This window comes from Lissotriton vulgaris, chromosome 4_1 (genome assembly GCF_964263255.1).
Source record: "Lissotriton vulgaris chromosome 4_1, aLisVul1.2, whole genome shotgun sequence".
Taxonomy (NCBI): Eukaryota; Metazoa; Chordata; class Amphibia; order Caudata; family Salamandridae; genus Lissotriton; species Lissotriton vulgaris.
In genome coordinates, this window is record NC_141691.1 from 26,982,069 (window position 1) to 27,054,157 (window position 72,089).

Genomic DNA, 72,089 nt, shown 5'->3' on the forward strand with positions numbered 1-72,089 from the left:
CCTCACCACCCCTTGTTGTAAATATTTTTGTCCACCCTAAGCGTGGAAGGGTATTCTCAGATGTGAGACCCTTGCTCATTGCACCATCAGGATTCAAGCAAACCGGGCCGAAGACGGCTGTAATGCCAGAAACCGGTCCCCGGGAGCTTGTTTCCTTCCCAGTGTAAGAATTGGCTTTTGTAGTTTGGTTTGCCCTGTTCCCATTATGCACTGGGACAGGAACAGACTAATTTGCATACAGCCAGGTTCTGAAACTGGGATGGTGCAGTGAGCTAAAAAACGGTGTTGGATCTAGCCCTGATCTCTTGACTGGGTGAGAGCTTTCTGCTTAATTCAGAGACTCTGTCCCTCACCACCCCTTGTTGTAAATATTTTTGTCCACCCTAAGCGTGGAAGGGTATTCTCAGATGTGAGACCCTTGCTCATTGCACCATCAGGATTCAAGCAAACCGGGCCGAAGACGGCTGTAATGCCAGAAACCGGTCCCCGGGAGCTTGTTTCCTTCCCAGTGTAAGAATTGGCTTTTGTAGTTTGGTTTGCCCTGTTCCCATCATGCACTGGGACAGGAACAGACTCATTTGCATACAGCAAGGTTCTGAAACTTGGATGGTGCAGTGAGCTAAAAAACGGTGTTGGATCTAGCCCTGATCTCTTGACTGGGTGAGAGCTTTCTGCTTAATTCAGAGACTCTGTCCCTCACCACCCCTTGTTGTAAATATTTTTGTCCACCCTAAGCGTGGAAGGGTATTCTCAGATGTGAGACCCTTGCTCATTGCACCATCAGGATTCAAGCAAACCGGGCCGAAGACGGCTGTAATGCCAGAAACCGGTCCCCGGGAGCTTTTTTCCTTCCCAGTGTAAGAATTGGCTTTTGTAGTTTGGTTTGCCCTGTTCCCATCATGCACTGGGACAGGAACAGACTAATTTGCATACAGCCAAGTTCTGAAACTGGGATGGTGCAGTGAGCTAAAAAACGGTGTTGGATCTAGCCCTGATCTCTTGACTGGGTGAGAGCTTTCTGCTTAATTCAGAGACTCTGTCCCTCACCACCCCTTGTTGTAAATATTTTTGTCCACCCTAAGCGTGGAAGGGTATTCTCAGATGTGAGACCCTTGCTCATTGCACCATCAGGATTCAAGCAAACCGGGCCGAAGACGGCTGTAATGCCAGAAACCGGTCCCCGGGAGCTTGTTTCCTTCCCAGTGTAAGAATTGGCTTTTGTAGTTTGGTTTGCCCTGTTCCCATCATGCACTGGGACAGGAACAGACTAATTTGCATACAGCCAGGTTCTGAAACTGTGATGGTGCAGTGAGCTAAAAAACGGTGTTGGATCTAGCCCTGATCTCTTGACTGGGTGAGAGCTTTCTGCTTAATTCAGAGACTCTGTCCCTCACCACCCCTTGTTGTAAATATTTTTGTCCACCCTAAGCGTGGAAGGGTATTCTCAGATGTGAGACCCTTGCTCATTGCACCATCAGGATTCAAGCAAACCGGGCCGAAGACGGCTGTAATGCCAGAAACCGGTCCCCGGGAGCTTGTTTCCTTCCCAGTGTAAGAATTGGCTTTTGTAGTTTGGTTTTCCCTGTTCCCATCATGCACTGGGACAGGAACAGACTAATTTGCATACAGCCAGGTTCTGAAACTGGGATGGTGCAGTGAGCTAAAAAACGGTGTTGGATCTAGCCCTGATCCCTTGACTGGGTGAGAGCTTTCTGCTTAATTCAGAGACTCTGTCCCTCACCACCCCTTGTTGTAAATATTTTTGTCCACCCTAAGCGTGGAAGGGTATTCTCAGATGTGAGACCCTTGCTCATTGCACCATCAGGATTCAAGCAAACCGGGCCGAAGACGGCTGTAATGCCAGAAACCGGTCCCCGGGAGCTTGTTTCCTTCCCAGTGTAAGAATTGGCTTTTGTAGTTTGGTTTGGCCTGTTCCCATCATGCACTGGGACAGGAACAGACTAATTTGCATACAGCCAGGTTCTGAAACTGGGATGGTGCAGTGAGCTAAAAAACGGTGTTGGATCTAGCCCTGATCTCTTGACTGGGTGAGAGCTTTCTGCTTAATTCAGAGACTCTGTCCCTCACCACCCCATGTTGTAAATATTTTTGTCCACCCTAAGCGTGGAAGGGTATTCTCAGATGTGAGACCCTTGCTCATTGCACCATCAGGATTCAAGCAAACCGTGCCGAAGACGGCTGTAATGCCAGAAACCGGTCCCCGGGAGCTTGTTTCCTTCCCAGTGTAAGAATTGGCTTTTGTAGTTTGGTTTGCCCTGTTCCCATCATGCACTGGGACAGGAACAGACTAATTTGCATACAGCCAGGTTCTGAAACTGGGATGGTGCAGTGAGCTAAAAAACGGTGTTGGATCTAGCCCTGATCTCTTGACTGGGTGAGAGCTTTCTGCTTAATTCAGAGACTCTGTCCCTCACCACCCCTTGTTGTAAATATTTTTGTCCACCCTAAGCGTGGAAGGGTATTCTCAGATGTGAGACCCTTGCTCATTGCACCATCAGGATTCAAGCAAACCGGGCCGAAGACGGCTGTAATGCCAGAAACCGGTCCCCGGGAGCTTGTTTCCTTCCCAGTGTAAGAATTGGCTTTTGTAGTTTGGTTTGCCCTGTTCCCATCATGCACTGGGACAGGAACAGACTAATTTGCATACAGCCAGGTTCTGAAACTGTGATGGTGCAGTGAGCTAAAAAACGGTGTTGGATCTAGCCCTGATCTCTTGACTGGGTGAGAGCTTTCTGCTTAATTCAGAGACTCTGTCCCTCACCACCCCTTGTTGTAAATATTTTTGTCCACCCTAAGCGTGGAAGGGTATTCTCAGATGTGAGACCTTTGCTCATTGCACCATCAGGATTCAAGCAAACCGGGCCGAAGACGGCTGTAATGCCAGAAACCGGTCCCCGGGAGCTTGTTTCCTTCCCAGTGTAAGAATTGGCTTTTGTAGTTTGGTTTGCCCTGTTCCCATCATGCACTGGGACAGGAACAGACTAATTTGCATACAGCCAGGTTCTGAAACTGGGATGGTGCAGTGAGCTAAAAAACGGTGTTGGATCTAGCCCTGATCTCTTGACTGGGTGAGAGCTTTCTGCTTAATTCAGAGACTCTGTCCCTCACCACCCCTTGTTGTAAATATTTTTGTCCACCCTAAGCGTGGAAGGGTATTCTCAGATGTGAGACCCTTGCTCATTGCACCATCAGGATTCAAGCAAACCGGGCCGAAAACGGCTGTAATGCCAGAAACCGGTCCCCGGGAGCTTGTTTCCTTCCCAGTGTAAGAATTGGCTTTTGTAGTTTGGTTTGCCCTGTTCCCATCATGCACTGGGACAGGAACAGACTAATTTGCATACAGCCAGGTTCTGAAACTGGGATGGTGCAGTGAGCTAAAAAATGGTGTTGGATCTAGCCCTGATCTCTTGACTGGGTGAGAGCTTTCTGCTTAATTCAGAGACTCTGTCCCTCACCACCCCTTGTTGTAAATATTTTTGTCCACCCTAAGCGTGGAAGGGTATTCTCAGATGTGAGACCCTTGCTCATTGCACCATCAGGATTCAAGCAAACCGGGCCGAAGACGGCTGTAATGCCAGAAACCGGTCCCCGGGAGCTTGTTTCCTTCCCAGTGTAAGAATTGGCTTTTGTAGTTTGGTTTGCCCTGTTCCCATCATGCACTGGGACAGGAACAGACTAATTTGCATACAGCCAGGTTCTGAAACTGGGATGGTGCAGTAAGCTAAAAAACGGTGTTGGATCTAGCCCTGATCTCTTGACTGGGTGAGAGCTTTCTGCTTAATTCAGAGACTCTGTCCCTCACCACCCCTTGTTGTAAATATTTTTGTCCACCCTAAGCGTGGAAGGGTATTCTCAGATGTGAGACCCTTGCTCATTGCACCATCAGGATTCAAGCAAACCGGGCCGAAGACGGCTGTAATGCCAGAAACCGGTCCCCGGGAGCTTGTTTCCTTCCCAGTGTAAGAATTGGCTTTTGTAGTTTGGTTTGCCCTGTTCCCATCATGCACTGGGACAGGAACAGACTAATTTGCATACAGCCAGGTTCTGAAACTGGGATGGTGCAGTGAGCTAAAAAACGGTGTTGGATCTAGCCCTGATCTCTTGACTGGGTGAGAGCTTTCTGCTTAATTCAGAGACTCTGTCCCTCACCACCCCTTGTTGTAAATATTTTTGTCCACCCTAAGCGTGGAAGGGTATTCTCAGATGTGAGACCCTTGCTCATTGCACCATCAGGATTCAAGCAAACCGGGCCGAAGACGGCTGTAATGCCAGAAACCGGTCCCCGGGAGCTTGTTTCCTTCCCAGTGTAAGAATTGGCTTTTGTAGTTTGGTTTGCCCTGTTCCCATCATGCACTGGGACAGGAACAGACTAATTTGCATACAGCCAGGTTCTGAAACTGGGATGGTGCAGTGAGCTAAAAAACGGTGTTGGATCTAGCCCTGATCTCTTGACTGGGTGAGAGCTTTCTGCTTAATTCAGAGACTCTGTCCCTCACCACCCCTTGTTGTAAATATTTTTGTCCACCCTAAGCGTGGAAGGGTATTCTCAGATGTGAGACCCTTGCTCATTGCACCATCAGGATTCAAGCAAACCGGGCCGAAGACGGCTGTAATGCCAGAAACCGGTCCCCGGGAGCTTGTTTCCTTCCCAGTGTAAGAATTGGCTTTTGTAGTTTGGTTTGCCCTGTTCCCATCATGCACTGGGACAGGAACAGACTAATTTGCATACAGCCAGGTTCTGAAACTGGGATGGTGCAGTGAGCTAAAAAACGGTGTTGGATCTAGCCCTGATCTCTTGACTGGGTGAGAGCTTTCTGCTTAATTCAGAGACTCTGTCCCTCACCACCCCTTGTTGTAAATATTTTTGTCCACCCTAAGCGTGGAAGGGTATTCTCAGATGTGAGACCCTTGCTCATTGCACCATCAGGATTCAAGCAAACCGGGCCGAAGACGGCTGTAATGCCAGAAACCGGTCCCCGGGAGCTTGTTTCCTTCCCAGTGTAAGAATTGGCTTTTGTAGTTTGGTTTGCCCTGTTCCCATCATGCACTGGGACAGGAACAGACTAATTTGCATACAGCCAGGTTCTGAAACTGGGATGGTGCAGTGAGCTAAAAAACGGTGTTGGATCTAGCCCTGATCTCTTGACTGGGTGAGAGCTTTCTGCTTAATTCAGAGACTCTGTCCCTCACCACCCCTTGTTGTAAATATTTTTGTCCACCCTAAGCGTGGAAGGGTATTCTCAGATGTGAGACCCTTGCTCATTGCACCATCAGGATTCAAGCAAACCAGGCCGAAGACAGCTGTAATGCCAGAAACCGGTCCCCGGGAGCTTGTTTCCTTCCCAGTGTAAGAATTGGCTTTTGTAGTTTGGTTTGCCCTGTTCCCATCATGCACTGGGACAGGAACAGACTAATTTGCATACAGCCAGGTTCTGAAACTGGGATGGTGCAGTGAGCTAAAAAACGGTGTTGGATCTAGCCCTGATCTCTTGACTGGGTGAGAGCTTTCTGCTTAATTCAGAGACTCTGTCCCTCACCACCCCTTGTTGTAAATACACTGAAGTCCTCTGCGGCGTACCACAAGGATCTTCACTCAGCCCCACCCTTTTCAACGTATACATGAGCCCCCTCGCGGCCATCGCCCGCCAACACAACCTTAACATCATCTCTTACGCGGATGACACTCAACTGATCCTTTCTCTCACCAACGACCCCAGTACCGCCAAAACTAACCTACACGAAGGAATGAAAGAAGTTGCCGAATGGATGAAACACAGCCGTCTGAAACTGAACTCAGATAAAACAGAAGTCCTCATCTTAGGTACATCCCCCTCTGCATGGGACGACTCTTGGTGGCCGGAAGCCCTTTGAAAAGCACCCATCCCGACAGACCACGCACGGAACCTAGGCGTTATCCTGGACTCTTCACTCTCAATGAACAGACAAGTCAGCGCCGTATCCTCATCCTGCTTCAACATTCTCCGCATGCTCAAAAAAACATTTCGCTGGATCCCCACCGAAACCAGAAAAACAGTCACCCATGCTCTGGTCACGAGCCGACTGGACTACGGAAACACCCTCTACGCAGGTACTACCGCTAAACTCCAGAAGAAACTCCAACAAATCCAAAATGCCTCAGCCAGGATCATATTAGACATCCCGCGCAACGAACACATCTCTGGCCACCTGAAAGACCTCCACTGGCTACCCGTCAATAAGAGGATCACTTTCCGACTGCTAACCCACGCACACAAATCACTCTACGACATCGGACCAGAATGCCTGAACTCACGACTGTCCTTCTACACCCCCTCCCGCCAACTACGCTCTTCCAGCCAAGCCCTCGCCACTGTACCTCGCATCAACAAGACCATAATGGGAGGCAGATCCTTCACATACCTGGCTCCTAAAACATGGAACTCACTCCCCACTTACCTTCGCCTTACCCAGAACCACCTAGCATTCAGAAAGCAACTTAAAACGTGAATATTTGACAAGTAATCCTCCTCCCCTCCCTAAGCGCCTTGAAACCCTCTGGGTATGTAGTGCGCTATATAAATTCTTTGACTTGACTTGACTTGACTTACTTTCCTTTCCTGACTCTTAGTCTCGTTCCTTTTCTCTTGTATTGTGAAACATATATTGTATTTATTATAGTTCATTTTTTTTCTCTTTCACAGATATTATATTTATTAGAAATATTTAATTAACTTATTTTATTTCCTAGAAGGTAAGTATAACAAATAAAAAAATACTTTCTCATCACTGTCTAACTTTTCATTATTTATAAGGTAAGTATTATAAACAAAACATAGTTTCTTAGCACTCTCTTATTGTGACAGAATAACTGCCTCACTTTTTCTCAGTTCATTGCTCTCCCTCTCTCTCTCTCTCTCCCTTACACTTAATCTTCTTTCCTTTCTCTTTCTACCACTCCTCCTCTCTCCCTCATTTACTTTCCCTCTCTTTTAATTTTTTTTCTTCCCCCTTATTCCCCTTCCCTTACCCTCTTATCCATTTCTTAACTGTCACTAACCCTTCACTCACCGTCACTCCCCTTCCCCCACTCCACTTCCTCCTGACTCTTTCTCACACCCCTTCCCTTTTGCGCTCACTTTCGCGTAATCCCCTTTGCTTTCTGTTGCAAACAGGTGGCGAATTTGTACATAGTATAAGTGCAAAAGTGACTGAATGAAATATTATAAATTTCTCATATTCACTTTTAGGAGGCGTTCCTGCACCGATCATTACCCATGTATACAGGAAAGCCTCCTTTTGGTGCATAGTTTTACAATATGATGCACCTTGCAAGTACATCATATTTTAAAAACCTTACTTTATGGTGCATCTTTTGTACCACCGCTGCATCCCAAATTTGATGAAACTGTTGTGTAAAAGACACACAAAAGTATTATAAAACTGCCCTTAATACATATAAATGCATTCACGCACTTTCACTAATAGTGCAAATTGAAGCATAGAGTTGTAACATATTTATATACATATGTTACATTTCAGTGCTTTGGAAGTACTACAGTATACTATAGGTAAACACCCTATAGATTTATGCTGTACCGCATCCTTATAGTTTTGCACTTTAATATTCATTCATTCATTTATGAACTAGACATTCACTATGACAAACATTTACTTAAAAACATAGAAATATAGTTCCTTTTTTTGACCAGTAGAGGTAGTTCTAAAATGAACTGTTTTTTTTAGGGGGGGCTTGATTTGCTGCAAAAACGGTGAAAAAATGAACTTTTTAAACGAAACAATTGTTCAACAGGAACAAACACCCACAAAAAAAAGAAAAAATTAATGGGAGCAGTTGTGCCTGCTATTTTTCTCAAGAATAACTTCTATGGACTGTTGGCCATAAGCAATTAATTTGTTGCAATGAATGCAACGACTCATTAGATTCCTAAATTCAGGCTGGATGTTTGGAATCATGGTAGATGGAAGTGGTGGTGGTGGTGCTGATGAAGTGATTGGAGCAGAGCCCTGCTCCTTCTCTGACCTTCGCACTACAGCTCTTGCCCAATTGTTGGGGTGGATGTTCTTCACATGGCGTTCCATGCTGAGAGTGCCAAACAAATATTTCTTGTTGGCATTACCCCTAGATAGTACTGCTTCACATATCTTACATGTGACAAGTGGAGCGTTCACTTTTTTTAAACCTTCAGGGAAGGTAAAACATTTCCATACAATGGATTCCTTTTTTTTGGTAGGCCGTGGCTGTTCCTCTACAAATTCTTCAGATGAAGATGAAGAATGATCAGATTCCTGTGGAAGTTCAGCCATTTGGAGTTGTTTTTCTAAGGCCCAGGAGCTGAAGAAAAAAATGGTTCTTCTGTGAAAGTCAAAGAAGAATGATTAACATGGGAGGGCTTTTTCAATAATTGGAGTAGGAAGTATAATAAACCAATAGAATCTCTTGTTTTAAGGTCACATGGTTGGACGTAATCTTACTTTGCGCTTACGGAGCAATTAGCGAGGGCTTACGTACTCTTACAATGCACTTACAGAGCGCTTACATAGGATGCACACTCGCAAGATTAGTAATTGCTTTAAAAAGTAATATACTGTTCTCAAAAGTTTAAAAAACCCATTTTCCTCACTATAGCAGATATTGTCTACCTTTAAAAATTACTTTAAATACGTAGAAATTACGTTTTTGAAATTAAAAAAACTTTTAGGGGTAAGCGCACGGAGCTTTCACAGTGTGCTTACGGTGCACGAACCTTGTGATCATAACAAAAAAAAAAGAAAAGTTTGCAAATAAACAAAATTGGAGAAAATAGTTTTTGTACTTAGTTTTATAATTATTTTATTATTAAATGTGAAATATAAATAAGGGAAAAATAATATGTAAACATTTATTATAAAAAAGAGAAATTAGTATAAAAAAAGAAATTTAATAATTAGTACATTTAAACATTATCTTTTACAAAACCTTTGAAATTCACTTAAAAAACCATAGGTTTTAAATATGTTATAGTGAGGTATTAGCATTCAAAAAACCGTACAAATTTACTGAAAAACCCATTGGTTTCACACACGTTATAGTTAGGAATTAGCATTGAAAAAACCTTGCAAATTCACTGAAAAAAACATAGGTTTCACACACGTTATAGTTAGGAATTAGCATTCAAAAAACCATGCAAATTCAGTGAAAAAACAATAGGTTTTACACATGTTATAGTTAGCTGGACATTTCACTCATACAAACCCTTTGAAATTCCCCCGGTATAGTTAGTTCAGCTAACTATAACTCGCGCCACCGCAATGCACTGCTGATGACATCACATATTATATCACTCATGACATGGTCAGTGACATCACTCATGACATCACTGCTACAGTGTGTAAGTAGTGTTAGTATGCGTTTATAATATATAGGGAGTGGGAAAAAAACTACTCACCCCTACTGGTGTGAAGACTCAGGGATTAGACTGTGAGCCTAAATTGTGAGCTCATTGCTGTAAAGTGATGTGCTCTGGATGGTTTACTATACCTGTCGAAGTAGCGTTAGTTTGGGTTTATACAATATAGGGAGTGGGAAGCAAAATACTTGTTGATGAAACCATGAGCCCATTGCTGTAAAGTTATGTGCTCTGTGTAGTATTCCAATGTAAGTCATAGTAGAATATTAGTATGTAATTCTTCTAGAATATAAGTATGTTCAGTTCATGAAGCTTTTATTCGGTACAGGTGAATGACCATGAATCTAATTATGTAATGTTAGAATGTAGGGCTCTCATGCGGAGATCCTTGTGGACTTTGTACATGGTACTAGAGAAGACGGTTGCCTTGCTATCTGCTCCTGTTGGTGATTGTTTCAAGTGTCTTGTTTTCTTGTTATAAATCTACTTATTGGATCCACTGTAGTCTGCTTCTTCACTACATAAGTTTGGTGATGAGGTGCAGAAAGAAAGAAAGCACCACTCACAAATATTTCAAAATTGGTTCCGTTGTGCTGAAGACCCATTTTCTTTGAGTAGTTGTTTCTACTCATGCCACGGTCGTTGGCACATTGAACTGTCATCTGACTTCTGGTAGGATTTATATATTGTGCTTCCTCTGCTACTTCACTATATTCTGGTCACTGTACTACACGTTTGTAAGTAGAGTTAGTATGCGTGTATGCTAACAAATGGATCATGGTCCTACGGAGGACGTCATGTCAGGCGCCGGTCATACCATGTCCTGAGGTGTGCTTTTGCGGGACATTTCTGTTTGCTATTAGAGGGCTGGTGCATGACTTCCACCCTGTGATAGCAAATACTTGTTTGACTACTTGAAGCAAGAGGAGGAACACCTTGTATCGATTTAACGGAGGGGATGCGGATGGTAAACATGGAGATAAAAAAAGAAACAAAAAACAAAGAAAAGCGGGATCTCACCCATTCTTTTAAATGAGGCCCCTGGTGGGTAATGTATCATGGCCAATCCAATTATTATATTGTGGGGGTCTCTGTAGGACTGGGGATATTAAAGTCACATGTATATTAGGTGCGGAAGGGCATAGAGCCATTTTGCAGCCAAGGGGACCCCCACCTTCCTGGGTATTGTTTTCTAATTGTTCGGCGGGGTTTGAGGCAAACTGAAGTCTGGGGGGTCGCCACTCTCTGGGTATTTATTTAAATATACAGGGTGGGCCTTGGCAGTCCCTGAAGCCTCGGTGGTCCTAGGCAGAGCCTTATTTGTTCGGAAATCACACGGGCAGTACTTCTGGTGTTATAAAGTGATACACTCATAGAACTCTTGCAGTTGTACAATTACCCAGCCTTCATTAGTCTAATAGTCAGTTAGAATATGTCTGGTAGGTACACTCTACTATTAGATAACTTTATCCTTAAAGTCTCTTGTAAACAGATGATTTTCACAATAAATAATAGACAAGTGTTGTCAAAAAAAAAAACAACTATACACTCTGAATTTTTGAAAAAAAGGTAACCTTAATTAAAACACAAAGAAATAGAAATGTAACTTTAATAGAAGAAACAATATATTTAAACAAACGTGGGTTGGACTCCAGTGGCAGCAGCGTAGGAGACCTGCAAGACAAACATGAAACATAAGTATGTGTGCTATGTTAAAGAGGTAAATAAAGGAAATCCGGATGAAAGGACAATAGTGAGAATGGAAGGGAGGGGGAGTGGGTGGAAGGAAGAAGGGGGTAGAGTAAAAAGAACAGAGGGAAGAGGAGACAGAGGAGACAGAGCATCGGCCTACTGCACTCAGCCCTTAGTGTTTACCCTCCCATTATCTGTTTGTCTGGGACGCTGGAATCGTGAGAAAGAGTGTGGTTCAGCAAGTCCTTAAAATGAAAGACATGAGGCCATAGATTATGGGCCTTATTATCAAGGAACGGCCATAACATTATTGCTGATTTAAAGTCAGGAAACTGGCTTGATAATATGAATTTGTGAATTCCCATAGAAGCCCAGGTTCTGGTGTTAACCTGGGCTTCTATGGGAATTCACAACAGCATATTATCAAGCCCATTATAGGCGCAATAGCAGCAGTTTCCTGCTGCTAAAGTGGTGATAATATTATTGCCTTTCTTTGATAATATAGTCCTACATGATTAGCTACGGAAACATTTCTTGTATGCACCAGTGCACCCAGGGTGCTGCACACTAGTCCCTTCCCCTGCACTGTGCTCAATTGTAGGTTTTGCACATTGAGGCTTCACTGCTCACCTGCCACCACCGGTGTGTCGTGACGAGTTGGTGCAAGCTCCGAGTCCAGAGTACGTTTGTACAGTAGACCAGGTCTCGGGTCTTGGGCGGTGCCTTGATATCACAATGGAAGGTGTCAGAATGACCAGGGCATCATTGCGGGGTCAGCTCCCACTCCACCCTTCTGGAGACAGTCAATGGAATGTATGAAAAGGGAGAAATAGTTTAATGGTGGAAACGTCTGGAGGTAAATGAATGTGTATTTCAAGCGTGATAGAAAGTAGGAATTGAGTGCATCCTTCGTTTTTGAAGTTCAATCTACCAACTGTTAGTGGTAATCGTGGTTCAAAGAGGAGATGGAGTACTCGAGAATTCACATGGTTAAATAATTATACATTATATGAATGTTTATATAGAAAGGAACAGAGTGCTATCTAGAAGCATAATGTGCATGTGTAATGCAGTGGTGGAAGCCTGTGTGCATGTATACTTAGTAACGAGCTCACTACAGTGTCATAAAAAGCCAATGCCACGTGTTTGTAGGGCAGCACTGCCCCCTGCCTCAGACCTACAATACGGTTCAGCAGGTCCTTAAATTGAGAATGATGTGACTGAATGAGGTCCGATATCACATCATTATGTATGGCAACATCGCTTTTTTGCATGTGCGCACTCAGGGTGATGCACTCCACCCCTCCCGCAGCACCGTGCTCAAGAGGTGTCTGTAGGGCACCGCTGCCCACTTGCTCAGGCCTACAGTACGGTCCATCAGGTCTTTAAAATGAGACAGAATTGAGACTGAATGAGGTCAGAGATAACATCATTACGCATGGCAACATTGTTTGTTTGCACCTGTGCAGCCAGGGTGATGCACCCCAACCATCCCGCTGCACCTTGCTCAATTGGAGGTCTTGTGCACCCAGGCCGCTTACCTGCTGTCATTGTTGTGTGAGAAAACAATACGGGCAGCAGTGCCCACAATTCAGATGGAGTGTTTATTGCAGGATAGTGTACACCTCATGGATCCCTTTCGTAGACGACGGGCAGTAGGGCTCACAATTTAGAGCACGTGTTGATTGTCAGGATGGTGTACCTCTTGTGGATCCATTTTTTTTTATATTGCACATTGTGATATGCGAGGTGGATGCGGCCTTATGACCTGAAGCAGTGTGGAAGAACTGGGATATAGGGTGTCATCGTTATCCTATTTATACGTAGGCAAAGTGGGCTGGGCTTGCATATGCCAGGCCAGCGTAGTGGTGTGAATAATTATTCCGGGGACCTGGGCGTTGTTCAGTTCCTGTCTGGCCAGGAAGAGTACTTATGTGTGTTTCTTTTGTAGTTTTGACCATGCAGAGTGTGCAATTTAGATTAGTGTAGCATGTGTCTGGAGGGCGGAAACTATTGTTAATGAGATGGTGTTTGAAAAGATTGAATGGTGAACATTATATGTCATTTTCAAGATTGTGCGCAGACACCCAATGTCAATGGTGTGCGGTATTATTGAAAGTGTTGCTATCACGAAGCATACACATGTGAATGTGCTCGGATGGAGGGAGGATCAGCAGTGAATCTATGTCATACACAGTAATAACACTCATTGCAGTCAAGTCAATGCATGTTAAATGTGAATCTGCACGTTTCACATGTAACACACTACTATATTGCTAAAGCCTGACAACAGAGCGTACAGCAAAAGAGGTCTGAACATTGCTGTTTACTGATTGTCACATGTGATCTAGGATGTGCGCTCGGCCTGTGGCTCCTGATACTTCTTACACCGTAGAGCCACGAATACTGTGCACAAACACTCATAGTACAAGATATATGTATTCAAGAAAACACATTTCAAAAAAGCCTTCTAAGCAGAAGAGGTGTCTCTCTTCAAACGTTGTAGAGAGAATGAGTAAAACGGGTGAGGTCGTCCAACTATTACAATGGGAAATGTTATGAACCAATCAAATGCTTTTTTTAAGGTCACATGGCAATGGCGCTCCAGGCGCGCAAGGAGGCTGTACCCGACGAGATTTTGACAAAATATAGTTATCACAATATAAGTTTATTACAGTTAGAAATATAGAAATGTTTCAAATATTTTAGATTATTGCTTGCTCTCATATACTGTTTAAAGTTATTTAGATATACTTTTGAGACAAAAAAAAGGGAATGGCGAACCCGGTGAGATACAATACCTCTGTGACGTAACACAGGGCCTAGCAGCGTGTACTAGTCACATACTCAAAGTGCACCGGGCGCGACCCCATATGTACATGACGTACCATATGGCTTGGTACTGCGTACCCGTCAGATACCAAAGTAGCCCCTGGGGTGACTTCATGCGTATATGATGCTCCGCTGGACACTGTGACACAAAGTCATCGAATATGAAATGCGCATCATTTACGAGTTTAGCAAGATGGCGGATAGGATTTGTGTGGTGATGGAGCTTGGTATGGGAGTGCAGTTTTCTCCCCCCCAAAAAAATTATATTTATATTTTTTAGGGAAGATGTAAAAAATTACATAATTTTTAAAATAAAAAAAAGAAGTATAATAGAGTTCCAAATTATTAAAAAAATATTTGAAAAAATATAGGTTCTAGAAACCTTCAAATATGAAATTAAAAGGTAAAAAACCTTAGAAATTCACTGACAAAACCATAGGTCTTACAGATGTTTTAGTTGGGAATTAGCATTTAAAAAACCTTTGAAATTCACTAAAAAAACATAGGTTTCGGGGACGTTATAGTTGGTCGGACATGTGACTCATTAAAACCAGAGAAATGTGACCGTTATAGTTAGTTGATATAACTATAACTCGAGCGCCGCAATGCACTGCTGATAATGGCACATACTACATCACTCTTGAAATGGTCAGTGACATCACTGATGACATCACTGATGAAATCTCAAATGATATCACTGATGACATCATCCACGTGATAATCTGATGCAGATACTGATACTCTAATATAATCTTTGATACACCAACTCTAAAAGAGAGACTACTATTTTTGAAACCATACACACAACAATGCCAGATACTACATACCACCGACTATTTCACGGGTATATATACACACATCCAATGACTTACACATACAGTTACTCATCAATACAGTACTATAATATGTACTCATACACCTATACATATAGCCACTCTACCACTCATCCATAGAGTTACTATGAGTTATTTATACACACACCACATCACTTATTTATATAGATACTAACACAAACTCTTCAAATAACTTACTCTCACGTATAGTCATGTATATACTCTAACACTCACATATGCTGCCTTAAAACATATGTAGTTGCTCACACATATACCACTGAGACATTCATTCACTCACCAACGCACCCATACACACACTGACACTCCCATACAGCCCTTCATAGATGCACTCTTGAACCCGTACACCCAGTGAATCACTCACAGATCTATGCATAATGTCACATCCCTCATCCACCCACACAGACACTCAGGCACCCATACAGATACTCAGACAACAAATCAATAACCCATATAGACACTCATGTAGCTACTCAGCAACTCACGCATACACTTACACACCAACTGAGAGACTAATAAAGACATTCACTCCGCCTTCTAAATAATCCCTTCAGGCTCTTGTAAATTCACTCATTCTTCAATACACCTTGGCATAGATATATAAGCCAAATATTTAAACTTTACTGAAACACATATTCAGTAGATGCTTACATAAATATGTGTGTGTAACATAGATGGCAAATGCATACAAAAACTCACAAAACCTGTACTCACTTGTTCCGTGTTAGCACTCCATGAGATTCATCAGTTTGTATTTAAGATTCCCATCATCCCCATGACCTTTCTCAACAATGTCTCTTGCATTGAGAGTTTGCTTTCAAAGAGAAGGAAGAAAAGACATGTTGTGTGTGAACTGCAGATGATTTGAACTCTGAAGTAGGAATCTGCACTGTATGATCATTATCCAGATGTGGAAATCAGAAAGCTTCTAAACTCTTTTCCCACACTCTGAGTTCACCTTTGGCTTCCTTCATTTGATGGTAGAGGGTGAATACAAAAGGGTTAAAATATTCTTCTCTTTTTTAAGAATCCACCCTTTCAAACTGTCCACTATCAGTAGACTTTGCTGTGGACGCTCACCCTACATGCTGATCTGAAGCTACAGCTTTATAGAAGCTACATTCTGTTTTTTGAGGTATGCTATGACTTTCTATGCTTTCGCTATAATAACAAAGTCTGGCAGAAGGTATACACCTTTTTCCATTAAACGCTTTCCAAAATTCACTTGAAGGCTCTTTTGCATCTTCTGTAGAGATTCTCACTGTTGTTTGAAAGGTATATATGTTTAGGATCTGAAGGCTCTCATACACATTGAGCTCTTGTAGTTCAGGAGGGAGTGGATTAATTTCTAACATCAAGTTTGCTTATGCAATACTTATGCAGCACACTGAGAACAATCGTTAACATGAGGGACATAAAAAGGAGGATCTGAATATGATGCACTACACTCGGCACTCACACTGTGCATAGCTCTTCATGGATACCTTACTCCCTCAGCACACATAAGCCCCCAATGATGGTCAAGCCTCTGCTATGCCTCTGCTATGCACAGCCTTCATCATGTGTAAAACTGTTCAATTAGAGCCTGTATCCTTCAGACACCAAAGCCTGTTTAGGTGGTCTACTATGTAAGCCTTTGCACTGAGGAAACGTGTTCATGGGGAGCCCTTTCACTCTATAAACACAAGCTTTCTTATTTGGTGAAGGGAAAAACACTCACAACCATCACCCTGTGCACAACTCTTCATGGACAGCACACTCATTACAGACACCCAAGCCCTCTAAGGGAGTCAGGCACCTTATATACACAGACTTTGTCCAGGGAGAACAGCTTGAATATGGAAAGCGCAAAAATAATAAAATGAATAAACTATTTTAAGTTGTAAAATTAAAGCAAGTGTGCAAATATAAAAAAAGACAATTGAAAAGTGCTAACAGGTGCACAATACAACTACCAATTAGCTATCTACTGTATACAATACCGCAGAACAACAAGGCAAATACTGCACACATTTACTAACAGATGAAGAGGTATGCTTGAGAAAGGTTGTGTATTAAATAAAGGGGACATTCCTAAATATTTACATGACTTATGTTATATCATGAGTGTTGTAATATGTGAGTACATAAACAGGGCATGCAGAAGGCATGAGTTACAGTAAGTTGGATGAAACATAAATGGTGAATTTCAATGTTTTTTGGGTCTAAAAAGTAACACTGTCACAGCCATCTCCTCACAGTTGTGAAGTCAAGCAGTGTATCCTGGGGCATGGCCACACCCCATCGCAGACAATCTCAGTACCTCTAGATCTTGCTGGTATGGGCAGCTTTTCCTTCCAATGGATAGCAGTACCAGTGGAAGAGGAGCCCTAAGGTTGGGGAGCAGATGTTGCCTGCAGGGCTGCATGGTCAGGGTGTAGTAGACTGGGACAGTGAATCAGATTCTAAGCACTTTACCTTCTGATTAAGGACATCTGCACTGTCAGCTCAGGAAGCAGAGAAGTGAATGAGTGATTGTTATGGTCGAGTAGCTTCATGGACCAGGTCAGGTTGGCTAAGTGTATAGTGTGGATACAACAGCCTTTTCCTCACTGTACGGGAGCCAAGAACATGTGCACAAGGTTTTCTGTTTGTGAGTGTTTTAGAACTCTCCCCCAGTGCATAGGTACCCGCAGGGGTGACAGTGCCTTGTTCTACAAGTGCTATCATTGGCCAGGGGGCCAAGTGCCATCCTGTCACAGGTGGCCTAACATAGATCCACTGTACAGGAAAACTCACTTTGACAGTGTGATAGCACCACAACTCTGACTCAGCTCCATCATGCCCCGAGCATTAGACATGATACAAACATGATACAGGCACAAAATTACCAATGAACTGTTGATATGATTTACATAAAATATGTTAACTTTGAAATGGTAAAAACTCACAGACAGTCATATGTTGCATGTGTACACAGAGATCACTTTGTTTGAAGATCATTTACAAGTCAGATTTCAGGCTATATAGCATTCATGCAAGTAACACAGGCAGAAAGTTGCAGAAGTTTGCACCAGATACTCCACCATGGACCTGAAGGAACTCCATGAAAAGTTTTATGCTGCCAAGGCATTTAGGGAGACCTATTTCACCAAGGAATCCAGTTTCTTTGAGAACACCGTGGCCGAAATGTTCTCTCGTTTCATCAAAATGTTGTCATCAGGTATATACTGTTCATGTCCTGCTCATCCACAGACAGTAGATGTTGCTGTTTATTTTTGTTGGCAGCAGATAAACTTAGGATATTGTACCAGGACATATTAGCAAAACTGGCATCTGGCTTAAACACAGTATCCAAAAAGCCCTCCATTCTTGTGGAGCAGAAATTTATGTTTGCAGCTGCCAATCTGTTTTGAGAATGCAAGTAAGTGAAAGAAAGGTCATAAGAAGTGAACAAATTTCAGCTTTGGAAAAAATGGAATAGAAGAACTAAGAGGTAAGATTGACAGATTCAGAGAACAAGACCTGGATGATCCAGGCATCAATAGTGCTCCTCATGGCATCAATATCATTATTTTTTAAAAACCTTTTATTAACATTTTCAAGCTTAACAAATACTCAAGTGGGAATATGCTTTTACACAGAAAAAAATTGTTGATGCATACAATTATACCTTTATCATGAATCATTTATCTTTAAATTATACTCTTAGTTATGAAGCCAATAGTTTGCACATTGTTTTGTTGAAACGATCCTTAAACTAAATTCCGCCCACACCATGTATGAGAGCTTCTCTGTGGGTATATTGTATTAAAGACTGAGTCCCAGATCTACAAAGGGCTTGCGCTGCCCTATCATCATGCAAGGTGAGATAAGGAAACTAAGCAGTTAAGTTCCTTGTTTACAATAATTAGACATATAGCATTGCCAAAAGTATTTTGCTGCACTGCCCTTTGCAAAACTGGATGGGAAGGAATGCACTGTATTTATGAAATATAGTGAATTTCTGTCAAGTCACGGTGCACTGGCACACAATTTGGTGCAAGCATCTTTGCACCATGATGCAAGTGTGTCTACATGTTGCTTAGTTGGCAGGGGAGTTTTATGCAGGACGGAACATCATAAACATGGTTGTGTTTACCTCTTTCAATGTGAGATGCAGAATGTAGATCAAATAGTAATAGTAATACACATATTTCTCCTTGTTACACCTGCCCTTAAAGGGTGCACATTTTTGACACATTCACAGAATTGCAGATCCTTGTAAATCTACGAATGGGGGCACTACCCATGGGTTCTGTTGGGAAAATCAACTGCAGCACGCATGGAACGCCTCCGTGAATCAGTGTAAGGTAATGCAGTGATTTGCTCTGCATTACCTACACCATATCCAGGCGGCCACAAAACGCTGCATATGGGTCTGAACTCTGTACCTCTGGAGCATCCTAAAAGGTGGCAATGCACAGGTGCAAGGAGCTTGTAAATAAGCCCCAACTGGAAATACAGTAATGTATTGCAGCACAAATTGCCTTGTGTTACTTTGTGTGGTTTCCGTTCCATGGATAAAGCTTGGGCATTCCTATGTATCCCATGTATCACTCATGGATATCGGCACAATCCCAGAGAAGTAACCAGTAGAAATATCTATATGTTTCCTCGTTATTTCCTCTTTCTACATGTACTGCATTCTGCAGCATACATAGAAAGAGGGAATTGCCTTTACTTTATTTTCGAGCAGAAAGAAGTTGCTCCTTGCACAGATATAATCTTGTTCATAATGTAGGCATCCTTGCACCATGAGATGGAGAGTGAGTGGGTACATGACTGTCTGAGTGGGTCTGTGAGTGAGTGCATGAGTCTCCCAGGTATTCAATAACTAGGAGCATGATTGTCTGAGTGGTTCTGTGAGTGTGTGCATGGGTCTGTGAGTGGGACTGTGAGTGAGAGCATAAGTCTCTGAGTTGGTGAATGAATGGGTGCATGCGTACGTGTCTGGATGTAGCTCTAGAGGGGTAAAGTGTCCCAGCATGGTTTGCAGTCCCTTCAGGGATGTTACTAGCATGTATAAAGGTGCAGGCCTTGTGTAGACAATGTTCTATCTCAGACATCACAGTGCTCTTCTCACCAGCAGTTGAAGGTCTTTCTAGGTTTCGGAGTATGGGAGCAGCAGTACCTGAAGCAATCCCTTACGAAGGCATGAATTTGTGAGTCCTGTTTCAGCCTAGTGATGTTCAGCAAACAATATGCGACCCATTGTAGTTGGGCCACACTATATAGCACCCTCTAAAATATGAAGTTTGCATTCCACCTCTATTGGATGCAAACACTCTGTGCTGCTCTGCCCCCCCCCCCAATTCAAGGTCCCAACAAGGACTGCAGCTCCATGAAAACCTTTGCCCAGAGTTTACACGCTATGTTTGTCAAGTATTAAAACAATTGGGGAAGCAGAGCCCTTTTATCCACTGCTATTTGCCCTGCCACAAACATTGGTAATATGGACTAAAAGATCTCCTGTGATCTCAGTGATCTGATTGATATGTGTATCTTTCCCTCTATCATGTCTTCTATATGGTATAGATTTCTACTCAAATTGTGAAAGGCAAGAGTTGTCTCATCCCAGTGGTTGTGTAGTTTTATAACTGACCGCCAGTCCTGCCACCTCCCAAAACTTTTGCATAGTATTACATTTTGATGTCAAATCTATCCCCATATCTCTTAAGCCTCATATCATCTGTGTATGATTACTCCCATGTTTTTGTGACTAATGCCACAGTTACTTGACACTGACAGTACACTCAGGCCCGCTAGCTAGACATCTGTGTTCACTGCCCTGGACATAAATGGTATATCAAATTTGCTATAACCAATTGAAAATGGTTAACCTACATGCAAGTCCCTAGTAAGTGGAAATCTGTTACCAAGGGCATGTAAGTTAGATAGGTAACCCATGGCTTGCACTAGTGGAAGTTCCCCTAGTAAAACAAGTCCCCTAGTCCGCCATTGCATACTGGCAGAGCTGTTGTTCACTGCTAGCCGGCCTTTGCCATTAAAGGCAATGGCACAGCCACTACTTTCCTCAGAAAACCTTAAAAGGTCACCCATAAGGCAGACCTACCAAGTCTTATGTTGAGGTGCAACATAAGACATGGGCAAGGCATTTAGTTTGCATGTCCTGACAGGAAACATGCAAATCCGCAGTTTTTTTGTGGTACCCACTACACCCCCCAGCTTTGCTAACTCCAGAATTTGCTGACTAAAGTTGGCACTCCAAAATATATAACAACTTGTTAAATGAAGCCCAACTTGTATCTCTGGTCAAAATGTCTGTAACTTTTTGCAGTGCCACATTATTTCCTTTAAAACTACTGTGCTGTTTAAAGCACAAAGGGAGCCTATTCCACGAGAGAGGCACATTAGTTTCCCTGTGGGTGTGCAGCCTTAAGGTAGCCACACCCCTTGAAAGGTGTGAACACCAAGAGAGGGGTCTCACTATTTCGGGATTGGCAGAATGGTGCATCCTGGGAAAGCAAGATACCACACTCACAGGAAGTGTTTACCACGTCGGAGAGAACCTGGTAGCTCATTGGCTACCAGCAGCAGTCACCTGTGAATTCTTTTACCGGTCATAGAGAGGGCATCCCTGGCTCTACTGAGAGACCAAACAAGAGAGATTGAACTGAAAAAGATTGTACCTTCCGTGTCTTGTGGCTAGGGAACGAAGGAACAGTGCCTGAAGAGTTCTGCCTGTGGAGAAACCTTTGAAAGAGCTCAGCAAAGCCAGCAGACTACAAGGGCAAGACTGTCTGGCCTCCTATTTGCAGCACAGCTGAATAAGCCCTTTGTGGCAAGGTGGAAGCCTAAAGTCTTCAAGCCACTACCACTGCCACTGTCCTGCACCAGGGACCAAGACCCAATGCACAGAGTTACATCTTAGTGCCGGCAGTGCTGTTGCAGAGTTTCTGAGATCCTCAGAAGATAAGTTATCAAACCCAGAAGGATTGGCCTGTAACCACAACAATCTGTGACTGGTACCCCAGTGGTGACTGGACGTTGCATACAACAGAGAGGACCTCATGGAATATCCATTGTGCAATCATATTTGTAGGCTGAGGAGCACCTGAAGGAAACCCCCATTGACCTCATTGCATCCGCTGCATCCTGAGAGCATCTTACTCATCATTTATCCTTGCATCAGGACCACTCCACAGGAATTCATTGCTGCATGTATAAAGTGCCTGGAACTGATTTAGGACTGCTCTTCTGAGGAGGAAACTGTTTTCAATTACCTTGTTGATCCTCCTGACTAGCTACCAGCTACAGTTGGTCTCCGCGAGTACTTCCCCTAGACTTCATTGGCTCTTACCCAACTTTACCTTGCAAACATTTCTATTTTTTTTTTTATTATTTTTATTAGCATCATGAGTAACATCAAATACATATATATACAGTGTCAGACAACTCATATAAGATAAGGCATCCATCAATACCAATACTGAAAATCAATATTTCTGTTATATCATTAAGACATTATTACTCCCCAAATTTCTTGTACCTTCCGTTTTTGCCTCAATCCCTTAGTCATCGCTAAAGAGTTTTCCATGTTATAAATGTCTTTGACCAAAAGCCACCATTCCGTGACCGTGGGGGGATGACTTTGTATCCAGGCCCTGGCAATAGTTAATCTGGCGCATGTAAAAAGTATATTCATCAGATCCCGAGATCTATTGTCTACCCCAACGACTCCAATCAAAATATCCAATTGCGTGAGTATAATTGGCCTAGCCAATTTGGTCGAGATAACACCAGCTACATCTCTCCAGAAGTTGGATAGCTCGGGGCAACCTTGCAAACATTTCTAAGTGTCAAATGTGTTAAGGGTTGTTCACGGTTGAATGAAAATCTTTTGATTTATTATTAGTTGCAAACTATGTATCTCTAGAACCCCTGTGCATATTTTTCATTGTGGTATCTGCAAGAGATTCTGTACCTTCTATGTGCTTTCCAATAGTTCCTCTATCTAAGCCCTTCTGCTCAGTCCCACAGCTAACCCAGAGTGAGCTGAGGTTTTTACAGGTTAAACCGACTGGTCCTAAAAGGGTTAATAATTGTACTACATGGTGAGGTTACCCAACCACACCATACAACATACCAATGTTTTCAAAAATGGGCTAGAATATGTAATATATGTTAGTGTTATTCTACAGGCTGGGCCTCAATGTTCCATCTTGCTCAGCAGAGATTCTATGGAAAACCCAAACAATATAGGTGATAGCGGGCACCCCTTGTATCATCCACCCTGGGATTGCTAGGCCTGTATGATGAACATCACTTCATTCACAGAGGTTGTGTAGTTTTCTGGTCTCCACACGGTCTCCACACGGAGTTCAGGGCAGAAAGATCAGCACAAACTGCAGTTCACCCGCACTCTGCAGCTTGTGGAACTCTGCAGAATTGTTTTGTCAAATCCGCAAACTTTGCCTAGGCCTAGTAATTGCATATGCACCAGAGATGAAGCGCTTTTTTTTGTGCTCTGCTGGTGGGGGCGACATACAGGAGTTTGATCCATGCAATCATGTGTTTGTCAATGTGAAAAATATTTAAGGCTCTCTCTATATATAAACTCAAACCTGATTGTGCAAATTGTTTTCTTACGGTCTGTTGCCAAGCATGCTGAATTGTGCCATTCAACAAATACCCCTTCCTGGATTTGCTCAAACCTTCTTAGGTTTAGGGAGGTAGCCGTGCCCTACTCTTTGGTCAGTGATAGGAGCTCCCACCACCTCTGCTTGCCCTTTTATTAGCCGGTGCAACGTTGTAACTACCAAGTGTCCATCTGGGGCTTGAGCTCGGCCTGGGCAGAATTCCAATTACATATGACTAATCGGCTCTTCATTCAGGTACAGCTTAATCCCAATGGCTCAGATATCAAGGGACCTACATCTGGGCATACTCTTGGCCACTTAGGGAGGCATATAAAACACACAAAAAGTGATGGGAGATTGCTTGCTACAACTTTAACCACTGACAACTACTCAGGGTAGCATTCCAACACCTTGTTCTTTTGACCATCATGCCACTTTAGATTAGGTATGTGCACATCAGTATTTATCCTATTCTTATGGGAACATTGCCTCACAAACTGCCAAGTCAGGTAATTTCTGAACCAGACAACTAAAAAACAAAAGACCTGTTGTGGCCTGATTGGGGCTCTTTAGTTGGGTGTAGCTTGGTTACTGTGGCACAGTGAGCAGGGGACCCACATAGGGTATACGCTTGGTCACTTTGAGATGTAAACTTAAAACAAAAGGTAATAGGAGGATGCTTGCAATAAGTCAAACCACTAACATTTGCTCAGGGTAAGATTCCAACTTATTGTTATTTTGCCTACTATGCTACCTCAAATTTTACTAAGCTATATGCAAATTAGTCTTGGACCTGCTTCACTGGTAACAGCCCAACTCAAACTACCAAGGTTGGTCCTTTCTGAGGCAAAGCACAATCAACTGAAGATCAGTTTTGCCCTACCTGGGGTTCTTAAGTAGGGTGTAGATTTGATTCCAGTGGCACAAGGAGCAAGGGGCCCAAACCTGGGCACATTCTTCGCCACATAGAGTGGCACATCAAATCACAAAAAATAACAGGAGTATACTTGAAATAAGTCTAACTACTGGCAATCACTCGGGTTGCATTCAAAACTATTGCTCTTTTACCCATCATGCCACCTCAGCTATTGGCAAATTGGTCTTTTTACTTCCCCAATGGCAACATTCCAGCCCAGCTCTTTTCCAAACCAGAACACAAGCAACCTAAGACCACTTTTGATGTGATTGGGGCTCTTCAGTTGATTTCAACATGGTTCTAGTGGCACAGTGAGAAAGGGGCTGTACATGGCAGGATGAGCAAAACATGATGGACTGGGATGCAATCCGAGTGATAAGCAGTGCATGAGATTAATTCAAGCTTTGCATATATCACCCTGTCGCTTTGCATTTGATATCATAAGTGCACTCGGCATGCACAGATGTGGGCCCTGGGATCACTGTGCCATTGGAGCCTTGTATTCTGGTTTTGGAAGGACAATGGTCTAGCAGTTCAGACCGCACTGTTTGCCTGAGGATCTGTGTAAAGTCTGAATTGCATATGGCTGGGTCTAAACTGAGGTGACATGGTGTGAGTAAAATGATAGTTTGGGAGGAAGCCCAGAGCAATTGCCAGTGGCTGAGATGGATTAAAGTGTGCAATGAGTCACCTTGTTTTTGCCTGCTCCTGGTGCAATTCAATCGAGTGCAACAGGCAATGATGAAAGAAGCAGAACTGCTTAACCACAGAACCGTGATTATCTCTCCTAGAAGGCTCTCTCATCAACATATAAAGCCAATGTAAAAGCTAAAAACTACCATCCATGGCAGTTGTGATTGTGAGTGTACACACACTAGAGTCTGGAAGTTCTAAATCTTGAAAGTCAGGAAACAGAACCTCCGGAGGGAGAATTGGGTCCTGTCATCTAACATTTGATGAGAAGAGAAATTTCCCATTCGGGAGATACTGTAAAAATGTAACTCTGTTTGCATTATTACCGCGCTCCTTTTACATGATGAATGAGGTGATTTTTTTATTTTACTGAACAGATTGCCTTTGTACAGTGTAAAGTCATAAATAAAAAACAGATTCCACACCATGTAGACTTCAGGTATCAATAGCCATATTTTAATGTTCCTACATGTACATTCCTTATGACCCCGGTTTCCATATAACTTATTTCCAAAATGTTAGCTGAATTGGATCTGTTGGATCTTATTGACATGTCCTAATGCTGACAAAATGGGCTCTGACCTTCAAGTGCAGGTACCAATTTCTGATACAAAATACAAAAGTAGAAAGTATGTGCAAAAGGGCAAATAAATCTGCAATCATATCAAATCATATTATGATATCATTTTAGGAACAAAGAATTAGGCTCTGACCCCGACACCGCCACCATCAACCTCAAACAGCAGATCAACGACTGCACCAACACCATCGCCACACTCAAAACTTCCGCCACCAATCACACCAAGCCGCATGGTTTACCGAAGACCTCTGGACCTCCAAACGTACCTGTCGGAAACTGGAGAAGAGCTGCCTCTGCGACCGAACACCAGACCGCTACACCGCCCACAAGAATGCCACTCGCAGACACCACCAACTCATCAGGACCACCAAGAGGACCGCCTTCAAAGACCACCTAGACAGCAACGCACACAACAGCAACGAGCTCTTCAATATCGTGAAAGAACTCTCCAACCCCAGCTCCATCACCAACGACATTCCATTATCACACGACCTGTGTGACTCACTGGCCACCTGCAAGATCACCAACATCCATGACAGCTTCAACTCCGCCACTCTCACATCCACTGCCAAGACCACCCCCCCCTGCGACCAACACCCGTGACAGTCCCTTGACCGCTTGGTCCAATGTCAGCAACGAAGACACCATCAAGACCATGAACTTTATCCACTCCAGATCCCCATCTGACCCATGCCCTCACCTCATTTTCAAAAAAACCAGCACAGCAATTGCACCCATCTCCAGAAAACAATCAACATGTCCTTCAAGAGAGCAATCTTCCCAGAGAGCTGGAAGCACGCCGAGATCAACGTCCTACTAAAGAAACCCAAGGCAGACCCCAACGACCTCAAGAACATGCGACCCTTCTCTCTGCTCCCCTTACCGGCAAAAGTCACGGAGAAGATCGTCAACAGACAGCTGACCCGCTACCTCGAAGACAACAACATCCCGGACCCATCAGAGTCTGGCTTCCGCAGCAACCACAGCACCGAGACCGCCCTCATCGTCACCACCGACGACATCAGGATCCTTATGGACAAAGTCTGCCACTGCACCCTAACAGCACGCCTCTATGACGCCGGATCCATGAGAAGGCCTTGGCCTGGACCACATCCTTCCTCTCTGGCAGAACCCAGAGCGTCCGCCTCCCACCCTTCCGCTCCAAGACCACCAAGATCATCTGTGGTGTTCCACATGGATCATCCCTCAGCCCGACGCTGTTCAATATCTACATGGCACTTCTCACCCACGTCTCATGACAACATAGCCTCAACATCATCCCCTACGCTTACGACACCCAGCTGATCATATCCCTCACCGAAGACCCCCGCACCCCCAAGACCAACCTCCACAGAGGAATGAAGGCCGTCACCGAAATGGATGAAGGACAGCAGGGTGAAGCTGAATTCTGACAAGACGCAGGTCCTCATCCTTGGCCCCACCCCCTCAGCCTGGGATGACTCCTGGTGGCCAACATCACTAGGAACAGCCCCTGAACCCACCGACCACACACATCCTCGACTCATGCTCGACTCTGCCCTCTCTATGACCATCAGGTCAATGCCGCCTCCGCTTCCTGCTTCAACACCCTCCAAATGCTCTGCAGGATCTTCAAATGGATCTCCTCCAACACGAGAAAAACAGTCACCCAGGCCTTCGTCACCAGCAGACTAGACTACGGGAACACCCTCTACGCACGAACAACAGCCAAGCTCCTGAGATGGCTGCAACACATGCAGAACACCTCGGCATGACTGATCCTCGATATCCCCCAACACGGCCACATCACACTACCCCTAGGAGGCCTGCATTGGCTCCCCATCAACAACAGGATCACTTTCAAACTCCTCATCCACGCACACAAAGCCCTACACTACGCCGGACCAGCATACTTCACTGACCGTCTCAGCTTCTACCCCCCCACCCTCTGCCTCCACTCTGCCAACCTCACCCTCGCCACAGTCCCTTGCATCCATAAAACCACCATCGTAGGCATATCCTTCTCCTACCTCACGGCCAAGACCTGGAACACTCTCCCTACAAGCCTACAACAGACCCATGACCTGCTGGCCTTCAGAAGACTTCTCAAGACATTGCTTTTTGATCAGTAGCAGTCCCCCCTCCCTTCCAGGCAACTTGAGACCCTCCCGGGTATGTAGCATGCTTTACAAACGGGATGATTGATTGATTGAAGCAGCATGTGTTACTGCAGAGAAAACTGTAGAATCAAAATGGCACACACCCCTGTGTGCCACCCACATCCATATGTACTGCATGTGGTGCAGGTAAGGCACCCATACTGCAGACCTTACAGACCTCGGGCAGGGAGCTATACATCCCATGTGTGGAGGTATCTGCATGAGCAGATATGATCCTACAATTTCTAAGTTCATTCTTGGATAATGTAAGTGTGCAGGGAAGCCATAGTTTCTACATTAGACCACATTTCTCCTGCACTGAGAGAACTAAAATGGCTCCCAATTAAGCAGGGGGAGAACTTCAGAACGGCCTGCCTCACGCACAAAGCCCTACACACAGGGAAACCAAATACCTGGCCGCCAAGCTCAAGAGGGCAGGTCAGACAAGGAACCTCAGGAGCTCCAACTCCCTTCTTCTTATCCCCATGAGAGCACCCAAACAAACAACCGCTGCTAGGTCATTCATCGGAAACGCACCCAAAATATGGAACTCCATCCCAGCAGACATCAGAATTATCCAGTCCTTTACAAAATTCAAAATGCACCTTAAAGCCCTCCTCCTCAACCACTCCAATGCAAAAGGGATAACCGCCGCCCCACGCCATACCCTATCTCTGTTGCGCTTTGACTCTGCTCCAACTGATTCAGCTGAGACAAAATTGAGGTTTCCTCAGGACTCTTGAACTACCTCCATAAAGCATACAACAAGGCCACCTTAGGACTCTAATACTACCTTAAGAATACGCAGCACCCTTGAACTTCCACATTTTTGTTTAATATTGCTCTATTAAGTATCTCTTATGAAACACTGTTGTAAAGCGCTCCGATACCCTCCGGGTCAGGTCAGAGCTATCTAAAAATCCTAAAATAAATAAAAATAAATAAATAATATAGGGAGTACATGGGCTGGATATTTGTCATTACGAGTTTCCAAGCTCTGTAATGGCTTCATTTTACCCTAATAGTTGGTACCAAACATCTTGCATTAATACATCCTCACTGATGCAGGTGTTGGATTTATTAATAAATGCACACTGGATGCCCTTTGAGAGGGCCCCTGAAAACCTAGCACACACTGGTGTAGTTTCTGACTAGTCTAAAATGGTCTGCCACCACCAGAAATGGAGCGAGAGCCAGCACTCTCAGAAGCCAGCAACAAAGTCTGCTCTGGGTGGGGGCCTGGAGCACCTTCTCCAGGCCGTGCTGGCCTGCCTTGGCAGGAAGCTTCAAAGGTGATGCCACAATTTATATGCAACCCCCCTTTCCTGCTCTTCTTTTGGCTAGGGGTAATGGGGGAAAAATTTAGTCAGAGTAGGAGTTGAGCCCACATTCAGACACCACCCCTCCAAAGTAGGGGAGGCAAGCTGGACACTACTTTTCTAATTCATCCATCTAAAGTTGGTAGGAAGTTAACCTAGCAGGGCTAGGGTAGTATGCCTTACCACAGGAAATGGTCACTTAGAAAAAGTAGACACCCTAAAACATTGGTTTTTATACTTCTTTATGTCCCTCCCTCCCTGTGAAAAACATCTCCGTGGCCCCCTCCACATTTTTCATAATTATTCAACTAAACTGGCAATGTTTAAATATGTAATTCCAGTTAAGTTTTGTCCCTATTTTAAATTTTTAATCACATACATAATTGCCAAACATCCAATTCTAGTCAGGCAAGCCTTACTAATTTGTTAAGGTGTCCATAGAGTGATTATTAGAAATGGCGTTTGGGGGTTTGAATGATATTTGGTGCCCTTTCCCTTTTGACAGTCAGGCTATAAATGACAAAAGGTGTTACTGATGTTTCTTTTGGCCGAGGGCTTGGAAAAGAAGCACCCAGAATTTAAGGGTGGGACTATATTGCAATAGTTATATTACTGACAAATGGGAAGGCTAATCTTCGCCTCCATGTCCCTAATAGAATTGAAAATTATTGGTGGGAATGCTAGTAATTTTTTTTATTCCATTACAGGACAGGAAGCTACAGAATATGCTAGCTTAACGCTTATCAAAAACTACAGAATTAATATCTCCTGCGCTTTTATAATATTATTGTTGAAACATAGGTTCAGAAGACCAATCAGCAGATATCATTATATCTTGAATAGTAGAACACATCATGTATGACACAGTTTTGAAAGGTTTTTGCACATCAATCAAGAGTCTTGTACAACCAACAGGTCATATGTTATGGGTACATTCTTCGTAAACCCTTTAGACATGAGCTTGGCCAATTTGACAAACAATTGTTTTCTGGGCAGCTGATGATTTGAAGACCACTGCTCTAAAAGTAGGTGACCCATGGGCTACTACCTATCACCCCCATGAATGCCCCGAGATGCCCCTAGATTTATTATTTAGTTAGTGTCCCTGAATTTATTTTTGACAAACCTAAGAAGGGGAATGGACATAGATGAGGTGCTGACTCAATAACTGAAAGACATGCTGCAGAAAATTGTGACAAAACCCTTTCAGCAGCTTCTAGGATGCAACAATCATGCTGTACTGTCTTGTTGTGTAACTGTGAGGCCTCCAAGAACCCCATAGCATCTCTGGCCTTAGACCATACCATGAGAACCTCCCTTGGAGCAGAGAAGCTACTTCCCTGCACTGTACTGGAGCTGAAGCGTGAAGTCTGGTTTATTGACTTGCTGTTCCCAGCTACTTTGATACAGCACCCAAACCATAAGAAAACATCAGCTCCAGAGGGTCGGATCAGAACCCCCACCAAGTGAAAGGACACCAGATCCAACAAAAACCTTGCTGTGCAAAACCCCAGGATAACCGACCCCCTTTATCGATGACCAAGGAGAAAGATAATGAGGGAATTTAAGTTCCGTGAGATCTGCTCCATGAGTGGCCTTAACTGTCCTGGAATTATACCTGCAATCTGCCTGTCCCTCACCTTTAGGACCATCTTGATGCACCACACTTGGCTGGCACTTAAGGGGTGCACCCAGCCTGCCCAGCTTGGGCAACAACAAACCGGTTTTGCACCTGTGGTCCTGAGTTCCTTGCAACCTGCTCCCTCATGTAGGACCTTGGACTTACCTTTAAGTCCCGCTGTGCAGCATGTTTTCATTGAGCTCCTTTCTTAGTAGTGCTGGCTACCAATTACCTCAGCACCCTACTCCCAGCCGAATCCAGGACCTAGCCTTGTTACTTACCTAAATACTAATGGTGAACCTTAAGAACTTATAGTGTGATTTTATATGGGTTTTCCTAGTTGTTGCAGATGAATTCTATTGGGTGTACAAAAGTGATTTATTTTGCAATTAAAAAAAAATCATAAATTAAAAAGTACTGGTCTTAGACTGAATCTCTTGCTTAAAAATCAATGTTTTTTATGTCAAATTGGTCTCAGGTTAATTTTTTTGTGTGTGTATTATTTATTGAGTTCAACACATGCTTAGCACTAGCCTCTGCTCACCCACACAACTAAAAAAGGGCACTAGTATACCAGTAAGGGATTCACTGGACACTCTGCACTGTTTACTTTGTTGTAGGACACAATACAATGATCTAGCTCCTACTGATAACATGTGGAGCTCATTAAATATCGGAAGAAGACTGGATGCCTTAACCCCTTCGCTGCGGGGCTAATTTCCCCACAGCGCGAGGGGAGGGGGGCCGCGCACGGCGCCGCTGTGCTCATGACGAGCCCAGGCTCGTCATGCAGCACGGTGCTCGTGTGCTGGTGACGAGCCTGGGCTCGTCATGACCACGCCCGCGCAATGGAACGCTCAGCACAGCGGGGAAATTAGCCCCGCGTGTGAGCGTTCCACGGCTCATGACGAGCCTAGGCTCGTCACCAGCACACGAGCACCGTGCTGCGTGACGAGCCTAGGCTCGTCATCAGCACAGAAGGGGTTAAGAGCGCCCCAGGGCACACATCAGTTTCAGGGCCCAATCATTGGGATTGTGAACTTTTACTGTCCACCAATGGATCCTGATCAGCTGGGCCAAGTATGACCCTTTCAGCACTGGACTCTTAGTGATAGCTGTGCTCAAACTGTCCAAGGCTCACCGGGAAAGGTACGTGCAAGGTGTACACTGGCAAAAGATTCAAAATACAAGTGAATATATCCACTTGGTTTTGTTATAAGGGGATAATTATGAAAGAAACAGGACTTAGAAAAGCCCCACTAAATATTAACCACAGTCTCTTGAGGATGGCTCGCTGGCATCATCCTGGGCGGTATTTTTGAGAACTTCTTTTTCTTTCTAGTGATAATAGCTGGGAATTTCCCATTCAGATGTATCCCAAGCTTGTCACCGTGTGTCAAAGTCTGAATCAACTTCTGAAGAATGAAGCCCTTAATTTATGCAATTCTAGAAGAGACCTGGTGACCTGTATCAGGGATGTTGGACCAATAACTGTCAACAATTGCAGGAGGGCCAGGACACATCCTCGTTTGCTTTGGCCTCATGATGCTAGAGAACTACACCTCGTGCAGTTTGGTCACTATGATGGGTCGGCTACCAAATGTGATGAGCATCCGTCATCTTTGTCGGACACCTTTTTCATGGTTCTCCAGGCTGTTGGTATGCATTACGAATCCAGTGGTCTCTAGGGCAGGGCCATTATGACTGATCCACTGACTCTGATCTTCCTGACAAGATGTGGTCCCCCCTCAATTGACCTAAATAGATGGTGACGCCCACCAGTCATACAGGGCACTCTGACTTTGTGCATCCTAGGGAGACATTCCTACATCAAGGTTTGCCCACATAGTATCAGAGGATCCCTTTCTTTGGTATAATTCATGGTGGTCATCACTTGGCACCTAGGAGTCAACAACTTCCCTGAGAAGTGACATATAGTCGGTACTCGTGCGGTAGTCTAGATGATTCAAACTTTGCTCACCAGGATCTACTTTACAAGGACCCTACTCGGCCTTACCCCCTCTAGGTGCTTTCCTTTTCCTCACAGGTCATCTCGGCAGGAAGGCCGAAGGCTGGTGCTCATGGCTTAGGGCAAGTATTCTTTGCTTCCTGAGTGACGGCCTCTTTCCTAGTCTCATTTTCAGCAGCTTGAAGTATTGGAGATCTTCTTTCCATGTTGATGGATGCTGTTGAAAAACCTTTGGGAACTTTGAAATTTGTGTTGTGGGTGTCCAGTTCGTTGAGAGTGCCCTGTGCTATGTTATGTTCTTTGTCAAATTGACAGTCTTACACAGCAGGAGCATTTGCAGTTCCGATTGACCCACATTACAGGTCAAGCAAATAAATTAGTCTCACAGCTCGCTGTAAGCCCCTACTGAAATAAGCCTCCAAAGGTTCAGTGTAAGCATGGGCTGAAAATTCGTTCCGCTCGCGGAATTTGCGGATTTTCCGCGATTTTGTGATCTGCGAATCTCGTGAAATTGCGGTAAAATCTGTGAATCAGTGGGACACATTTTCAGCCAAGCACGTACAGGGTTACGGCAGCAGGTGCAAAAGTTGAAGCTCATTTTTTGTACACAAAAAACAAAGAGTGAAAGAGGGCCTGAGGGGAGTCGTATTTATAGACCTCTTGGTACCTTGTCCCCCAACTTAACAGTAAACAACACGAGAGATGCCAGAAGTCTGAATGTAAGAACCTATAAAGTGTTCATTCTGCAAGACAAAACCAACAGGTTAATGTATGAGGTGAAACAATCCTTAGTATTGTGGATGTAGACCTACAGGAGAAGAAATGTCTAGAAAAAAGCCTAAGAAGTGCTTGAAAAAGTACCCATCAGCCCGCTCAATAGCAGAACTTCATCATCTGGGTTGAATGGTTGAAATGGTGGTATCCAGTGTGCCCTTCCTCAGGATGAACCCGGGGCTAGCAAAACTTGGACCACTTTGTTGACCCTCAACCATTAGAGATGATCAAGTGCAGGCTGAAAGGGCAAAGTTGCAGTGCTCAAGAATTGTGAGAAAAGAAAGGAAAAAATTGAAATCCACGTGTTCTAAAAATACCTATCTTGATGTCATTAGAAAAACTTTATTGGGTCTGACCATCAAGGTGGTATGGTTAAAAGCAGAGTGAAAAATAGCATGCAAGGAATTGCTATTCACTATGAATGTAAATTGGTCGACATGTTTCAGCCTAGATAGGCTTTCTTCAGGACCTATGATGCACTACTGCAACATTTACTTACTGTGAAAAGAAAACTACAGAACTGCTCCAATTCCTCGATTGAGAAAATGGTATATCTTCTCCCAAATTATAGGGAGGAATCACCTCACCTCACCTGGCACTCGCTCAGAGTGAAGGAGGCCACGCACTGTCCGTCGTTGCCTCGCTCTATGTAATACGTTGCCTCGCTCTATGTAATTACATAGAGCGAGGCAACAACGGACAGTAAGGAACTCTTCAGCATCGCTAAAGAGCTCTCCAACCCCAGCACCAGCAAAAACGACATCACGCCCTCGCAAGACCTCTGCGACGCACTCGCCTCGTTCTTCCACTGCAACATCACCGACATACACAAGAGCTTCCGCGCCCAGACCACGCACCCAACCACTGAACCAATGTCCCCCACCTTCATCCTCTGTGCCTGGACCCCTGTCAGCACTGAAGACACAACCCACGTGATGAACACAATCCACTGCAGCTCCCCAGCTGACCACTGTCCACACCACATCTTTAACAAAGCCGACTCCACCATCGCACCCCAACTCAGGAACATTATTAACAACTCCTTCGCATCTGCCACCTTTCCGGAGAGCTTTAAGCATGCGGAGGACAGTGCCCTCCTAAAGAAACCCACTGCCGACCCCACGGATCTCAAGAACTTCCACCCCATCTCGCTCCTCCCTTTCCCCGCTAAAGTCTTCGAGAAGACCGTCAACACGCAGCTAACTGCCTTCCTTGAGACAAATGGATCCCTCGACCCATCACAGTCCAGATTCCGAGCAAACCACAGCACCGAGACTGCCCTCGTCGCAGCCACCGACGACATCAGGTCCCTGCTCGATAACGAGGAAACTACTGCCCTCATCCTCCTCGACCTATCGGTTGTACTCGACACAGTCTTCCACCGTACCCTAACAAACCGCCTCCACCATGGCCGGGATCCAAGGATTGGCCCTGAAATGGATCACCTCCTTCCTCTCCAACAGAACTCAGAGAGTCCGCCTACCTCCCTTCCGCTCAGCGGCCACAAAGATCATCTGCTGCGTACCTCAAGGCTCCTCGCTCAGCCCCACACTCTTCAATGTCTACATGAGCCCCTCCACAGCCATCACACGCCAACACAACCTAAACATCATTTCCTATGCTGACGACACCCAGCTGATCCTCTCCCTCACCAACGACCACACCACCGCCTGAGTCAGCCTCCAGGACGGACTGAAAGATGTCGCGGAATGGATGAAGCTCAGCCGGCTGAAACTGAACTCAGACAAGATGGAAGTCCTCATCCTCGGACCATACCCCTCTGCCTGGGATTACTCCTGGTGGCCCCCTGCTCCGAGCACAGCCCCCGACCACGCACGCAACCTGGGTTTCATCCTGGACTCCTCCTTCACGATGACCAAGCAAGTCAACGCCGTCTCGTCACCATGTTTAAACACCCTGCCATTGCTCCAAAAGTTCTTCCGGTGGATCCCCACCAAAACCAGAAAGACGGTCACCCAGGCCTTCATCACCAGCCGACTGGACTACGGGAACACCCTCTATGCTGGAACCACAGCCAAACTACAGAAAAGACTCCAGCGCATGCAGAACACCTCAGCAAAACTAATCCTGGACATCCCTCGTCAAAGCCACATCTCTCCACACCTGAGAGACCTGCACTGGCTCCCCATCAGCAAAAGGATCACGTTTAGGCTCCTCACCCACGCTTACAAGGCTCTCCACAACATGGGCCTCATATACCTGAACCGCTGCCTCAGGTTCTACACACCCACCCAACAGCTCCGATCTACCAGCCTCGCCCTCGCCACCGTCTCGCGGATTCGCAGACCAACCACCGGAGGAAGATCTTTCTCCTACCTGGCGGCCAAGACGTGGAACTCCCTCCCCACCCACCTCTGACTGACCGAGGACCTTCTCTCCTTCAGGAAACAACTCAAGACCTGGCTCTTCAAACAGTAGCAGCACCCCCCCCTCCCAGCGCCTTGAGACCCTTGCGGGTGAGTAGCACGCTCTATAAATGTGTTTGATTGATTGATTGATTGATTGAACAAGCCACAAGCGGTAGAAGAGGCAATTAAATGTTATAAGGTAACAACCCTGATCGATTTGCTTTATAAACCCTCCCTTCAGGTTCTGTTATGAAAGGCCTGGTAATGTATAAGATAGATTCAATAAAGGTAGGTGATTGGCCACTAGGTAAACATTGGAAGTAGCCACATTTGTATTTTTTTTTTAATTTTTTCGAATTCATTTTGGTGTTAGGATCAGATGTGCTGTTTACAAGTTGTGTATCATGTTTCATAATCAAGTAGAGATAGATTTTGCAGTTTAATTGAGCTAAGAGTTTATAAAATATAAGCCTGCAATGTATAACTATACTGTTGGTAATAACTAGCATGTCATAGACAGCCATATGTAAATATGTGAAAGATTAATACATTGTATCTGTCAACAGGAATCAGGGTAGAGGCAACCATACAGTGCCACACAAGAGAGATGTATTACTTGTCTTGATAAAGTTGGATAATTATTAGAACCATCGAAACGCGTTGACAATTTTAGGAAACAGCTCATCTCAGAGATAAGGACTATATAGTGAACCTGGGATTTGTATCTGAATCACTCCAACTGGATGTGCTTTTCATGACACATTGCATTGTCTTTTTCGGTCTCTCTGTTGAATGTCTGTTATAAGTCAGTTAGTTTGTGATCAACATTTTGTTTGATTTTTAAATAATGTGTGGTATTATGAGAACACAGTTTAACTGTATGTAATATATGACATTTTTTAACAGTGACAAATGTATTGCTGTTGCATGTGCAATTAGTTTTTATCAAGTAACAATAATAACATGAATTGTTTTTAATAAAGCTAGAATATTTGTATAAACAATCTTTAGTCTCATAGGACATTATATGGCTAAGTGTTCCACAGTAGGTGTGTTACAAGTGTTGTTTCAGCAAGTTATATACCTAGCAATAATAATTCCACCAAGGGATTTTTCCTAACTTATGTGTCAAATAGTAACGAATTCCCCTGGTTTGAGCAAGAGGGTCCCTCTCTTTTGTTCATTAAAATCAACAAAAGATTCAACAATATTCAATTCTCACTCGAGTACAACAAGGCAAAATATTGCATTAATATCACAATCAGGGCTGATGAGGGATGGCTAGCAAAAGAAATACTCTCTTGATATGCAAGAGTCATCACCCACGCAATCTCAGACCACCAACCAAGGGCCATTTTAAATGTGGTAGCTGTAGGGCTTGCTCCATGGCCAAGGAGAGGAAAAGCTTATTGCAAAATGAATACACCCATACCATGAAAGATCATACCAACTGTAACTTCTCAGGTGTCATGTATGATATAGCATGTCCCTGTGACTTCTTAAACATTAGGTAGACCACACATAAAATCAAGACCCATCACACCACTAGTGCAGCAGTTCACCACTTGTGGACACTCGGCTGGGAGTCTAAAGTGGTGTGTGATATAGAAGGTAAACATCAACCCCAGGAGTGGCAACTTCACTCACACTCTTGATTTACATGGATTCACACCTTTGATACCACGGAAATGACAAGGAAGGCATCCACTCTCAACAATGGCTGATGCTCAGGACACTGTTACACACATTGCCAGGCAATTTCCTAATTCAATGCAAGTATGCACTACATGATGTAAAACAATTCATTTGTATGCCAATATTTGAACTTTGTCTTTTCAATATTATGTATAATACACATAGATTTATTTATTGTCTCATCAAAGTATTTGTCCAATTTTTGTACATATAACTTTCACTCTGTCGTATATATTATGTTTGAACATGACAAATCACAGCACTTGCTTGTCAAATCTTATGTGTTTCCCATCTATGTTTGCATTATTACTCGATGCACAGTTAACCTAAGAGGCTATGACTTTTATTCAAAACTATTGGTTATTTTCCTGTATCATATTTTGGTGTTATACATCTTACTGATACCAATACATAAACATTTGTATTGTTTAATACACTTTGTTTACCGTAGAGGTTTGAGGAATTCCTCTTTTGACATATTTAGACACCCTCCTGGATAAACAAGTCTGTTCTCACCTGTTGTCTTGGAGCCAGGGAGGCATGTTTTACATGCGACGCACGGTGCCCCTGTCTTTCAGACGTGCACGCGAGGTGTGCGCGTTTCCCTGCTCCTTCATATATGAGCGCTCAGCGCACCTGTCAGAAGCCTCCGAGTTAAACGCATGCTGTAAGGTATGTCGAGCGAAATTGCTCCACCATCCACTTCCCCATAACTCTTCACCAATGGCATGAATATTTATACAGGCACTCACCCATTGTCTTGTACCATTTCCGGATTCCATTAATGGATTAATTCCAACAACACGGATGCTGTTGTTTTGATTTCGCCAAGGGTTTTCAATACCCCCATGGACTGTGCATTCAGTTGGATGCCACGAGCATGGCACTCTGCGATTGCATGCGAATAAGTGTTTCTTTGTTCTTGCTCTGCACCATTAACGATGAGCATTCATTGTGTGTTGTCTCACACACACCTACTCTTCTGCTTACAGTCTACTTACCAACGGGAGTAGTGATCTGGCTTGCCACCCCAGGCACCAGGATTAGGTCAGTAATCCCCATAACTACTCTGACATGTGCCTCCATGTCTGGAGTTCACACTAGTTAATGTTGTGATTGCCTCTCTAAGTTGCTTCCATCTTTTCCCTCTGTCCTGAAGAAGACCCGCAAGCAGAGGTTTTAAGTTGCCCTCTACGCGATAATCAGGGTCAAAATGTTGCACATACGCACAACCAAGGGCCTGTACTACATCATATCAACCTGCCAGATAACACGATAATGAATTTCTGATGCTACAAAAAGATGAAAACATGAATTTGAATGATTGCATTGTGGACAGGCCTACCCAAACTGGTTTTGTTGTATCAATTAACTAGTGTTGAAACTACCTTTAAGCTGAACAACCTTTATTCTGTAATCTCCATTTCTTTTTTTTTATTTTACCTAGAACACAAGCATCTTTTCTCTCTGCACTTTTTTCTCTTGAGCAATCCTTTATCTCGAATACATGTGGTAATATCTTTATCTTCACCTTGCATTTTTTTATCAAATGTAAATGAAACCAAGATTTTAACTAGATAAACAGTGGGAGTGCCTTCCTTTTTAGTGGTGCATACTAAAGAATGTCTCTGTTTGTGATATCTATTAATTACAAGTAGCGGGTGTTTGAGCAGGCTATAACACGGGAAATTCGCTTTCCTCTGTGTTGCTCTGTATCAGTCAGGTACCATTAGTTGTTCAAATATTATCCCCAATTCGTGCACAGGGGCAGAAATGATACCTGTCTAAAAGGGTACCCATTGCTACCAGGCAGCCATTGACGTATCAGATTAATAGAAAAATTGCAAAAAATATTCTCTCAGGAATTATTGTAAAGATTGTACTGTTTGGCATGGGGGTCCCTTCCTGTCTGCTATATAATCAGGATACTTCATGAGAAGACGTTTGTTCAGGTCCACTGTTGAAAATTGGGAGAGCTTCCTGACCACCTTACTGTTCGTAGAAGAGTTTGGCAGAGATGTGTGCTGGCACAGACATTATTTTGTTTGTATATGAATGGGCTGATGGATTCACAAACAAATGATGCCCCCAGGATTGCCTCCAATAAAGTACCTGCTTTGATGTTTGTTGAAGATGGTCTTTTTTCAAATTCTCCAATGTGCATTCATCGGATTTGGGATTATTTAAATGCCTTTTGTCAGTTGAGGGGGCTAAATTTATGGTCTTCAATCCAGCTAATTTCAAATGCTCAAATCCTAGTTTAAATGGAATTCCCCTACAGATGGCATCTACTTTTGATTACCTATGCCTAGCTCTTAGTGAGCATATGGACTGGTTGTTCCATATCGCCAAAGGCTAAAATTAGCACAAATATCAAGTGCATAGGGACTCTTTTTACAATACTATTAGCCCAATCATCGAGATTTATGAATCACCAGCCCTAGGCATCACCATGCTTTGGGGACACAGCCCTGTGAAAGACATTTTGCAGGTTGAGAATAACTTCATTAGGCAGTTAGTCTCCCCTCTAAGACCCCAATATCCCCTCTGAAATTAGACCTCAGAGTCAGATATATCTCGGATGGAATTGGACTTTAGCCTTTTCTCTTTTAAAGAATAATATGGGCAACTTCTGAGCTGATTTCATGTAGAGTGGTACTGGAAGAGATTATAGTGCTATTTGGGACAAGGATGTTACCATGGCTCCATTCTATTTGGGATATTCCAAATAGCATTTGCAAAGCAAACCTATGGGATGATCCTGCTGTGGCTTGCTTGTCAACGTCCAAAAAAGGAACTTGTGAACTGCTTTTTTTCCTCCTGGGGTGCTTTGACAGTGAGATTCACTGGGATAAAATATATCTTCAGCATGCAGGATTTTTTAAATGAAGGAAAACTGACCCTTGCCAAGAAGTTATATAACCAGTTTATTGGATCACTTACCATCCATTTATTTACCAATACGTGGAGAGGTAAAGGCCATCATTTGTCACAGAACTGTCCATCCCATGTTACAGCTGAGGAAACAGAGGCCCATGTTATATTTTTCTGTCCAGTCTATAAAAAACTCAGGTCCAAATGTGTTGTCGAACTGTATAGAAATTTCGAAACCTCACACTCACAATCAGCTCTTAGAATTTGTCAATTCCTTACACACCAAGCCATTGCCTTTATTCTAACTTGATACTTGTTTTCAAATTGATACTTACAAAAAAGGTTCCTATGATTATTTCTCTGATCCTGGCATTTTGAGAAATCATATAGTGATAGTATGAGAAGCATCGCAGGCATCAAATGTACATGATCCATTGTTTTTTATATGCATAATTCAACACATTATTGCCAAAGGTGGGTGAATACCTCTGAAATGTTTAAAGGTTTCATCGATTTTTAAGCATTTGAAGGTTTTACACCATGCACTTTACATTTATTTGTACTAGATTTTTAAGCAGGTGCCCCCTGCAAAGAAATCTTGTCAAGCATGTCTGACACCTATCAAGCTTATTTTGTGTTTATTTTTGAGATTTTTGTCTTACAGAAATTTGACATGGTAGCAGGCACTCCTCTGCGTGCGTTTTACACACAAAAAGATGTAATTTGTTTTTTAATTTTTTTTAATGTATGTATTGCAATGTAACTTTATTTGGAATTGTATTTTATTTACGAATGCACTTCTCCATTTAATTCAGATGTTTTTATTGCATTTCAAATCATATTTAGTATTGAGATGTGTTGCTATGAATTTTATATGAATAGCCACCATGTGTTTTATTTTTAACATAGTTGGTTGCAAATGTGCACTTGTATGGTTCCTTAAACCAAAATAAAGTTTACAAATTAAAATAAAAGTAAATATATGCCCTTGTGCTTGTACGTCCTATTACTGCCACCACAAGTGACCAGGAAAGCCATTTCAAAACATATGCTGGACCTTGACAAAAACAGGTTCCCCAGCTACAAGAAGGCTTCGCTTCCCCCCTATCACTCTATGGATGAATTCTCTAACCACCAGTTCTAGCAATGACACTTAACAAGAACCTGGACTTGCTGGAGAAAATTGGTACCTCCATTGAAAGAGCGAATTACTCGATGAACATTTTAAGGTAATTCAAACCCTGCCCTCCCATGATGACTTCAAATGTGCGGTCCAATCATTAGTCATTTCCATGTCGGATTATAGAGGTGCAACATTTGTGGCCTTCCTAGATCCATGTTGGTGCATACAAGGGCCTCCCTCTGTGATGATGCTAGACACAGTAACTAAAGGAAATAAAGACTTCACCCTGGATCTGAAAGCTCTAAACTGGCTCAAATATGGATACAGCAGAAAATTGCTTGTGATACTCCAAGGTACACAACACAAAAACTAGAATTATCTGTTGAATGCCGGTCCACCAGAAGCACCAGCACCTTGTTACTGAAACCTCAGAAATGTCATCAAAAGATAACTTGCAACAGAGCTGTTGTAAAGTAGGTTATTAGCTGTGGTGAATGTGTATTTCCCACTGGCAATGAAACTACTTACAAAGTCTAGGGTTCAGTACAGGGCTCAATAAAATATGCACATGTTCAACCCTGAGTAGCTTGAGTGTGAGCAGGCACACTTAACTTAGAAGATAGGCATTTAAAGCATTAAGAAAATATTTAAAGACCTACCTTCGGCATTTGATTCAGTAGAGGCTCAAAACAGACCTTTTTTAAGTTATATTGCTCTCACATCAAATACAACTTTATAACTCTCATTTTAACCCATTGTGTACCCTAATGTACACTGTAGACTGTCAACCAATTCTCCAACTTCGCCCCACTGGAGATGTTTTACTTCCGTAAAAGTGACTACGTCAGAATGTGGAAATCTTCACTGTGACCTCCTCCAGTATCTCTATGATGGCAAGGCCTCCTCCTCAGACACCGCAGGCTATCTTGTCTTGCTGAATGTTACATTCTCATATATTCTAGTTTGAAATTTTTTCTAACAATCCCCTTTGTGAATCACAACTGCACTCCAACGTGGTTGGTGCTTTTAGAATTTAAGTGATATTTTTTACTTAAAATTTTAAGAATTTCTAACTCCAGTTCTACTGATTGTATTTTTATACTTTCAGTGTCAAACAATTTATTAAAATGAACTCTATATTTCTAAATTTGTTTAGGATTGATGTGTTTTATGCTAATTACTGAATATGTGTTGCATAGATGCTTTACAAATTGCAGCTAAATTAAGTCTGACTGGTTTTGAGGCAAGTTGCCAGAGGGTTAAGACCAGGAAATTTGTTGACTTTAGTTGTTCACCCCGACAAGGACTGTAGCTGTTGCTTATGAAGGGCTCACACCCCCCTCAACCAAAAACCCAATGTCACAAATCCATTTTTTGTTGTTTGCTGAAAGAACATGTAACATTTTAGGTTTTCAGTTTGCTTAAGAATGAACCTTTTTCTAATCTACGCAGGTGATCTTAAAGGAGAAACCATGATTGCACTTTCCTTTGGTCCCTTTGCTTATTACACTTTTCCAATCTGTGACAATTTCAACGAGATCACCTTTGCCTGCGCAGATGACAAGTCCATCCAGGAGATGCAGAAATGGCTGAAGAATGAACCTGATGCCCTGGACTGGAGTCATATAATAAAGATGATTTGTGAGCTTCAAGGCTGTGGGTAAGAGTCCTTCTGTCGATTAAGACAGGCCTCCTGTGGTTACCTATTCTCACTCTTCTTTTAGATCTCCTTTAAAGAAATTTACTGCTCATAGAGTGAAGTAGACATGGCATAGGGAGAAATAAAGGAAATGAACATTTTGATGTGATTGCTGTGAACTGTAAAAGAAGGAATAATCTTCTGTGGCCTATAATTTGGCTTCCTGGATCACTGACCTAGTTACTGACAAACACAGATACACCAAGGTCTTGCTAAGCTACCAATGATTCCATTTTAACATAGTTTTTCTTACATAAATGCTCCAATTTCATTCCACATTATTTCTAGATCCTGATAAATGTTCTAAACAAGATCTGACCAATCCACCATGTCCATGCATGCAAAAATATAGTGGTACCTTCATGTCCTCGGCCCGTGTGATGAATGATGAATAGTAGTAGGAGAGATAGGGAGATGAAGTTATGGCTTGTTGTCACCTATACTACTTCTAATTTTGAAAATTCACAAAGTACAGTTCTCCTCTTGATGCCTAAATATTTTTTGTATTATCATTTCAAATGATGAATCCTCACTCACATAATGTGGCATTTTTTATAACATGATTCAACATCTATCCATCGGACGCACTCAATGTGCTCCTGCCTTATGACCTCATCCGTATTTCATTCAGGGTGGAGTCAGTCAGTAATTCTTTTTCGATATTTAAAAAACATCATAAAAGTACATATGTCAATTATTAAAAAAAGAATTAGAACACAATAGATTTCGAGATTTCATTAATTTAAATATAAAAAACATTTAACAATATGCTCAACACTAGGACCTTTATACATCCACCCCTCTAGTGTTTCTTAGCTTCACGCCAGTCTTGATAAAATTTATGGTGCAACACAATGTCCATGGGTCATTTGCTCTTTGCAGGAACAATAGGGCCAATTTGGCATGACAAAACTTCTCTTTTTTTAAAATCTCTACCAGGAATTTTCGTCTAGGGTACTTAAAAAGAGGACATAAAAGTACAAAATGAAGAGTGTCCTGCGGAGACAAATTGTCGCAGCCGCAGGCGCCCTTCTGCTCAATCGTCTGTGTAAAACCTGATGGATCTGCCAGTATGTGAGGTAAAAGATTGAGCCTAAAATGGGTCATTAGAAATCTATCCTGGGTGTTGTAGATCAAATAGAGGTATGGCTCCATACCCACTATGTTCTTGTCTGAGATATAGGTGAGTACAGTGTGTTTTAACGATGCCCTTTTAGTTCTTATTTCGTTGAATTGAGCAGCCAACAACATTTTAATTTTCCGTTCATCAGATGCAACAATTGAACTGGGGTTGATGAAAATATCCCTCTGATCGATGTCTTCAAGGGTGGCTTTGACATATTTTAGCCAAGGAATGTGTAAACCGTTATCCCTGGACAGGCAATCCCTCAAGATTTGTCTAGTGAAATCTGCCTCAGGGTTTGCTCATATTTTTAGCCAGGCCATAATGGGTCTTATCTTGAATTCATCTTCTAGGAAAGGTCTCCCTATTTCCTTATGGACAATTACTTCTGGGGAGCTCTGAGGGACCTTCAAGATCCTACGCATAAATTTGTTTTCCACCAGTTGCAATTGCTCTACATTAACATAACCCCAAACCTCTGAGCCATATGTGGCTTTAGCCCAGCCAATCGATCCATAGAGGTTCATGACGTGTTCTGGGGACCACCGACCCAGCCTACGTCCGTAGTTTAATATGGCTCCATTTGTGGAGATGAATTTTGTACACCGCTCCTCCACTAGGGATCTAAATTTAGTGCCCCATCAAAGAGTAGCCCAAGTAGGAAAAAGAGGGCGTTATCTCCAATTGGTGATTCCCTATTTTATATACAAATCTTTTACTGGGTTTGGGGCCTGCCAGCATTACAAAGGATTTATTCAGGTTTACTGACAACCCCATGGTGTCCATGAATTTTACATACCCACCTATCAAATTTTGCAAGCCCCTCGGGGTGCGGGGAATATGATGGTCGCATGGATTGTATCATGGTTCTCATTGACATTTTATGTTGAGTCTGTAGCTTGGCTAACTCAGTTTTTATTTTGTTTTGTGACAGAGCTACCTCATCAAAACATTTTTGGAACAACTCAAATATAACTTTTGATAATGTTACATGTTGTTGTGTGAAATGTAACACTTGACAATAGGAGAATGCCCAATTTTACCCCAACAATGACATGCCCAATTGACAGATGGACAGACAAAAGGACATGAGCAAGGGTTACCTCTTTCTGTTTATAAAATGTGCCATTTAAAAATAAAGCACTAATAGAGAGAAACCATGGATTAACGTAATTGTTTGATGCACAGACAGTACATGCCATAAAAGATATGGCCTCAGAAATGTTCAGCAGTGTAAGCCACAACTTCATTGATAGGGTGAAAGGTGCACGCCATGTGCAGGGAAGCAAAATGCAACATAAAGATCTTCAACATTTGGCCAAAAACAAATGAATTGAAAATCATGAGAGGGTTGGAAATAAACACTTGAGAGTCCCATCTGATGCATTTCAAGTTGGAGAACCCTGTAGGTACCTGAGGGCCAATACATTGGGATTACCAAAATCATTGGGTGTTATAATTCATATTTCATCTATAATGTCCCATTCCTAATAGCGCTTACTGACAACCTTGTATCAGTTATAGGTAACTGGTTTTCTATCTTCAACTTGGCATATACAAAAAGTTTACTAAGTAAAGTATTTGCTATGAATGCAAACATGTATTTCACGATAAGTTGACCAACTCTGCCTAAACCATGGTAGTTTCATAAACTAGGCCGTGTGTATTTTCCCCTCCAGCAGTGACACTGATTAGATTTGACCAGTCCAGAGATGACCTAGGTCAGATGTAAACAACCTCATCAGGTCTTGCTTCGGAACAATGGACCACCTTCAGTAGCTGCCCTGTTGGAAAATCTCTAGAGAAACACAAGAGCAGTAAATCGCAGACACATCAACCAGCAGTTATACTAGCCAACTGAACAAACAGGCACATACTTTGGAACTTTCCCCTATTTTTGTGAGTAAAAAGATAAAGTGCAGTAATGTCTTTACATTTTTGACTGTGCTGCTTTGTTGGAGAAGGTCTAACTCTGATGTGCTCATGGAAGGGGGAGAGCTGAAGAAAATGAATGTTTTGATGTAATTTATGTAAAAAGAGGGAATGTTCTTCTATGTTCTATACTTGAACCTCTATGATTACTGACTCAGTTGCTGACAATCACAGATACAGATCAATATCATGGAGGGTAAGATGGATGAATAGGGCACTCTGCAGGGGAAAGAGATCTTCGCCAACATGGAAGTGTCCCTGGGAATACATTGGTGAAGTGTACGAGGAGAAGCAGTGAAAGGTGTAACCAATGAATCCCTTTGCAGATGTCATGGTGTGGATAAGGAAGTGATGATGAATGGTACAGGATTTGACTGAAATGACCAGCAATATCGGAGACAGTGTAACATTTGTCTATGGTCAGGAGGGCATTGTCTATGATTTGTAAGGTAGGTGTCACTATGCTACTCTGCTGTCTGAAGATGTATTGATAGCCATTGTGGAAAGGTTGATTTTAGGACTTCTGTTTCAATGGTCTTGACTTTGGCTGGTAGGGGAGTGATAGCCTGGTAGTGGGCAGAATCATCAAACTCTTGTCAGTGTTTCACAATAGTGGGTGTATCAGGCCTGTCTTGAGAAAGTCTGAGACCATGCGTTGATTCAACAGCAGCACTGCAGCAGGCATTCATGCCAGTCTAAGAAATGGTAGTGGCAGATACAATACATATAAACAAACAAATACTAATACTTTAGTCTAATATTAACTCTTAAGGTATCACCTCATGAAAGCTTTTAAAATCTCAACCAACCATTAGTTTTTTTGGTGTTTTTGCTTCATTTAGATTGCCTGTAAAGGCTCCTTTATCAAACTTTATGAAACAGTAGAGAATATGATTAAACATCAAACCCATAAGGTAATGTGGACGTGGTTAGTTTCACCCAAGTCTACTCTGGAAGAACCCTACCAACAGTATGTACACGTTGAACAAAAACAATGCTTACTTTTATTTGCTTCAGAACATAGGGTGCTACAAGGGACTTATTTCAGAAATGTTTTCCCTTAGTAAATGAGTGGTATCACAATCTCACACTCTTTAGTATCCTGAGGATATCAAACTTGTTTAACACAACATAAATTCATGGAAGGTTAGATAAAACAGAGCAAAAGAAGGGAAGTTTGTTTTAAATCAATTCTTTACTTTGAAAAAGTAACAGGGGATGTATGTACACAAATTAATTAAAGCAAGAAAGTCATGAACAAAGAAAGACAGTATTTTTTCTATGGTTCATAACATTAAGTATCAACTCCGGCTAAATCAAACAAACAACCCAAATTGTACAATGAAAAGTGGTTGTAGGTTGGCGTCTAAAGACAGCATTAAAGGAGATGATAACAGGATGTCGACGTTTCGGTCTTTGTTGTATTCATCGATAAGACCATCATCAGTATGATGTTTTATTCAAATGCTGTAAAAAACTCCCTTTAGGTATTTCGAGGGGAACCGCGTCAGATGCTATAAACGGTCCACATAGAGGTCCCATAAAAATGACGAATGTGGGACAAAGTTTTCGGTTGTACTGATTTTTTATATATAAAACATTTATACAAAAGTGGGACCGCTTTTGTGCGTTTTCACATAATTGTTCTTATCACTTGTTCTGTCTTGTTGTCTGTGGGTCACAGGCTGTGCCCACTTTTGTATAAATGTTTTATATTTAAAAAATCAGTACAATAATTGAAAAATAAACACCCGTCCGGCTGGACAGAGGTCATATATACTATTTAGTATATGTCTATCATTTTTGCGATCCTCAATTACTAGGGTCCCCTGTTCTGTACAATAAATATTCTACTTGCAACCAACATTCTGAAAACAAATGGAGCCAACCAGCCAAGGAAGGATTTGATTGTGTAACAATGAGTTTCAAATTCTCAGTGCAAATTGAGCAACAATTGGTAATGTCAATTATCTTGAATTTAGTGTGCTAATGCATGCGAACTCAGGCGCACCCAAATCACAGGACATTATGTTCTTTGGTCATCCTTGCCAAGAATGTGGTCACATTCCGAGTTAGTTTTCCCTTTCCAAAACAAAACACTTGCCTCAGCACTTCACTGTTGCTGTACTTCTTTTATGTTTTGGATTTCATATTGTGCATAAAAAACCTTAGAGCTACAGACCACTTACAACAAAGTGGAACCATCAAATTGGATGTCACTGTGTGAACCATCCTCAAGTGCGTTGAATGTTTATTTGTCCACTAAATGTAAATTTCCCAGGGTCAAAAAACAACATAGGTCATCAGGTAGGACATCAACTGGGTTTATGAAAATATTCAGAAGTCAGTTATTCAAGGTAGTAGTGTTTTCACTATAATAGCTCTCACAGGTCCTTTTTAAAAGCTCCAGCGGAGGGATTTAATCAGATTTTATTGGGTAGAGTTCAATATCTTAGATATGCTCTCTGAGAAAGATTGATTAATTTTTCTTCTTTTCTTTAAAGGAGTTTTCAAGAGTTCTAAAGTCAATGGATGCCTCCATATGTGCTGTTTTTGTATTAGGGGGGCACAATAGTCCTTCAGGCCGACAGAGTTGACTGATTTGTGGTGAGTAACACTGAGTTCAGGCCAAATTCCGCCAATCACTATCTGGCAGAACTTTTACTCAGGTGGCTCCAGTTTGTAGGTTGGCAAGTTTGAGTGAGTTTTGACCTCCCCGAGCATGATTACCGGGTCCTAGGAGGTCATTCATTGAGCTTTTTCTAACCCAGGCTGTTGCCGGTTGTCACCACCGTTTGCAGTCAGCAGGTTGCCACTGATGTAGAAAATCTACTTGAGTGGCAGCAAAATCACAAAGAGTATCTGCGCCCCCTGGTCCACCATTTGTTGCCATTCACCCTGATTTTTTCATGTGAAACATGCTCCCAGCGCTACATCACAGCTCGAGCAGTGCAACATGCTATTTTAGTCCATTGACAGAACAGAGTGAAATCTCGCAGAGTTTTTATGAAAGTCTGTGAAATTCATGGTGCCAGATTCTGCGTCATACGCCCACCTCACATTTTATGTGCCAGGTGTTAGGATATTTGATTGTATGTACACAAAATAAAACAATCCTCCTGATGCCATGCTAACAATTTCAGGATGAAAAGAGGTATAACAACATATTCAAATATTTCGTTCATGACGTAAAACTTGCAGCTGCATGTAGAGGAGTCTTTTAGGGCCTCAGGTGGAGTATGGTAATGCCTGTCAGTAGTATATTTCCATAGTCGATTCAAGAGAGAACTACAGACTGGACATCTGTCTGAACTCTTTCTTATTTATGTTGTTATCCTCCCTGAGAAGTCAAATATGATATTTTACACTTTTGACGCAGGAATTTCTCTTGGTGTGAAATTCAAGTTTTAGTGCAGAATGACTCCCAGATTTGCTGCTTTTGGTGAATTGAAGTTTCCTGTCATGTATCGCAAGATTGTGAAGACTGGCCTTGACAGGAATAGCACATTCTTCATGGTATTAAAAAAGGATTGTGCTTGCAATAGGTGCAATATGTCCGGGAGAAGCTCTGTGTTGTCATTAGATAGATGATAGGACAGGCCCTAATGAAAAGATGTGCACTGAAAAGATAGGAGGGGATAAGATTCAGTGTTGCCTCTTCTACCCAGAGCAGGGAGAATTGGTGGGAGAGAGAATCACACATTTTTATAACTGATACATGAAACATTGAAGGACTGTCCCTTTAATTATCCATCCATTCTTCCAGGGCTTTTAAGAGAGAAGTGGTTCACTATATTAAAAGCTGTGTATGAGTCTAATAGAATTATGATTGTTACTGAGTATTTGTGGGAAAGATTACAGTCTCCATCCAGACCCAAAGCTTCACTGAAATTCATCAATAACATTATGCTCTGCATCTAATTGATTTAGTTGTGTTTCCACATGACCTCCCAGTGACCTTCCAGTACTTTGTCTTGAAAACGCAGGTGAGAAATAGGTCTGCTCCTGATTTTTTTTTTTTTTTTTTAGAAGTGAGATGTAACCAATGTATTAGATTGTCTCATGCTTGCACTAAGGTAGTGAGGCAGTAGTCATGTTTTTCTAAGAAGTGCAAGAGAGGTGGTAATACCTGTAGTTGTTTGGTATGCATGAGTGCAGATTGGGTGGTTTGTTTGAAAGATGACCAACTGCCTACTGATGTCAAAACTGTGCCAACTTGAGCTGTTCTTTGACTGGGTAAAAGAAAGTGCAATGTTTTATCATTTTTCCTGAATTAAATGTGAGTATTTTTGGCAGTTTTCAATTCTACTGTCCGACATAGGTAGTCATGGACTGTTTGTGTTTAGTTTGACATCCACTTATCATTTATTCGGACTGTTTTCTTTTAGAGTAATTTTCCCTGAAAATGGTTGTTGCCTTGCCTCTATAATGCATAGCTTTGTCTGTAAATCTGAGTCACTGTCTTTTTTGCTCAGATCTTTTGAGAACCATTTGGATGTTTTGTCTCTTTATATTTAGGAGTCAAATCTTCATGATGTATGACATTGTTTAGTTGTAGTAGTTGTGGTCCAATTGAAGTTGGAAGTGGCATGAGAAGCAAGGATGGAATTATGAACACTTTTAAAGCCGCTACCCATTATTTTTGTTGTTGTTGGTCTTCAGTAGTCACCATATTGGAAAAGAAGAGACCCCCCCGGACCGCACCCCCCGTTCAGCGACTCCATCGCCGACTTGATCAGCACTCATGCCCTGACCTCCACTGGCTACATACTCCTCGGAGACCTGAACTTTCACCTTGAGAACAACAATGACAACAACTCCACAACCCTGATCAATAACCTCGTCAACCTCGGACTGAAACATCTCGTCACATTACCCACCCACTCCTCAACCCCGTCTTCTCCTCAAGCCCGCACGTCTCTGTCAGCCACACCACCGAACTCCTCTGGACCGACCACCGCTGCATCCACTTCGCCTTCCAGAAGCCCACCACACCCAACATATCCCCCGCCGCTGCTGGAGCAAAATCACCGAAGACCAAAAACACGCAAACCTAAGTCTCAGACCACCCACCGAACCCTCCAACGCCGACCACGCTGCCCACAGCCTCAGATGCTGGATCGAGGACTGCGCCAACTCCTTCGCCCCACTGAATAAACCCCCTCCACAGAGAGCCCAGCAAGAGGGCCAGCTGGTTCACCCCAGAAATCCTATCGTCCAAGCAAGCCTGCCAGAAACTAGGGAAGAAATGGCAAAGTGAGCAGACTCCGGACAGCCACGCAGCACACAAGGACGCCATCCGCAACCATCACCACCTCATCAGGGCGGCCAAGAGGACCTCCTTCAAAGACCGCTTCGACAACAAGGCACACAATAGCAAGGAGCTCTTCAACATTGTGAAGGAACTCTCCAACCCCAGCTCCAACACTAACAACATAACGCTGTCCCAAGCCCTGTGCAACTCCATCACCACCTTCTTCTACCGCAAGATAGCAGACATCCACGACAGCTCCAACACCCAGACAGCCCCAACAGACAGCAACACAACAGACCTTCCGCACACCATCGACCATGACCCCCTGCTAGCCTCGGCCAGTGTGAGCATTGATTACACCCTCAAGACCATGTACACAATCCACTTTGGCTCTCTGTCAGACCCATTCCGGCACCACGTCTTCAACAGAGCAAGCAGCTCTATCACACCCCACCTGCGCAACATCATCAATCTCTCCCTCAAGACCGCGACCTTCCCAGAGATCTGAAAACACAACAAGATCAATGTCCTACTCAAAAAACCTAAGGCAGACCCAAGAGACCTTAAGAACTTCCGGCTCATCTCTCTGCTACCCTACCCAGCCAAGGTCATCGAGAAAATCATCAACAGACAGCTAACTTGATACCTTAAAGAAAACAGATCCCTGGACCCTTCCCAGTCAGGGTTCCGCAGCAACCACAGCACCAAGACTGCAGTCATCGCCACCGATTACATCAGGACCCTGCTTGACAACAGCAAGACCACATCACTCATCCTCCTAGACCTTTCTGCCGCCTTCGACACCGTCTGCCACCGCACACTACGCGCACCCCTCCACGCCGCAGGGATCTGAGACAAGGCTCTTGATTGGACCACCTCCTTCCTCTCTGGCAGAACCCAGAGTTTCCGCCACCCCATTCCGTCCCAAAGCCTCCAAGATCATCGACGGCATACCCCAGGGATCCTACCTCAGCCTGACGCTGTTCAAATGTTTGAAATGCATTGGGTTCATTTACTGTACTGGTCTAAGGAAGGTTGAAAGCACGTGTCAATGTTTTAAGCTTTTGGCCGCAGTGTTGCCCCCCTTTGTTCTATTCTTGATGAATTCTGCGTGTTGGGGCGACTGTGTCACTGTGATGCACGCACATTTGGCAGTCAATGCAAAGACAGATTTACAAAATGAAGGGAAGGTGTGCACTCAATACTTCTACATTTGCTTTGCAATTTGTCTCGTCCCAAAAACGAGTTGCACCCCATGAGTGACTTATTATTGAATCAAGTGTGGTATATTACATTTGATATATATATTACTTTGGAGACAGGATAACCTCTAGGACCATGGATTTTCTTCGTATTCTAGCCTCCACTATTTCATGTTCACTCTTTAATGTTTATTCTTTGTCAGTACACTGAAGCAAGAGGTTTTTGCATTATTAATTATGTTCGTAATTACTTGTGTTTTAAGGAGGATTAGCTCTGATGCATGTTAAATTCCTGATCTGGTGTTTTATTTTTGGGTCAGTGCATTATGGGAATGGGAATGTTTAGTTTTGTTCACGAACACCAAAGGACCCAGCAGGTAATGTGATATGGTTTATTCGATCTAATGGGGAAAACGTTTGCGAACAGGATTTAGGAAAGGGTAGCAGAAGGAGGAAAGTTGATAACATTCCGCGTAGGAGGAAGAGATGTAGATTCGGAGTTGCCGGTTTCACAAGGTAAATGTACATTGTTCATTGATGGTTTTATTTTACAATAAGGAAGTCAGGGCGAGGTAATCTTTTGCTGTATTACAATCTTGTTTGTTTGGGTTTCAAGAGGGGATGTGAGGCCAAAGGCAGTCCTGGATAAAACTATAGCTGATGTCATTAATTTTTTAAAACATCGAAATGTCGTGCACTTTTTATTATTGTTGAAGCAGTTCTTTGTTAATTCATTTGCAGTACTCCTGAAGAAGAACAAATGTTCGAAATGCATTGGGTTCATTTACTGTTCCAATCTAAGGACAGTTGAAAGCACATGTCAATGTGTTAAGCCTTTTGCAGCATTTGGTATTTGAAAATGCGGAATAAATCATTCCATTTCAACCTGGCTGTCTCTGAAGTGATTTTTAAAAAAAAGAATGGAGTACATGGATTATCATTTTCACTAACTGAAATTGGTTTGCTATGGATTACTGTGGTTTACCTGGTTCAAATATGGTTCATTGTAAGAGGAAGATTCCTCAATTTCGCAGTGCAGCAGTGAGGGGCACAAGTGTTGCCCCCCTTTGATCTAATCTTTAGTCAGCAAATAAACACATGTTAATCAAGTTATATCTCTTTCCTTTCAGTGATAAATGGTTTGGGAAGCAAGATACGTTTAAAACAAAAATAAATCAAGTTCTCAAACATGATGTCAGCAGCTGTAATCCACTGTCTCCAGTCATCCACTCCCAGGCTGACTGCCTGGTCTTGGCACACTGTTTGGAGCATTTTGTCACAGATGAGAAGTCCTACTGCGAAGCCCTGAAAAATGTCTCCTCACTGTTAAAGACCGGAGGACATCTAATAATGACTGCAGTTCTCCAAACAACATTTTACATGTGCGGTGAGTTTAAGTTTCCTCTTTTCTGCTTGGAGGAGGATTTTCTGAAGGATTCTGTCAAGGGGGCTGGTTATGTCATTGAGGAATTCTACATTTATCAACGGGATTCAGAAAAGTTGTATTCTTTAACCGATTATAAATATCTTGCTATTTTAAAAGCGCGCAAAGAAAGAGAAATTTAATTTTCCTGTAAAGGTACTGGCAAGAAATGGATGGATGGAAATGCAAGCTTAGGCGAGTATGACATTTATTTAGCATTTTTCCCATTACATCTTTAGTACTGTCATTAACATCACATTGGAACATTATTGAAAGCTAAACATGGTACATCAAGCTAAATATAAGTAGTTGAATGATAAAAGTGATTAAAACTGATTGTGAGTAGTTGATTAATAAATATAATCAATAAACAATGAAGCCATCCTACCTAGTCAACATGACTTTCTTTTTGAGAACTTCTGAGTTCACATGTTTTGGTTTTCATTATAAACTAAAGAATCTGATTCCATTGTAAAGGCTTTTTTAAACATTATTATATTTGGTGTTGTTCCATCAATCAACACAAAACTATCCAAAAAAAAGTGCATCCTTATTGACTCCTCTGTGGAACATTTGGCTCTGATGTATCAAGCGCAGGCCAAGAAGAGGGGAGGGGGCAAAACATCACTTTCATATGAAAAAACAGCTGGATGTAATTACAACAAATTTAGTTAGACAATTGCTCAGAAAGTGTGCTTTTCATTATTTGGTATGAATCTATTCAGTATGTTTTGGGAAGGTTGTCTTCAAATAGGTGCTTGGGTTGGGAATGAATGGATTGCCCTCCAGAAACAGTTATGATTCTTCCACCTTTGCTGTCGAGATAAGCTTTGATGTCTAGGAACATATGATGCGTCTGATAAGAAATATTCATTGATGCCAAACATGTTGTGGGAGCCAACACAGGACATGGCGTCACGGTCCTCATTGAGATGCATTGTATTATAAGTCTGTTTCCTAGGGTCATGAATAGAACACATACGAATGATGATAACATATTTTAGTCACAATATAAATCATGTGTTGATGATGCCATACTAAGTTTACATATTGTGTTTGTATGCACATGTGACTTTACCCTTTCAAAATTGGTGATTCTCTGGTGTGATTGGAAAAACCATGTGTCGGAGAAAATGGTTTCCTTTTAAGATTTTCTCCTAGATGTTAAGAGCATATGTTCCGAAAGCTTACATTGTCCTTCTCAGATATGTGAGAAAGAAATCTCATTTTCTGAGAGAAACAACTGTTTACACCAGCAGTCAACTCTCAGCTCTTTCTTTCATGTTCTAATCTAGTTTCTCGCAGTGTTATAATGAACAGTTTAGGCACTAACAGGCTTATGCACAAAGAGGCAAGAGAGGTGCAGAAAGAGGCAAGTGAGATACAGAAAGCAGCAAGATAAGTGCTGACTGAAGCATCAGAATTAGGAAAGAGTGGTAGAGAAAGAGGCAAGAGAAGTGCAAAAAGAAGAAACAGATATGCAGAAAGGGGGAAGTGGGGTAGAGAAAGAGGAAAGAGGAGTGTGGAAAGAATCAAGAGAGGTACAGAACAGAAAGAAACAAAACAAGTGCAGAGATAAGGAACAGAGGTGCAGAAAGGCAAAAGGGATGCAGAAAGAGGTAAGAGGGGTGCAGAAAGAAGCAAGACAGGCGCAGAAAGAAGTAAGAGTGGCTTGCAAAGCATTATTATCAATGTAACACCAACATTTAGTAATAATTAACAGGTGACCATTCTAGGTTTGCAAAGGGCCATCCACCACGTTGAAACACTTGTTGCTGCATTTTTGGTAACATTTGAGCCGTTTGAGCTAGAAAAAAGGCTTTTGTTGTTCAAATCTGCAGATTAAGGAGCAGATGATGGAGTATGTTTCTAATGCGGAAAATGTATAATTGTGCGAATGTCAATGCAGCCAAACAGTCGCATAAATTCCAGTGGCCCTACTCATACCTCTGACTAGGTCCACAAGTGCTCCTCAGTGATTCCTCAATCAATCAATCAATCAGACCATTTCTAGAGCACAGTACTTACCCGTGAGGGTCTCAGGGCTTGGGGGGGATACTGCCAATGCTAAAAAAGCCAGGTCTTGAGGAGTCTTCTAAAGGTCAGCAGGTCTTGGGTCTTCCATAGGGGGATGGGGAGGGTCTTCCAGGTCTTGACGAGGAGGTGGAAGAACGATCTGCCTCCTTATTTTCTTTGTCTCACTGAGTTCATAGTTGAGCTTATGTGAAAACGAGACTACATCTGAGGTTACCAGTAGACTCCATAACACATAATCCAACTTTGCATAATTCCTATACACTAAATACTACATAGTTTCTATCCACATAATTACACTGCACAACATACCACATAATTTCACTACACACAACGTACATCCACTCCACTCCAAAAAACATTAGTAACAAACTTTTACATTTACAATGCCAATAGCTTTAACTCTTGCAAATACTGAACCTATGACATTGCAAATGCTTCTTTAGATAGTAGTTGTGTTTGTAGACTGGTGGAGAAAGGGTGCTGGGTCTCTGACCAGTGCTTAGTAATTCTCCTGCATAGGACTTACAGAAAGTACCAGGAGGGTTTCTTGGCCCCAACAGTCCTTCAGGAGTAAAGTGGACTTCATCCAGTTTGTAGGAGGGATGTTTGCAGAGTGATTGTGAAAGGGGGTGTGGCCTCCAATGACATCTTAGCAACCCCACTGTGTGGGACTTACTGGAGGTAAAAGGGTGGTAGTTGGCCCCCTGTTGCAGGGATTCTGCACATACACAGAACTATGCACAAGAAAACAGGACCTCAGTGTATAGGGGTTTACCAACCTACCACATAGGTACCCAAAATCCCAAAACCGACTAGCTATAGTGTCTCATTTGTTCTACTCCAAAAATCAATAAGCTACAAATGAATAGACAACCCAAAACACAACACTCCTGACTCTCTCAGGAATCGTGGTAGAAAGACATACCTGTTCGCTCGCTCACATTAACTTGTCCGCAATAAGAATTGTCAGAGTCACTGAAATAATTCAAAATGTTATTTTAACTATCGTGCTCTACAATACAGTATACGAGCCACTGCCAGCAGCAAAATGCATAAACTCAAAACAGTTAGCATTGTTATAATTCCATAGAGTACAAAGAGGGAAGTCATGATATAAAGACAGAGGAAAAAGGACAACAAGGCCTAATCACCCTACCCCTGACTGGAGAAGTCTACTTATGTAAAAGAAGATCTCTGGTCTTTGACAGCAGACCCCATATCTTAAAGCCTCGATGCAAGGTTTACATCATAGGAACAGGGGAGCTCTACTCCAAGGAAAGGCTTCCTACAAGTGTATTAAAACAACATGCAACCCGTAATATCAAAGCACAAATCTTCAGGTTTGCCGCTGTGTTTAGCATGTTATGTCTTTGTGCTAGGGACTGACCAGAAGAGAATAACAAGGGGCATTGTTTATCAACTTTGCACATCGTGTTCAGACTAAACTCCAGGAAAAGCAGACTGTTCTCATGTGAAAGGCACAGACAGAGTCTTGCAAAAACCAAGGGATGTAGTGATGTGCACAAAAGCAGCATCATAGCAACAAAGCTCATGCTAACTTAGCGATGTCGACAATGTCCTAAGGGCCATTCTTGGGGGCCAACTACCCATCCTACGTCCCACACAGCAGGATTGTTAAGAGCTGATAGCAGACGACACCCCCGATTCCCTCTTCTCTGCAAATATGCTCCCTGGTGCACTCTTGAATGTAGATTGAAGTCCGCTTTGCTCGTGGTGGTCCCTGGGGGCCAACTAGCCTACCTCTTACCTCCAGTAAGCCCCACACAGTGGAATTGCTGAGAAGTGGAAACAGGCCATGCCCTCTTTCTCCACCACTCTGCCAATGAGCCACCTGGCATGATCTTAGTTGGGGAAGAAGTCTTCTTGCTTCCTGAGGTTCCCTGGCGGCCAGCTAACTCTCCTGTCTTCTCTAGTAAGCCCCACGCAGCTGGATTGCTGGGAGATGGTTCAAGGCTATGCCCCCTTTTTACACCACTCTGCAAACACTCCTCCTTGTGCGCTGCTGCTCGGGGGATGAAGTCCAATTTAGTGCTGAGGTCCTCAGGACACAAGAAGACCTCGTCCGCCCACCAGCAGTGCGCAAAGAGGTGCGTTTTTAGAGGGAGCACCCGGTGCAAGTCAAATGAAGACCCTTTCAGGCATAGAGTGATCCATAAATTATGCAAAAAAGAAGCAGATACCGCTGGGTAGTTCTCACGCTTAGGTGGAGTGCAGATCATGCATAGAGCATTCTCAAAACCAGTGGCACTCTAGATCTGCTCACCTCAGATGTCTGCTTTTTAGGAATAGCATAGTGGCATCCAAGCCGAGAAAGAAAGGATTACTCTATGCCTGGAAGGGTATTTTTTTACCTATACTGGGTGATCCCTTGTGTCTGGACAAAACTATATCACTCTGAAGAGCTGTAAAGACAGTGAAACACTGTGTCAGGGGTTGCTTTCATTCATTTGAGGTTGGATTGGTTGGTATTTTAACAATTCAAAGCTGTAGTACTGTGCCTGGAGTAGTACATGGATTATGTCATTGTACAGCTCTGCATGGACAGCATTGTGCCAGTCCTATGCTTAGAGACTTTGCTGTAGAAAAGACATTCACACAGTTTAATCACTAAACCATATATTCAATAAAACATGTTTAATCACTCACTTACACAGTCAGTCACACACCCACTAAATCATCCATTCATACACCCACTCATTCTTGTATACACCTTGGTAATATTTATATTAAGCATATTTAAACTTTACAGAAACACAAAGTCTTCGGATGAAATCATCAGTGATGTAATCAGTGATGTCATTTAAGATGTCATCAGTGATGTCACTGACCATGTCATGAGTGATGTAATATGTGACTTATTCAGTAAAACATTATGGAGAAGCGAGTTGTAGTTAGCTCCACTAACTATAACGGCAGAATTTTGTTGGTTTTGTACAAATGAAATCTCCAACTAACTATAACATCCCTGTGAATTTCAAAGGTTTTTTTTCAGTGAATTTCAAAGGTTTTTTCAAATGCTAATTACTAACTATAACATCCCTGAAACTTATGGTTTTCCAGTGAATTTCAAAGGTTTTCTAAATCTGAATTTTTATCTATAACTTCCCTCAAACCAAATTTTTTTCAGAGAATTTCAAAGGTTTTTTAAATGTTAATTTCTAACTATATCATCCCTGAAACCTATGATTTTTCCAGTGAATTTCAAAATACTATTGTGCTATTCATCATTAAAACTCTTTTCAAAGTTAACCACTATAAACAGTAAAATTGACTAAAAAAACTGTTTTGTGATCTAATGTATTACACAAATTACACTGTTACTTTTTCAAGTTAAGACTACAACATTGTTTAAGATTTTCATAACATTTAATTTTCCCTTTTTTGCTGTTCTCAGATTTCACTAAGTTTACTGACACAGTAATGTCGATGTGGTATCATTATGAAACAGCGGGGAAAAAAAGCAATCAATCTAGATTGTTGAAAAAAAAACAAATTAGTGTACAACATTATTTTCAATATCTGTACCTATATGTGTTCCTCCTTACAATTTTTTCATTACATCGTTCTTCTACAGTGTGTCTTTCATTTATCTCAAGAACATTTTCAAAATGTACACTCATTTACATCTCCTCCAATATACACAACAAATATGCAAACTATTGGCATTTCAACACACTTTTTACAATTGCAATACCTATCAGCACAAATAATAGTCCCAACACTAGTTATAATTAGTACTTGTTTCCAGTGCTCTCTACTTTCTGTTCACATCTTTCCAATAGCCCGAATAATGTTTTCAAATCTTTGGTTTGCAAAATATCCATTATGAATTTGTTAAATAATTTTGACATCTTCCCAATAGGGTGAATGATGTATTCAAAACTTTGGCTTCTAAAATATCAAATATGAATTTGGTAATTTGTAAGGCAATCTGGGTTTAATTTCCAAGTGTGTATCATTGCAATGTATCCATCCTTTATTACACTTTAAATACACAGTATAGTGTCCAGATGTTTTAGTAGGTCAATCAATCAATAATCAAGGACCACATTTTCTAAGAGACCAACTACAATCCTACAAACCCACAAGAGCTCTACGATCAGCCACTCTCAGCCAACTGGTTGTCCCTCGTACCAAAACAGTTACCTGGGGTGACCGACGCTTTTTGGTGGCGGCCCCCAGACTTTGGAACACCTTGCCTCTCAATATCAGACAAAGTGCTACATTGCTTCAGTTCCGCAAACTCTTGAAAACCTGGCTGTTCTCTCATTAATCTCTTTTTCCCTTCCGTCACATCTGATCCATTCAACTTCTACCCCCTCACATTTCCTTAGTTAATATTGGTTTTAGCGCCTTGACGCCCCTGGGTATATGCAGCGCTTTATAAATATTAAAACTAAACTAAACTAAACTAAACTAGGTCCAGCATGGAAATATAGCCACTGTTGTAAAGGTTCTTCCAAAAATAGATATTTGACTGGCAACACAATCTTTAATTCTGGTTTCCAGTTTTCTTTCATTTGCTCTACAGCAATGTAGCGTTAATAGCAGATATTTTATATATCATTCTATGTGTAATGTAGACATCTCTGATTTACAATGAGAACATTTCATATCATATTTTGCAACTTTTTCTAATTTCTAAAGAGCTGCAAATTTGCAGTATGGTATTGTTAAGTTTATGAATTGTTCTGTGTCAACTTCAATGCTTTAAGTTAATTAACACTGTTCACATTTATGATTAAAATGTATACCTAAGACCAAATACGTTTTCTATCTGTATTCCTTCATCTTGTAATACTCCAAGCATAACCATTAGAAATTCTTACGCATCTTGTTGTATATTAACTCTGAAGGTCAAAAACAAGTACATATACCCAAGAGATGGTGACTACCACAAACAGTATGGATTTTACCTCTGTCAGTTGACAATTGTTGAAGTATATATTGTAGTTCAGAACATCATCTTTTTCATGATTTCCCATCATTTCATGTTGAAGATCTGGTAGATAAAATTAAAGATTCAGAATCACATTAGTGTAACAGTTGATACCCGAACTATTTTTTTTTTTACTTTTTTCATCTACACTTGCTTCTTTAACATATTTTTTGTTTTGAACACACAACACGTTTCTCATGAATGGGATATTCACCTATATTTGGTGTATAAAGTCCTCCTGAATCTGTTTTCCCTCTGTAATCTGATTACATTTTATTTTCAAGAATTGTATTCTATCTCTGTTCTGATATTTTACAAAATTAATAACGTTCCCCATTTGTCCATTTACTAAACCTTCTTTTAAATTCAAATTCTGCTGCAAAATTACCCAACAGGTTATACAAACATCTAAAGTGTTCTCTGAGCCAGCAATTTTAGATGTAGACTTTTCCAAAGAGTGCAAATTAGTCTGCAGTATCTCTGAATGAAGAATGGTCACTCCCTGGTGCTCTTTTTTATCGATAGCTTCAATGTGAACTTTTTCTTGTTTTTCTTATTTCAGAAGCTCTTGATTAAACGTACAAAACTCTTGCAGTATAGACATTTGTCAAACTACAGACTTATTTTCTCCAATCTTCTTGTACATTACTTCTGATGCTCTGTTTTCAGTTGTAAACAAGTTCCTTAGTAGCCGACGTTCTAAAGCTTGTTTACCATGTTTAGACCAATTCTTATATCTTTGAGAATATTTCCATATTCTTCATCCTTTGCTTGATGCATATTCTTTATAAGGTCTCTTTGTTCAAAATGAAACCAAACGTTCACATTTCCAATACTTACCAAACATGTCTTATTGTCTTTATGTACAAATGTTTTGAAAACTGGTTGTCCTTTTACAGGAGTTGGTTGTCATAGATCTCCAAATACAATTAAATGTCTTCCCCCAAACAGAACATCGTAACCTGTTTTTAAAACCTATTGCATTCTCAAGTGTACAAAGGCAAGCATTTAGTTTGAGACCATATGCACCTCATCAATGATCAAAGGTTTTATTTTCTTCAGCAGTCTTAACACTTCATAACAAGCATATCCAGACAACTTCTGATATTCTAATTTATTATAAATTGATACTTGTTTAGCTCACTACTCACCCGCAAGGGTCTCAAGGCGCTTGTACGAAGCCCGCTGTGGAACCCATCCTGGCTTTCCCTGTGAGACGCCCACTCCTGGGCACCCCCAAGGTGGAGGCCAGGCATCCTAAGCATTGTGGGGGCGGTTGTGGAGATTAAGCAAGCTATTGCCCAGAGTTGCAGAGTGGGACTCCATGATTGGAATAGGCACCGAGGCGAGAATTATCAGGTCCGTGGAATTTGGAGCCCAAGACCCGCCGAGGCGGGGAATTGAACCCTGGTCCCGGGCTAGACCTCTGCATCAGGGTCTGCCGCTCTAATCATTGAGCCACACTTCTCCATTATCATGTTCAACTGGTAGCATAAGTAATCAATGTAAAGTAATTCCTGTAATATTGTGCCCTGCTAATCCAGTCGGAGATGTTACAACATAAGATAAATATGAATCTGTAGTTTTTTTGGAGATAAGTGGTCAAAACTTTAATTACATTTTTTTTACATATTTCTTTCATGCAACAAACCATGTTGTATCTGTTCTGTCACTTGTAGATATATTTCTTAATGTCCAATATTTCATTCCATCATAGTATTCTCCTGTTGTGCTTGTTGCAGTGCAATTGCTACTTCACTCATGGCTAATGCTGCTTCATTTTCGAATATTGGTTGTCCCAGTGGATATTGACTAGGTGGACCAGAGCATTGACTATCTTCAGAACTGTTGTTAGCTATTTCAGCTGAAATAGTCTTTTCTTGTTCAAATTCATCATTTAACATTTGTAGATATGTAGGGTAAACTGCACATGCAATGCTATCTGTATATGTATTAAAAGAAACTTCATAGCAGTCGAACTGTCCTAGTAATTGAGTTTTGCTACTCCATGGCTTGAAAAGTTGCATAAGTACTAAATAGAAAAATGTGCTCTTATTTGGAGTTTCACAACTGAGTTTTCTGTGCTTATTAAGATTTCCTTTGGCATGTTTTACTAAACAATCATCACATCTAAATACTGCATAATTTCCTTGTTTTATAATTGATGTAACATTTCTTTTAAAGCTGGATGGTTGAAGTATTTTATAGAGACATAGCTCTTCTAGTCAGTCAGTCACAAGCTTTTATTCGATATGCAGAGATATCTTATAAGCACATTTATAATACAATCAATACAATGTACAAAAAATCATTGCCACAAGAAGTCAGTATGAAATATTAAAAGAGATAAAAGGATATAAAAGACCGTTAATAAATGAGCTAAAAAGAGGATTAAACAGCTACTGACAATCTCTTACATCGAATGAGCCAAAACTGCTTTAAAAATTTAGCTACTCCGCACACAATGGGGGGGGAAGTGTCCGTGCTTAGGATACGCAAGGCTACTAAATGACTGCGTGTGCCCATATTTCGGCAGAGCGGTTTCAGCCAGAAGCTCCTAGGCCTTACGTAATCCGGGCATTCAAATAAAACATGCGCAATGGACTCAACCTTACTCGGGCAACATGCACAGTTGGGAGAAGTACGGACCGCTAATGCCCATTTCGATACCAGAGCACCTAGCGGGAGGGAACTGACTCTAAATTTAAAATAAAGGGTTCAATGGCCACAGTGTCTTTAATTTGTAGAAAGGCGGCAGTGGACCTGCAGTGGGTGGAGCTTGTGATTAGACGCTCCGCAGTCCATTTCCAATAAAGCGCCTTGACAACTTCTTTTGGGGGAGCTGAACGGGATGTCCAGCAATCTCCTAGTCCGATATTCTCCAAGAGCTTTTTGGTGTCATTTAACCATCTTATCTTAGCCCAACCCCCCTGGCTCATTATATCTCCCAGGGCATCAGCATAGGATTTTAATTCTTCGCTCCTCCAGATCCGTGTCCACAACAGGAGCGGGCGAAGCTGGGCCTGATCTTTGATGTTTTTACATCCCGTGTCCATCCACACTGGTACTGATGGTGTGCTCAGTGGAACAGAGATGAAGGATTTTAAAAGCTTGCTCTCTGCTGTGACTAGGGCATCCAGTCGGCAGTGGCCCCACAGTTCTGCCCCGTACAAGGCTGATGTCGCTACTTTGGCCTTGTAGATGTCGAGTACTGGGGTAAGTGATCTCCTAGTTGAGGCTCTGTATTCCCTCATGAGAGCTCCTCCTACTTTCCTGTGGTTAAGGACCATTTTTTCAATGTGGTTTGCCCAAGTCATCCTGTCCGTATTCCGGATACCAAGGTAGTCGAATTCGGCTACTTTCTCTAGGGGGATAGAGTTGAGTGTAGGTGGGCGGCCCAATTTTTTAGGTGGATTAACCACTAAGAATTTCGTTTTGTCCACATTTATTATTAGCCCTTTTGCATCACAGAACTCCTGGAATCGTGTTAATAGTTTCTGCAGGCCTTGTGGGGTCTTCGAGATCAGGAGCGTGTCATCCGCAAAAAGCAGGGTTGGGATGCGGACACCTCCAAGACAGGGGGCGTCGGCTGGTTCTTGTTGAAGATGTTTTACCACCCCATTCAGATATAACGAGAATAGGGTGGGTGCCAAGACGCAGCCCTGTCTTACGCCCCTAGACACTGGAATCTTCTCAGTGAGCTCTCCGTTTTTACCCCAGCGGACCTGTGCAAAGGTGTGGGCATGAAGGCTTATGAGAAGGGACAAGATGTAAGGTGGTAATCCCAACTCATGAAGGACCCTCCAAAGCTCTTCCCGGGGAACTAGGTCAAAGGCAGTCTTCAGGTCTATAAAGGCTAAGTAAAAACTACCCTTGCCTAGTTCCACCACCTTCCACCCCAAAAGGGACAGCCTAAACACCTGCTCTATAGTCCCCATACCAGCCCGGAAACCTGCCTGAAAGTCTGATAGGATTTTATTCTCCTCCACCCAATGGAGAATCCTACCAAGGATAGCTTTACCAGCTATCTTTTGGGTGGAGTCTATCAGACTTAGCTCTTCTAGATGTGGACTCATTTTGGGATAGTATGTATCCAACATATTAGTTTTAAGAATTTCTGTACTTTCTGCTTCATTCACTGCTAAGTATTCAGGGACATATGTACGTCAACGTGGCAGAGCTTGTCGTTAGCCTCCTGGGCTTAACAACAAGCTCCGCCACTTCAGAAGCGCAAGGCTGGACCATATTTACAAAGATGTGGTGCAGCCTTAATTTCCCCCCTGTGATGGTGCTAAGTTTCAATACTTTGCCCCAACGCAGGGACCCTTGGACCAGAGGGCAAGGGTGTCTGTGTGCAGGGGAGGGTTGGTTATGTGTAGGAAGGTGTCTCTTCTTGCATATAACCAATCCTAAAATGCAATTTTGCAACTTTCATGTGTGCTGCTTCATGCAGCACAGATGAGAGTTACATAATGGCAAAGACACCTTGCGGTACATAAACAGACCATGGCATTTTGATGTTTCCAGTTGCAGTGGTCGAGTTGCATCTCCTTGGGGGATCCAGCAGTCCTGCTCCACTCATCGGACAGATTAATTCTCCTCCGTATCATATTCTCCCACAGGTGGCTCATCTCCGTCCTCTGCGTCGTCTGGTGTTCTGTGACTCTGCCTCTCGACATCCAGCTCCACGGCCTCCTCTTCCTTGGACATACCTTCTTCTTTTCCTTGCCAGCTGCTGGATTGGTGCTCCCTACTGAAGACTCGTCCTTCCTCCTGTATGGAAGAGGGGGGACATTTTGTTCCCTATTCGTCCAGTCCCTGTACTCGGGATATTCTCTTGGTCTGTGGTTGCGAAGTCATCAAATCAGTTCCCTGAGTGCAATTGGTTATCGGAGACTGTACATTAGGCTCTTTCTCACAAGTAGCCTTTTTATGTTTCATATGTTTTAAATGGTCTTGATAACTCCTCTTTACTGGAGAAGTTGGATTTAACATTACCATTTTAAAAACATCTTTTAGATTGTGGACGTATAGATTTCTCTGTTCCTGCTGATCTGTGTGCTTTAAAGACTGTCTCCAATACACAGCAGGGTAAGTTGACAGCTCCCCCCTTTGTGCATTCCCCACAGACAGCCACAAACAAAGCAAGACTTAGTACCTAATCACATACATCTATATCCAATGGCCCTTTCTGTGCAGAAGGGGCTCAAAATTACACTTCAAATGTTAGTGTCCTAACTACACACAAGGGACTGATTAATCCCTGTGAGACAGGACAGGGCCGAAGGGGATACTTGTGCACTTCAAAACCACACTCCACTTCAAAGGCACATTTGGGTGTAAGAACCGTGTCTCTGATCAAATGAGACATCTCTGTTGAACTGAACCTCTGTCAAAAGAATTGCTTTGCTACTCAAATTACCCAACTGGACTGCCCTTCTGAAAGGACTGCTTTTCAATGTGTTGCCCTGATGCCTGCAGCTCTTTTACTCTGCTGAATGAGAGCTGAACTCCACCTTTCCTAGAAGTGATTTCTAAGGGCTTGCTGACTTGCTTCCTGTTTTCTGTAGTCTAATGGACACAACAGACTTCTTGAAATGTGGCTGGCGCTATTGGCCTCGTTCATCTGTGAGTCCTACCCTCTCAAGTTCTGGGTGTAAGAAGTGAGCTCTTCAAATGTTTTACTACAAAATTGACTCTTTGTCAGCACTGTCCTTATCAGAACTGATGCAGTGCCCTGCATTGCCAATGCAGTGCCCATCAAGGTACATCCAAAGCAGCTTGACAATGATGGCAGACTGGACTGTGAGGTACAACTTTAATGCAATGTTGAACCGAGATCCCGACCGCAAGACTTGACTTTGATGTAATTGTCTGTATCGGAACCGATGCACCGGCTTCAGTGTGTGGAAGAGATCAAAGCAGTGCAGGAGTGTCAGCCGCCTCCCCTCCCAGGATGGCCTGGCAGCAATCACCAGGGCTGGTTGCTGTTCCCAGTCTGGCCCTGTTAGCACCTCTACCAATACTACAGAGGATGAGGTACCAGACAGACCCCTCTATTCTAAACATATATGTAGAGTGACTTCCCCATCTGGGGGTAGGCCTCCCAAGGCACATAGAATTATTAGAATACCAAGAGGTATATATTACAAGGGTTGCATGAAGAGCAGTGATAGGGCTAAGATGGCTCTCGGACTCACAAATGGTGGCAACAAAATAAACGGGGAGAGAGAGGAATCTTTTAACTTAAAATCCCCTCAGGGTGATGACATCACAGAGTGGTGTACAGCATTTGAGAGGGGTTGTAAAATGAGGTACACCAGAGACACACAGGCTCTCTACTGTGGGAGTTATTCTCAGGCAAGTACAGGCAAGAATGGCTTCAGGCCAGGACACAGTACAGACACCGCCCTGCTGACTACCATTGAACATCTCCGGAACATACTGGACGTCGGTCAGAGAGCTGTGCTGATTCTACTTGATCTCAGCGCAGCCTTTGATACGGTCTCCCATAATATCTTGCTAAAACGTCTCGAGGCTATAGGGATTTGTGATCTTGCCCTCGAGTGGTTCCGGTCTTTCTTGAAGGATAGGTCCTTCCGAGTTTCAGCCCCTCCATTTATCTCCCAGCCCCATTCCATCGGACAAGGAGTTCCCCTGGGATCAGCGCTAAGTCCATCCCTTTTTAATCTCTACGTTCAGCCTCTCTCAGTAGTGGCAAAAGAGTGGGACCTCACGCTGGTGTTGTACGCTGACGACACGCAGCTGGTCATCACTCTTACTGAGGGCCCCTCAATTTCAGCTGCAAAATTTATGGATGGCCTAGCTGCAGTTGCGCAATGGATGACGCGCAACTGCCTACAACTGAACGCTGGGAAAAAGGAGGTGCTGCTCCTTGGAAAAAACCCCTGCTACTGGAGCGAACACTGGTGGCCTTCTTTGCTTGGCCCCACCCCCTCGCCAAAAACTGTTGTGAAGAATCTGGGTGTCTGGCTGGACTCCTCGCTTAATTTTCAGACCCACACAAAGAAAGTGGCATCTACTTGTGGGACACCCCTGCGCCGCACGGCCGCCAGCTGCTGCGTGTGCCCCTCAGCCTTCCCTGCCTCGCTGCCTGCCTCGCTGCCGGCCGACTCGGTTGTCGATTGTTTTGACTTTGTTTTGCCCGTCATTTGTGCTTGCTGAAATTGTTTTCTTGTTTCCTTGCCCGTGTTAGCGTTTGCCTCCGTTTTTTCTGTATTTTTCTTTTCTCAGCTTGTGTCCTCCTGTTTGCCCGCCTACCCTCGCCACCCTCCGTCTTCCCTCCCCGCTCCCCGCTTCCCACCACCACCGCAAGCCCCGCCCCTTTTTTCATTCTGTTCCCTCCCCGCTCCCGCCTCCCAGCTGCTCCGCCCACCCGCGCACTTCGCCTTTATATGGCGACTGTGCGAACGCGCAGCGGTCACGCGCAGCGGGAGCGCCGATTGTGCGCCGAAGGCGCGCCAAAGGTAAGCCCGTCTGCGCCCGTCCGCGACCGGATCGCGACCAGCGCCAGGACCCCTGGCCCCCGAAGACCCCGACCGACCCGCCTGACGTACTCCACCGCCACCCTCATCGCTCTCAACTCCGGCCGACTCCCAGAATGCCATCAAGCCACACCACGACGCACCCACGGACCTTTCAGCTGCCACACCTGCAAGTTCACCTGCATCCGGACCTGCCTCGCACCAGCACCCGCCAAGTCGAACACCAGCAGCACCCACCTCAAGTGCATCCTGCTCAACACCCCCTCCGTCCACAGACACGCCATCGAACTCTGGAACCTCCTAGACGCCACAGCCCCTGACGTCGCCTTCCTCACGGAGACCTGGATGAACGCCTCCTCAGCTCCCGACATCGCCATCGCTATCCCAGAGGGCTACAAGATCGTCCGGAGGGACCGCAACGCCAACCAGATGGGAGGAGGCATCGCCATCATCCACAAGAACACCATCCGCATCACGACCAGCACCGACAACACCCTGACCACCGCCGAACACCTGCACTTCCAGATCCACACCAACCCGAACACCACCCTCAGAGGCACCCTGATCTACCGACCCCCCGGACCACGCACACAATTCAGCGAGGACATCGCCGACTTCGTCAGCCCGCTTGCCCTCCCCTCCTCTGACTACATCCTAATGGGGGAACTCAACTTCCACCTGGAGAACAACAACGACCGCAACACCACCACCCTACTGGACAACCTCGCCAACCTGGGACTCAAGCAACTGGTGTCCACCCCCACCCACCTCGCCGGACACACACTCGACGCAATCTTCTCATCCAGCACGGACATCGACTTCAGCCACGCCACAGAGCTTCAATGGACGGACCACAGCTGCATCCACTTCACCTTCAAGAGAACGACGACCCACCACCACCAGCAACAGGCCGCCCGCAGAAGCTGGAACAAGATCACAGCAGACCAGCTCGCCACCTCCCTGAGCCAGCACCCTCCTGCCAGCTCAGCGGACCCCAGCCAGGCCGCCGACAACCTCACGAAGTGGATCACCATCTGCGCGGACGAGCTCGCCCCGCTGAGGACCCCGCCCAGCAGACCCGGCAGCAAGAAAGCCCCCTGGTTCACCGACGAACTCAAGAGCTCCAAGAAGAACTGCCGAGCCCTCGAGAAAGTCTGGAGAAGGGAACCTACACCGGACAACAGGACCTCCTTCAAGCTCGCCACCCGGAAGCACCACCAGCTGATCCGCGCCGCCAAGAAAACAGCATTCAAGAAACGGCTGGACAACAACGCACACAACTGCAAGGAACTCTTCAACATCGTGAAAGAGCTCTCCAACCCCAGCGCAGGAAACAACAACATCACCCCATCGCAAGACCTCTGCAACTCCCTCGCTTCATACTTCCACAACAAGATCGCAGACATACACAACAGCTTCAACAACCATCCAACGCACACCATGACCGAACAATCACCCCCCACCACCACCCTCCACGCCTGGACCCCGATCAGCACCGAAGACACCATCCGCACGATGAACTCCATCCACTCCGGATCACCGACCGACCCCTGCCCTCACCACGTCTTCAACAAGGCCGACGCTGTCATCGCACCCCACCTGCGAGACATCATCAACACATCCTTCGACACCGCCACCTTCCCTGAGAGCTGGAAACACGCCAAACTCAGCGCTCTACTCAAGAAACCAACAGCGGACCCCACCGAACTCAAGAACTACTGCCCCACCTCGCTCCTCCCGTTTCCAGCCAAAGTCATCGAGAAGACCGTCAACAAGCAGATGGCCGCCTTCCTCGAGACGAACGGATCCCTCGACCCCTCACAGTCCGGCTTATGAGCCATTCACAGCACCGAGACCGCCCTCATCGCCGCCACCGATGACATCCGAGCCCTGATGGACAATGGACAAACAGCAGCCCTCATCCTCCTAGACCTCTCCGCGGCCTTCGACACGGTCTGCCACCGCACCCTAGTACAGCGCCTCAGCAACATCGGAATCCAGGACAAGGCGCTGGAATGGATCATCTCCTTCCTCGACGGAAGAACACAGAGAGTCCACCTACCACCGTACGAGTCAGAGGCCTCCGAAGTCATCTGCGGCGTCCCTCAAGGATCATCTCTGAGCCCCACTCTCTTCAACGTCTACATGAGCCCCCTCGCGGCCATCGTACGCAAACACAACCTCAGCATTATCTCCTACGCCGACGACACCCAGCTGATCCTCTCCCTGACCAACGACCCCGCCTCCGCCAGAGCCAACCTGCACGAAGGGATGAGAGAGGTAGCCGAGTGGATGACGACCAGCCGCCTGAAACTGAACTCAGACAAGACGGAGGTCCTCATCCTGGGCTCTTCCCCCTCGGCCTGGGACGACTCCTGGTGGCCTCCTGCCCTGGGCACCGCACCCAAACCGACAGACCATGCACGCAACCTGGGCTTCATCCTGAACTCCTCCCTCTCCATGACCAGACAAGTCAACAACGTCTCCTCGGCGTGCTTCAACATCCTACGCATGCTACAGAAGATTTTCCGGTGGATCCCCACCGAGACCAGGAAGACCGTCACCCAGGCCCTCGTCACCAGCCGACTGGACTACGGCAACGCCCTCTACGCCGGTACCACCGCCAAGCTCCAGAAGAGACTCCAGCGGATCCAGAACGCCTCAGCCAGACTCATCCTCGACATCCCACGAACCAGCCACATCACCGGACATCTAAGAGACCTTCACTGGCTCCCCGTCAACAAAAGAATCACCTTCCGCCTCCTCACCCACGCACACAAAGCCCTACACGACCAAGGCCCGAGCTACCTCAACAGCCGGATCAACTTCTACGCACCCAAACGCCACCTCCGATCAGCCAACCACACCCTCGCCGCCGTCCCCCGCATCCGAAGAGCGACTACAGGAGGAAGGTCCTTCTCCTACCTGGCCGCCAAGACCTGGAACTCCCTCCCTCCCGACCTGCGCCTGACCCAAGACCACCTCTCCTTCAGGAAGAAGCTGAAGACCTGGCTGTTCGAGCAGTAGCGGCACCCCCGCCCCCCCCAGCGCCTTGAGACCCTACGGGTATGTAGCGCGCTTTACAAGTGTCACTGATTGATTGATTGATTACTTGTGTGGGTCTGCTGAGGAGTCTCAGGCCGATACTTGGCTTCTTCGACTCCAAAACTCGCCAACTAATCGTCCAATCTATCATCCTTGCTCGGTTGGATTATGCCAATGTTTTATTCTTAGGCGCCAATAAAGCAGAGATAGCAAGGCTGCAACGGGTACAAAACTCAGCGGCTAGGGCAGTGGTGAGCCTTCCCCGAAGGTGCTCTCTTAGAGCTACCATCCGGAAACTACATTGGCTGCCAATTGAGTCTCGAATTCAATTCAAGACTCTCACCATTGCCTTTACAATTCTTAGATCAGACTGTCCTGAACTCTTACGCCCGCTCCTGGTACTCTACACTCCCCAGCGCACCCTGCGCTCCTTAG

General features: G+C 43.6%; 1 protein-coding gene across 1 annotated transcript; it reads left to right on the forward strand.

The window, feature by feature from the left end:
- The first annotated feature begins 17,848 nt into the window (after positions 1-17,848).
- On the forward strand, positions 17,849-54,612 carry LOC147718262 (indolethylamine N-methyltransferase-like). Its single transcript, XM_086966666.1, has 3 exons — positions 17,849-17,984; positions 42,927-43,134; positions 53,815-54,612. Exons 1-3 carry the CDS (start codon positions 17,849-17,851, stop codon positions 54,248-54,250), a joined length of 780 nt encoding a protein of 259 aa, XP_086822792.1. The 3' UTR covers positions 54,251-54,612.
- The last annotated feature ends 17,477 nt before the right edge of the window (positions 54,613-72,089 follow it).

Excerpts from the sequence above, each read along its gene's own strand:
- LOC147718262 (XM_086966666.1), top strand. The coding sequence starts at position 17,849 with ATGGACCTGAAGGAACTCCATGAAAAGTTTTATGCTGCCAAGGCATTT. Across the intron at positions 17,985-42,926 it reads CATCAAAATGTTGTCATCAG|GTGATCTTAAAGGAGAAACC; the intron begins GTATATACTGTT and ends TAATCTACGCAG. Across the intron at positions 43,135-53,814 it reads TGTGAGCTTCAAGGCTGTGG|TGATAAATGGTTTGGGAAGC; the intron begins GTAAGAGTCCTT and ends CTTTCCTTTCAG.